Source organism: Jaculus jaculus, chromosome 6 (genome assembly GCF_020740685.1).
Source record: "Jaculus jaculus isolate mJacJac1 chromosome 6, mJacJac1.mat.Y.cur, whole genome shotgun sequence".
NCBI classification, from domain to species: Eukaryota; Metazoa; Chordata; class Mammalia; order Rodentia; family Dipodidae; genus Jaculus; species Jaculus jaculus.
The window spans coordinates 77094194-77166282 of NC_059107.1; the positions used below are offsets into that span (position 1 = coordinate 77094194).

The window sequence follows — 72089 nt, forward strand, 5'->3', positions numbered from 1 at the left end:
ATAGTTCACTGGCAAGCATTTGTTTAGCATGCATGAGGCCCTTGGTTTGATCCCCAGCATAATACAACTACAGTGGCCTAGTAATATCCACTAGGTACATGAGATTAGTTTTCTCCCAGTGCTTCTAAAGGCCCCAAGATTGACTAAGGCATATTCCTTTGCTCTTCAGAGTTTAATTGCTGGCTAAACACCACTGTCCTCAAAGAGGAGTTAAATTTTAGTAAACGAGGCACTGCAGAGTTTGGTAATTCAGAAGACAATAGTATCTACACAGCTATTACAAATGTCCCTGATTGAGTCAAAACACAGTTGGCAAAGACGGGATGTAGCTCAGTGGTACAGCACTTGCCTTTGCATGCATAAGACCCTGCGTTCTAGCCCTGCTGCGACAAAAAAGAAAAGAAATAAGGTAGCTAGGCATGGTGGCACATGACTGTATGCCTTTAATACCATCACTCTGGGAGGCCAAGGTAGGATTGCTGTGAGTTTGAGGCCACCCTGAGCCTACATAGTGAATTCCAGGTCAGTCTGGGCTACAGTGAGACCCTACCTTGAAAAACAAGAAAGATGGTGTGGTCGTTTGAATGTAAACGGCCCCATAGCCTCAAGCATTTTTTAAAAATTTGGTATCAGAGGGATGGAGAGAGATAGACAGAATAGGTACTCCAGGGCCTCCAACCACTGCAAATGAACGCTAGATGTATATACCACTTTGTGTATGTGACTTCCAGTAGGTACTGGGGAATTGAACCCAGGTTGTTAGGGTTAACAGGCAAGTACCTTAACTGCTGAGCCATCTCTTTAGCCCATTAAGAATATCTAGTTAAGTTCCCTACTTAATCTCCAGCAGGCAGAGCCCTGCTGGGAGAGGTGTGTAACTGGAGGTGGACCTTGAGTCCAGCCTAGGTGTGTGTTCAGTCAGCTCTGGCTTGCTGATGCTGGCAGTTGACTATCTGCTAGAGATGTGTGAAGTGAGACATCTTCTGTTGCCATGAAGCTTCCCCTGGAATCTGTAAGCCTGAAATAAAGCCTTTCCTCCCATAGCTGCTTATACTGATCAGGTGTCTATCCAGCAATGAGAAGTAACTGCAACAGTTGGCATGACTAGGTGTGACAGGTACATGTATGGTAACTTGTTCCAGCTCAAAGCTGCAATATGCCACATGTTCACTGTAAAAAGTAGTACGTGCCAGTGCCAGGTTCTTGTGTCGATCAGCTGGAGTTCTCAGCTGCAGAGGTGAATACCTCTTCCACTAGTTAGAAACATTCACATACAATCTTTTCATGTTACCTCAGACTGATGGTACCAAATTTTTAATACTGCTTTTCTCCAGGTACTTTTTGTTCTTGAGACGAGGTGTTTTTATGTAGCCCAGACTGGTCTTGAACTAGCAATACTGTTGAGATTTCAGGAATGCCCCATGCACTTTACTCTTCAAATTACCAGGGTTCTACTTTCATGATGTCTTAAACATTAACTAAAAATCATCCCCTTCCTTCTTAGTGTTTAATTTCCCACATAAGCAACAGCTTTTTCAGCAGAGCACCAACGAAACTCGGTCTTCCTTCCCCAGCAGCCTTATAGCACCTCACAGGCATGCATGTGGTGCACTACAGAAGGAGGTGGCAGTCACCCTGTTCATATTCTAGCACAACACTTAAGGGTTGTAGCATTATTCTTAAAAAAGGGGGGGGGGGCAGAATAACCATTTAGAACATTTTTATCTCCCCCCAAAATAAAATAGCAACTTTGTAATAAAAGTCAATTATGGCTTCTATCAATTAAAGCAAAGCATTTCAATTTTTTAGTCAGTAGTAACAGTATTGTAGTGTTCATGTATTACAGGATGAGTATAGCAATCACAGGAGCTTAAATATCTGCCTTTGGCTGCTGTCACAGTCACATCCAAGTTGCTGGGATGCACCTCTAGACCAGGTACAGTTGAGAGGAGGAAGGGATTTATGGAAGCTTACAGATCCAGGTGAAGCTCCAGGTCCACAGAGAGAAGTATCACCACCAGCACATAAGCAAGCACACTCCTGCAACCCCAGGCACAGCTCACGCACTCTGCACACTTTTGCACTTTGGCTGGAATTCAGATCTGTCCCCAAACACACCTTAGGGCCAAACCCTAGGCTCCACCCATAATAACATCAAGTTACAAGCTTGAATAAAACTTCTGAATGTATTGGGGGTCAACCATTCAAACCACCACAACTGCTGAAGGTAGGACCTGGGAGTTGTGGGCACTGGCTGTATCAAGTGAGTCTTGTGGGTGTACTGATGACAATCACTGTAACAGTTTGGTGTAAAAGCTTATAATACATTAGTAGGCAACTTTCCCACTGCAGGTTTTGTTCTGATATAGAATTCTCCCTGGCAAATAACTCTTTTACATGGCAAGTGATCTAGAGTGTTCCCTGCATTGAAAGGTGATTCAGGGTAAGTGTTTTATACAATGAAAAGGCAATCAGAACCCATTTGGAATACCATAAAAATGGGGGAAGTAGACTCGATCCTGGGAAATTAAAGCCCAGAGACTGGCTGTTCCCAAAGACCTGGATAGCAGGAGAGCTAGCTATCTAAAGTAGGCAGAATTCCACCACAGGTGCTCCTCTCTCATCCTTTCCTGGCCCTGAGCAACACAGGGTGGTCCTTTGGGTTTGCTAACTGTCCTTCCACTAGAACCAGATACATATTGTGAAGCAGAGCTGTTGGGCCTCCTGGGGGGAAGTCTTAGAACGGCACTTGGAGGGCCTGGAGCATGTCATTTCCACTCTGGCTGAAACAGGCATAGGGCAGTGCCACCCCTTTCAACGTGTAGCTTCTAATAGGCTGGTCAGAAAGCTATTTAAAAATAACGGAAGTGTTTTATAGAAAAACCAGGATTCCAAAGTGTTTCGGCTCAAAGGCCAGCTCTGTTTATTATTAATGCCCCATAGGGACTTCTTAGTTTCTCATTGACTTAGTGAACACGGGCTGGGTTGGCAAAGGTGCAGTCTTGCCATAGTCCTGAGGTAGTGGACATTCAATTACACTGGGCTGAAAAAAACTATGCAAAATCACTATGAATACAGCAGAGGAGGTTTAATAGTGTAAGTAAGCTACATCTTAGATTATCCACTTGTCATCGGAGTGTGTACATTAGTGCTCTGATGAAGGAAGTATGAGACTTGGCAAAATTTAAGAAAAACTACTAACTACTTACAGACTGATTCTACACTGCTTCCTTTTAGCTCAACACTGGAGTGGTAGTTAATGGAATGTCCATTTCATTTTAGAAGTCGGCTAATGTAGAGCTCAGAATCTGAGTGACCTTCATTGATGTTCAGAGGTAAGAATTTGAGGAATACTTTAGTCTAAAAGCTTTTAAAAAACTATTAGACCATACAGTCTACCTTTTAAAGTGAATTATGCATAAAAGTCTGTGCAAACTACAACATACATTGCAATAACATTCAAGGAAAAACCCTAGTATACTTTAGCATTATTAAGTTATATAAAATACATATTTATAAAAGTACAGATTTTCTTTAAAAAGTTTAAATTATACCCACTGAAATAGCCAGGCTTGCTTATTAGTATTAAAATAAAGGTTTATCTAGCTAAATTATTGCTTGGTCCTACAGAGCCATTAAAAACCTTTAACAAGTAACAATCAAGTCCTATTTTATAAGGAAAAGTGCCCTCAAAATTCAGCTGTCATTGAGTCTCTTTGTGAAGCTTTTCAACAGGATTCTTCCACAAGTGTCAGTTGATGCTGCTACCCACGGCTTGGTTTGTCAGGATCCAAGGTTGAGTCTTGTGGCAAAGTTCCTACTTGTGCCAGGAAGCTGTTAGCTTGTCCCCAATCATAGTAGTCTGGAGCAAAACTTAAAAGGAAAACAAAACAGTTCAGAGGCCTGAAACGTACAGTGTATGTGTGTATGACATATCTCGTTTAGCCACAGACACCCCTGGAGTTCTTTAGGTTAGCCTCTTGAAGCCCATTTCCCCACAAAACAGAGCTATGTATAGTGCTGGCCACCTGCACACAATTTACTGAACTCTTCAGAAGTCTGGTGTGCCTAGAACTTGAATCCAGCCCTATGTATAACATTTGTTAGCAACAAATAATGTCTGAATGCTGAAGTGAAGTACACTCTCTGTGTATCTTTCAAAAAACAACTCATGTCTCAATACGTTTTCCTTATCTGTACAATGGGGTAATATTAGTAACTTCCGTGTTGGTCTGCGGTGAGAGCTGTAACTAGGGATTGTGGGGATGGCCCAGGGTAAGAGTGCTTGCTAAAGCTTGAGGGCCCGAGTTCCAATCCCCAGGACCTTTGTGAATGGCTGGCTGTGGCCACACAGGCCTGTAACCCCACTTCTGTGAACAGAGACTAGAGAATCCCTGGGGCTCTCCTTAGTGAGAGACTGTCTCAAGGAAATATGCAGAGTGATAGAGGAAAGATACTCAACATTCAACTCTGGCCTCTGCATGTCTATGAGTGTGTCTACACATACATGTGCATATTCTACACACACTACTCATGAAAAAGCAAGCAAACAAAATTATATCTAAGTATAGTTAAGCACTCAATATATTGTTTTCACTGTTGTCACTTGCCTAAGTTCACGTAAAGGGGTCCTTTCTTCCACGCCAAGAACAGTCACTTCTGAGAAGTGAGGGTTAGGCTGCCGCTAGGTCAGAGGGGCAAGCACAGCTTGTAGGAAACCCAGGCAGCAAGGTACCTGGATGAGGGAACCATTTTAGGAAGCAGTGGAGCTCAGATTCAGAGGGACCTGACACTGGGAAGTCCTTGTGCTTTAGCTTGCTGCCTACACTTACATCTGCTGGCCCTGGACACTGCGTCCTTCTCTGTCTCTGACCATGATTCTTTTCAGTGTTTTCTCAGTTTCTAAGGACTTCCACTGTTAGTAGTGAAAAGCAAACAGTTTCACTTCTTCATGGATGAAATGATAAAAGAAACTTAGCAATTAACATTTTATCCAAGGACTGTATCAGAAGCAGTCTCTGCTTCTCAGAGCAGGGGAGGGAGGGCTGAGGGCAGAGCAGCAGAGAGAGCACTAAGTTGGCCCCTCTGCCCCGCTAACCTCCAGTCCAGTGAAAGAGGCCTCAATAGTCACTGGGCAGGGAGCATGGTGGAAGCTTCTATAGGCTGAGGACAGAGGAAGGGGGCGGGAATGGGACAACACGAGGCCTGCAAAGTCATTAGTATGCAGGTGCTTCCCTTCCTCCTCTTCCTAAGTGCTGTCCTCACTGGAAATGAGAAGACGGTGGCCAAGTGCATCTCATTCACTGTCACGTACACCACGCATGCCACTGTGAACACTATCATACTTAACTGCCTGGGCCAAACCTGTAAGTGCATTTTCAAGCAAGGAGATACTTCCTCTGGACCCTGGCATACGAGTACAGCATAAGGGAGACTGAATCAGGACAGGTCCATGCACATGGCTTACACAGCAGCATGACCCAGAAGCCTGACCCCAACCAAGTTAGCCTGCCTTCATCTGAACTATGAGGACCAGCAGGACTATGAGAACTTCACAGGACTGTAAAGAATATGAATGAGGTGACACTTCTGAGTAACTTGGAGCAGTGTCTAGTAAATCAAATTTCATTTTAATGCAGGGTCCTTCTTGCATATATTAGAGTTCTAGTGGATACCATTCAGTATGTTCCCTGGCTTTGGGTATGATCTGAGAAGTCCTCCTACATCCCCAAGATCACATTCTACTGAGTGATTCCACAGTCAAATGCTATCTTCTTGAAGACTCAAAGCATACAACATTGCCTATTATAGGCTCTGAGAAGTCCTACAATTAGAAATAGTTTTCTTAAATATATTTTTATTCATTTATTTGAGAGGAAGAAAGAAGGAGAGGGAGAGAGAATGGGTACACCAGGGCCTCCAGCCACTGCAAACGAACTCCAGATGCATGTGCCCTCTTGTGCATCTGGCTTATGTGGGTCCTACAGTCAAACCAGGATCCTCTGGCTTTGCAGGCAAGTGCCTTAACAGCTAAGCAATCTCTCCAGCTCCCCCTTTCCCATTTTTTTTTCAAGGTAGGGTCTCAGTCTAGTCCAGACTGACCTGGAATTCCCTATGTAGTCTCAGGCTGGCCTTGAACTCACAGTGATCCATCCTCCTACCTTGGCCTCCCAAGTGCTGGGATTAAAGATGTGAGCCACCACACCCAGCAGAGAGAGAGAATGGATGTGCCAGAGTTTCCAGCCGCTGTAAACGAACCCCAGTCACATGCACCACCTTGCGTGTCTGGCTTTATGAGGGTACCAGGGTATCAAACTCAGGTTGCTAGGCTTTCCAGCAAGTACCTTAACCACTAAACCATCTCTCCAGTCCCTGATTTTCTTTTTAAATCAGCATTTGTATGGTACAGCTACAGAAGAAATGGTCTTCCATGGAACACTGTTTAGGAAACATCATTGTCTATAGAGAGGCTAGAGGGAAAGGCTTTTAATAATCCTGTCAGTTCTTCCAAGTGAAATGGTCTGCCGGCCAACCACTGTGCAGGCCTAGCCACATGATCCTATGCCAGAGCTGTCACTTTGAGCCATTCCCTCCTGGCAAGGCCTCTCGCAGTCAGAGTGGGTTCTTACCTTCCCTGCAGTCCCTGAGGAGCAATGTTCCAGGCAAGGTCATCATCACTGTCATATCTCCGGGGGTTATCAAAAAAATACGATCTGGGACTGAATCCATGGCTGGGGACCATCCCAGGATTTGTCTGGAAGGACAGAGTATCATCAGTATACTTCAGACACAGTGCCTGTGGCTGTGGGACAAAGAAGAAGATCTTTCTACACAGGTAACTCTTATGGGGGGGGGGTCTTCCTTTCAGCACAAATACTCAGTGCTGTTGCTTTTATCAACACAAATTCTTGGTCTACAATGATGAATCATAAGGTCTCATTGAAAATGCCCATTCTAACCAGGCGCAGTGGCTCCCATCTATAATCCCAGCACTCAGAAGGCAGACACAGAAGATCTGCCTAGAGTTCAATGCCAGCCTAGGCTATATGGGAAGACCTGTCTCAAAACAAAAATCCCAAATTAGTCAAACTAAAGCAGATAATCCAATGTGGGTAGACATCTGTATAGTCACTTGGGGGTTCATGGCAAAATTCTTATCCATCTCTATATCCTGCTTTTATCCTTTCATCCTGTTTTTCCACAAACTGAATTCTCAAAACATTTCAACTGCACAGTGCTGGACCCTATCCTGGGCACAGCCCAAGCCACTGCCAGTGCTCTGTCCAAATGGCCCATGGCCCACACTGTGCTGCGTGACTATTCCACCCTAGTCTCTCTTTCTGATGCCTGGCTCAGTAGTGACTTCCCAGAGATGAGTAAGAAACCATTATCTGGTGTGGAGTACGAGCTGTGCGTTACTTGTGGTCTCACTGCTATCACTAGCCAATATCCACTCACTGCCCTTATGAGTGTACAGATGAGGGATTCAAAACTACACCACCAGCTTATATGGCTGCAGCCAGGCTCCCAGGAGACTGCTCTGCCAGGTGTTACAGCTTCTCCTCTGGCCCCACAAAGACATGAACGGAACACTGCTTAAGCGGAAATGTAGTCAAACTAGGTGAGCAGCTTTAGCACTGGTCGCAGTAATGCTCTCACTTCCCTGCCCTCCCATTCCCTAGTCACCCTCTGTCACCCTGGGGTGAAGTGGGTCTGTCTCTTACTGAAACAACAGCTTACATGTTTGGAGGACAGCAAGTACTGTGTTGCCTTTCCCAGACCATGAGATACACTTTTTACCTCATTTGTGAAATCTAAACCAATAACCCCACATTTCCTTTAAGAGAGAATTAAAGGCAAAGAAAATCTTAATGAAAGAGTCACAGGATTTGTTCTCTCACAGTGAGATGAAAGAAGCTCTCTCCTCTATTGAGAAGCTAGGAGAAATGCTACTTGCAGGTTTTGTATGAACATAAGATGGTTCCTTTACTTACAAGGTCCTTTGCAGTATTCCTAACTCGGAAGAAGTAAACGACCAAGGTGGTAGGTAAAAGTTCCCACACAAAAAGCACCACTCCAAACACCACATAGCCAGCGTCACCCAGCTGATTCTTCAAATCTGCCTGCTCAAGAAGAGAAACGGGGTCACCAGACCAACGGTGTGGAAAATACATTTGCGTTCTTTCTTTCTGAAGTGAATGGAACTTTTGTCAAGGGTTTTTCAAATGCTGTATGCATGCTCCATTACAGTCTCATAGGTCACAGTTTTAGATGTGTTCTTAAACCTGGATACAACTTATCTTTGCAAATTTTATCCTTTAATAACATCATATTACATTTAGAAGGACACATTTTTCACAAACGAGTACTTCTTGGCAAGAACCCTGTGAAGCAGAAAGGGGATGTGAAGTGTGGATGTGTGTGCACACATATCTAGCCTCGTTTGCCTGGGAGACACATGAATGGGGGGCAAGGCAGATGCCATGGTCTTATGTGGCAGGTGAGAATGAAAATGCCACACAGCAATGTGCCTCTCTAGGTATATACTCCCAGCCCCACACACTATTCAGTAGCAGAAACAAGACACATGGGCCACCACAAAGCAAATGACCCCTATGTAGGTGGCATTTCATGGGGACCCCACTCACCTGGTCTGATACATTGTACCAATCATAATCAAAGGAGTGGACGGTCTTGAGCTGAGAAAATGACAAGGTGAACAGGTTGTAGCAGGCCCGAGAGGTGTACAGCAGGATCACGGTGACACCAATGGCAGTCACTTGACACACAGAGGAGCCCTGGAAGAGAGCCAGAAGGGGTGGTCTGCAGCAGGTCCCACACCAGTGTCTCTTCCATCTCTCTTCCCTGCTGTCACATGCAGGCACTGTAGGTCACTAGCTGTCAGAGCCCGCCAGGCCTCAAACCCCACCCTGAGCCTTGTGGCATCTTCCTCACATTTGGGACTGGGTCTGGCGATAGCTGTGACAGGGCTGACTATGGGCCTTTTGCCCAAGGCCTTGGCTGAAGGGAGTATCAGAGGGCTTGTTGAATCTCCTAAGTCCCATGCTTAGCAACAAGATCCTCTTGGCTGGCAGGCATAGCTGGTGAGCCCAAGCCATATGTCAGGGGGCACACATACAGTCTTGGAGGGACGGGCTAGGTGAGAACACACTGCAAAGAGGGCACAAAGCATGAGCTCTTCCTCAAAGTCCAGTGCTGAGCCCCTGATGAAGCTCTGGTTGGAGTCACATGGGCTCTGTGACTGGTTTCACTTTATGATGCTATCAATTTCTAAAGTCACTTAAAGGACAACTAGCAAGAATAGATGGTAGTGGGCTGGAAAGATGACTTAGTAGTTAAGGCACTTGCATGTGAAGCCTAAGAAACCAGGTTCAATTCCCCAGAACCCATGTGTGATGGTTAAGGTGTTGTCAACTTGATCTGTTTAGTAATCCACAGAAATCCCTTTTGGGTGGGTCTCAGAGGTTGCTTCCAGGAAGGATAAACTAAGGAGGAAGTCCTTCCCCCAGAGTGAGCCCTTTCCCCAGAATGGGAGGCCCTGCTCAGAGGGGGACTTCATATAAGGAAGCTCTGGGTGAAAAAAGCCCCTTCCTTCTTCCCACTTGGCTGCCGGAGCTGCTTGCTGCCTTCCAGCGTGGATTGAAGACCAGCACGGACTGAAGATCAGCATCAACTGAAGACCCACGTGGATCGAAACCCAGCAGCTCAGGAAGCCTCTGGGCTTCCCCGCACCATCTGCAGTGGCGGGTTGGGACTGCTGAGGCATCTGGCCACATGGACTGAGCAGCTACCAGGTTCCGTGATTCTTGGGCCTGCAACTGCTATTGGATTACTGTAAGCTAATCCAATAAATTATCCTTTTTGTATAATTCATTCTAGCAGTTCTGTTCCTCTAGAAAACCATGGCTAATACACCATGTAAGCTAGATGCAAATAGTGGCAGATATGTGGAGTTCACTTTCAGTGGCTGGAGGCCCTGACACACCTATTTTCCACCTCCCCATAAATAAATAAAAGTAAATTTAAAAATAGATGGTAGTTAACAGTACCAAACACAGAAAACTAGAGCTGATTGTGTGTGTGTGTGTGTGTGTGTGTGTGTGTGTGCATGTGCGTACACACACACACATGTGCAAGCACCAAAGAACAATCTCAGGTGCCATTCCTCATGTTTGAGGAATAACAGAAAGTTAAGGCAAAATCAAGCATAAAATTAATCTGAGTTTATAGATGATTGTCCTGCTAAATGTAGAATTTGTGAGAGTTCTGCTGAAACCCAGGATGTCCAGTGAGGGCTTCATACTACTACTTTTAACGACACAGATGAGACCAACACCCTAAAATCTTTACCAAAGCCACAGAGGGCCAAAAGAGCCCAAAGGAGGAAGGGGGACAGCTGAGCAGCCACAGGTTCTCATTCAGATGCAGACACTGGATAAATCCCCTGGCCATTTCCCCAGTGAAAGACCAGTTCCAGAGAGATGAAGTGCCAGGGATGGAGACGGGGGGGGGGGGGGGGGGGGTTGGGGGGGGGTTGGGGGGGTGCTTGGGGCTGGTTCTGCTGGCCAGTGGGAGCCCAGCACTGCTCCCCAGCTCCACAATGAACCTGGCTTCTGAGCTAGTGTTCATATTTGTCGGAGATTTAGAACCCGGCTGGACAGAAGCATTTTGGCAGCACAGGGTAGCTCCATATCTTTCTTTGCAACTCTGGATAGAGAAAGAGAACATGGAGTCCGGGAGGTGAGGGTGGGCGGTGGGAAAGAGAAGAGGGAAAAGTTTCCCTCCAGCTCTTCTCAGGCTCCGTCCTGGAGCCAGGAACACGGATGCTCTCCTAACTCCGAGAACAGTTCTTACCTCTAAGGTGAGGCTGCTGAAGAGAACAGGCTGAATAGAGCCAACATGGCTTCAATATAGGTGGTGGAGACCCTGACTTTTGACCACCCACATCAACCTTGGCTCTGCACCTTCTTGGCTGGCAGGCATAGCTGGTGAGCCCAAGCCAGGGCCTACCTCAGGGGGCACAAATACAGTCTGGGACAAGCTCTTCGACCTCCCTGTGCCTCCGTCTCCTTATCTGTGAAGTGGGGATTATAACACTACCTGTTCCCATCAAGATGGAAGGATGACATCAGTTCCCACATAGAAGACATTCATCCGGTTAAACCTGGTGGTACAGACCTGTTAACCCAGCTACTGAGAGGCTGAGGCAAGAGGACTGCAAGTTCAAGGCCTGCTTGGACAACTTAGTAAGATCCTAACCCCAATTTTTTTTTTTTTATAAATTGTCACATTTAAGTTGAGTCAACAGATATTTCTTTCTGTTTTTAAATATTTTTTGTTCATTTTTTATTTATTTAATTGAGAGAAACAGACACAGAGAGAAAGACAGATAGAGGGAGAGAGAGAATGGGTGTGCCAGGGCTTCCAGCCACTGCAAACAAACTCCAGACACGTGCGCCCCCTTGTGCATCTGGCTAATGTGGGACCTGGGGAACTGAGCCTTGAACCGGGGTCCTTAGGCTTCACAGGCGAGCACTTAACCGCTAAGCCATCTCTCCAGCCCCCAAATTTTTTTTAAAGGTGTGGGAATGTAACATGGTGGTAGAGTACTTGCCTAAGTATACAATGTGCCCTTGGATTTGATTCTGGTACCTCAAAAAAAAAGTGCTTATCAAGGGGCCAGGGCACATTAAATACTAAATATGTTTGCTGGTAGAGTTGTTAGTACAAGCAGTCCTACTAGATCTTTAAAATACAGGTTCAGAAAGGTTTGGTAGCTCAGGCCTGTAATCCCAGCGACTCAGAAGCCTGGGGTGGGAAAAACATGAATTAGAGGCTAGCTTGGACTAGAGAGAGTGAGTTCAAAGTTAGCTAGAATATTAACAAGACTGTGTCTCAAAATATCAACTTTTAAGAGCTGAGGGCTGCCACTTAGTGGTAGAACAGTTGTCTAGCATGTGCCCTGGGTTTGATCCTCGGCACCACAAGAAAATTAAAACACAAATGGATGTACAAATAAATGGTTAAATAATTGTAGCTCTGAACCAGACACTGAACTCTGCCAGGGACTGTACACACTCTGACACACTTTAAGCCAGCTGGAACAGAACACTTCTTACACAAAGTTCAGTGAACCACACACCCTTGCGTTACAATGACCACAATGTGGCTAATCATTTGCAAACACAGGCGTGAACAATTTATCATGTCCTGTTTGCAAACCAGAGAACCATTTTCAGAAAAAGTTTCATGACAGGGTCCTCGATTGGGCTCCCACCATACCTTGGACTCTAGGTAGATGTTGGCTAAGGACATCTTGGAGATTTTGTAGAGGCAGACAGAGAGAGAGATGGCACACAGGACGAAGAGCGTGTCATTGATGGCCACTCGCACGGAGACGATAACCTTCCTCTCCCAGTTTCCTGTCTTCACCAGCACAGCACAGGTCAAGTTCACCAGCAGGAAAATGAGGCTGATGAAGAGTGAGGCTAGGTAAAGGGGCAACCTGAGAAGGACAAGAGAGCAGTTGAGGCATCTGAGAGTCCATATTGGCCGCACAATCTGGAAGGAAGCTGGCATGTTTGTGTTAACTGCTGAGGCAGAACATTAGCAGTATGCATTCCCGTAGTCACATGACGGAGCAGCCATAATCTGTCCCCTAGAGGAACCTTCTAGGGTACGATCTCTAGGTAGTGATGTCTGCCTGCTGGTTGGCCAGAGCACCTCATGAGTGCACCCTGTGCATAGGGAGAAGGACATGCTGAGAGTGAAAAGCCAGAGCTCAAAGGATTCCAGGGACAATACAGACTGGTCCACACCCTCAGCCTTGATGTGGACAAAGGGGGCAAAGCCAGGGATGGAAGGGGAAGAGGGATATGCAGGCTGAGCAGGGAAGGAACGACCTCTGTGATCATGTCTGAGAAAGGCTGTCTGTGCGGTGAAGGGGCAGGAGACATCACAGGCTCCATGCCTTTCAGGGACTTTCTGGGGACAGTAAGAAGTGATGTCTGGGGATGGGGAAGGAGGCACATCACAGACTCTGTGGGATTTGAACCCAGGTGTAGGCAGTGCCAGCTCCTAGCCATCCAAGCATAGACTATAGTGCTAACAGCACACCTGGAGCATGCCACTCAGAGCTTTCCCAGCAGAAAGCAGCATTGCTGAAAAGCACTACTGATGGGCGAGAAAGGTTCCTTGCTGGGAAGTGATCCCTGATCCAAGCCCACCTCATGTCCTCCTCTGCCTGTGCTACTGTGCCCTCATACACTGAGCACACCCACTCTGTTCACCTCTAGGACACACATCACAGCTTCTTCATGCCCCATCTTAAAGCCAAAGCCCCTTCCCTGTATATACTTCCCTTCCTGAAGTCTGTGCAGCCATGGTATGTCCCAGGGCCCACGGCAAAGCAAAACGGCATCAGGAAGCTGTGACATCAGTGAGCAACTTTTGGCCAGTCCCCTTCCTGGCCAAGCCCCAGTCATCCTCTCCACAGCCAGAGACAGACACTAGTGCCTGGCTCACAAAGGACAAGCGGAACACTGAGCACAGTATCTGAGCCAGAGGGAGCTGTGACAGCTTCTGTCTGCTATCCACCCCGCACTCACAATGAGGAGAAAGCAGGCCTCTGGGGAGGGAGAGACATTAGGGATCTGCAATCTAGCTTCTGGAAAAGACCTGGTTCTAGCATTTTACTGAGAGCTGCTGTGCCCCCGTGTTGTTTCTGGACCCTGAGGGCATGCACATGTGAGAGTACTCACGGACAGCCTTGGCTCAGGGCAGCACAGTCGGGCAGGGTGCTGTTTTAAATACCACTAAATTGTGGTGATAATTCCTTCATCAGAAAAGTAAAGCACCTTAGGAAAGTCCCAAGGGGATCAAGGGCAGAGAAGCCAGACAAGCCGTGGAGTACCATGCAGCCTCATGGCATAGTCAGCAAGCCTCCACTTGGCCCCTTCCTTCCCTCACCCCACATTCTGCTCAGTATGTCAGAGGAGAGGGAGGGGTGTGGGAGGCAGGCTGAGCCCTACAACACACAGCCTCTGGGTCACTTGGGGCACCATTCTTCTTTGTTCCACAAGGAACATGGCTACTGGGTTCTCCCCCAGGCTCTTGTGAGACTACAGCCTCCCTCCCTGGCTTTCTCTGGTCTGCACTCAGGTACCTCCATGCCTCGCCCCAGCATCTTTCCCTCAGCTCCCAGTCACCTCACTTGGCTACACACTTCTGCACTTCTGCCCTCTGCCCCGGGCTGCCTCCAGTGAGCTAGCTCCACTTCCCATCCTAAGGGTAGCTGTTCTGGGCTCTCGTCTGCTCACCCTCCAACACAAGTCTTGCATGGCTAGGTCCTAAACTTTGTTGTCACGGGCTAATGCTTCTGCTCTAAGCATAAACCCATGTCTCTGGTGACCTGCCATCTGAAGACCCGGTCTTCACACCAGCATGTCCAAACCTTAACTCCTGATACCTCTGAGCTGTGATTTTTCACAGATTCCTAAACTTTAGAGGCCTTCTGTAATCTCACTCTCTCTACAATGCATTATCAAGACCAATTGATTCTTCCTCCCCTTCTCCCACCTATGCCAGCTTTGCCAGCCTGGCTGCTGCCACGCTGTCTCTTGCCTCTGGCCAGAACTAAGGGCACTTTCTGGATCATCTCTCCTGGGGACCCCAGCCCCGTCTTTCAGTCTCTACAACCTTCAGGGACAGCACTCTACAGAGCTTAGTTTATGGACACCCCATAGAGTATTATTCTGTGAGGTCACCCAGTTCCACCTCCAGTTCTGAAACTGGACATTTTGGGCCACCAATATTATACCTTTTGAAGCATGTGTATTTCTCAAGTTTGGGTTAGGGAATGTTAAACAAGGAGTCTAAGCCAATATTGCAAAATTCAAAACAACTACAAGACCTGAAACACAGCCCCAACTATTTCCAATAAGGATACTCAACCTATATCCACAAGTTTTCTGTCTTTTTCTATGGTGTAATTATCTTTGATGAGTTTGTATAATACCTTGTACAGATCATCTTTTCCTTTCTTTAGCTGTTGCTGATTGAAAGAGAAAAATTTGTGCAAGTACAAAGAATGCTGAAGAAAGTAAAACATACCACATCAAAAGAATATGCTAAATATTCTCAGAGAGCTATGTTCATTGCCCAAAACTGTTTCTTTTCAACCCAAACCATAGAGTCAGGATAAACAGTCCACTCTGAAAAAAAAAAAAATGAAGGAAAGGAAAAGAGACCGGGTGACCCACAGTCAGGGAGGACCGTTTTGCTTGTGTGCCCAGAAGGATCAGCATGGTTGGTCAGCCACTGCCATGAGACAAAGTCATTGTTGGAGGTGGCTGCCTACAGACCAGGCTGGCCTTGGAGAGGAACCACGCATGTGCACAGCCAGCACCACCTCCTATTGGAGGGGGAATCAATAGGGAACAAGTGTTTCAATTCTTTTAAATGCATAGATATCTTGAAGAAGGGAAATGCAAAGCCTGGCTCATGGTGTAAACATCAAAGATGGAGAGAAAACACTTGAAGCAACACATAAGCACCCCCAGCCCATGGTCCACAGTTCCTGGGACCAAGAGATTGAAAGATGAGACAAGAAAGAGGAAAAGTGGGCTGGAGGGATGGCTTAGCGGTTAAGCACTTGCCTGTGAAGCCTAAGGACCCTGTTTCGAGGCTCAATTCCCCAGGACCCACGTTAGCCAGATGCACAAGGGGGCGCACGTGTCTGGAGTTCGTTTGTGGTAGTTGGAGGCCCTGGCCAAATCTCTCTCTCTCTATCTGCCTCTTTCTCTCCCTCTGTCACTCTTAAATAAATAAATAGAAATGAACAAAACAATTTTTTTTTAAAAAAGTGAGGATTGCAAAGTCACAGACTTGGGCATATTAGAAAAAAAAAAAAAAAGAGGAAAAGTGACGACACTGGCTCCAGATCCAGTGGAACTGAGCTGGCTGAGGAGTTAGAGAAAGGGGAACTTTAGAAAATGAAGTGGTTCTTGGCTGAGGTGGATATAAATTATTTTCAAAAATGCAGAGTTGCTTTTAGGATAGCATGGATGGGAAGTTTCAACTAGGTCTGGACTAATGGCTTATGTTTCGTTTCAAATGAGTCACAAAGGAGGAAAGCCAGCCTCTTTTGAAGCCAACATACCCGAGCACCTCCAGCAACAAATGGTGGCTGAAATGTCTCTGGCGGCATCTAGTTTAATAGACATGGGGAGTTGAGTTGCTGAGATGAAGGGGGAGTCCTAGGAGTTCTTTACATTTGGCAACTAGATTATTACACCTATATTACCATGTTTCCCCACTGAAGCCTCCCCATCCTCTTCAAGAAATCCCCAGTGAGGAGGTGGCTCAGTGGGTAAAGGACTTGCTTGCCATGCAAGCATGTGGACCTGAGTTTGAATACCCAGAACCCATGTAAAAATGCCAGCCTGAAATCAGGGAGGTGGAGACAGGAGCTCCCTAGGATCACTAGCAAGTTAGTGCAATGGAATGGATGAGACTCTGTCTCAAAGAATAGAAGTCAAGAGTGATCAAGAAAGACACTGGACATCAGCCCCCAGCCTCCATGAGCACCTGACCACACACATGTAAACAAGCATACAAACATGAACACCACACACATGTATGTACATCAAAAAAAAAAAAAGTAAAGAAAGAGAAAGAAGCCCTCGCTGTCTCAGACTGTCCTTTAACCAGAGACCCTGATGCCTCAGCTTTCTGAGCGCGGCATTCTGGTCTGTACCACGATGTCCAGACCAAACCTGGCCATTCGTTAAGCCACTGGATCTTAGCTTTGGGGAACCAAAGACCTCTGAAAATCTGAGGAGAGCCACAGTCAACCTGGGACAAGCATGTACCATCTCCTCTTCCCATAAACTGGGCATGCGACTTCAGGGTCCCTTCCAGACCATGTGGCTGTCTTGAACACCTAGAACATACCACTCTTCTGTGACTCCCACGGTCCACAGCAGCCCACAGCAGATGGTTATACATACGCCATGTTCCATCAACTGCGATTCCATATTGCTCAGGAGAGCTTCACAATGTGCGCACCTCAACCACATGCTCCATGTATTGTATATCAATTTGCTGCACATAGGCCATGTCCAGTGAGCTGCAGGCATAATAAATTTTGCAGACTGCAGTAGATGGCGGAGTTCTGGAAAACATAGTATCCACCAGCTACCAGCAGTGACAAACAAGGGGTGGGCCACCAGGCAGAAGGCAGGGCTGGGGGGCAAGGTGCTATGACTGGGATGCTACACAGGTGGGCTGGACAGGAAGGAGACCCCGGTTGCTCACCAGTGTCTCCAGGGTGACCTCTTCCTTCCGCTGAGGTCTAGACAAGCCGTGCTTTCCCCACCTGCTTCCTCCCTCGTTAGGAAAGTCACCAGGCTCTTGTTCCTGGTGCTCACATGTAAAACAGCATTTGGGATCTTATTTCTAAGACTTCTTTAAAACAGCAAAGTAAAGAAGCCACTTTTTTTTTTTTCTTTTTGAGACAGGATTTCATGTAGCCCAGGCTGGTCTCAAATTCACTATGTAGCTGAAGATGACCTTGAACTTCTGATCCTCCTGCTGGGATTACAGGTGTGTACAATCACACTCAGTTCTATGCAGTGCTGGGGATTAACTGAGGGCTATGTACAGCCTGGGGAAACACTCTAACACCTGAGCTACATCGCCAGTCCAAGAGGCTACATTATTTTAAAAAGTATTTGAAGCCAGTGTGGTGGCACACAGCTGTAATACCAACATTCAGGAGTGCAAGGCAAGGCAAGAGGGTCAAAAGTTCAAGGCATCCTGGGAAGTGTGTGTGTGGGTTCCACAAGACTCCTTAAAGTCTTATCAATATACACATGTGAGGCCTGCAGGATCCACTTACACCATGGCGCTAGTAACAATTCTAATAACATGGCCTGTTTATCCCATAGGAGAATAGGAAAATACGACAAGTACTTGGCTATAGCAAATCAGTACTACCTTCTGCTTTTTTAACCAATTTAGACATTCATGGGCAATGGAGATGATGCTGTTAGGCCAACCTTCAGCACCCAGAAAGACTCCGGGACAACTTGGGATTCACAGAATATGACATATGCACACACCAGCAGGCAAGACAAGTGCTGTGAATTCACATGTCTGCCTTCTCTCCGGAGAGCAGTGCTCCAGGTACTTACCGGTATTTCAGTAATTCAGGAGAATATTTTGACTTGGCTTTGAAAATCACCTGCAATGACAGAAGAAATGGCAGTTTGGACCCAGTGGACTGAAACCAAAAAAAATGGCCACCATCATTTCAAATCCCCCTTACTTTATATTAACCAGGCATGTTTCCTAAAATTGAGATATCCACATTTTGTGTGAATGTCATGCAAACATTTTAAAACTGTCATGTAATTTCAAATTTTAAAACTAAATTTACTTTTTAAATGTGTAAAATGGTTTTATGAAAAGGGGGCTTGGGCTGGAGAGATGGCTTAGTAGTTAAAGTGCTTGCCTGCAAAACCTAAGAATCCAGGTTCAATTCCCCAGTGCCCACTTAAAGCCAGATGCACAAGGTGGCGCATGCATCTGCAATTCATTTGCAGTGGCTAGAGGCCCTAGTGTGCCTGTTTTCTCCCTCCCTCCCTTCCTCCCTTTTTCCCTCCCCCACTCTCTCTGCCTATTTATCTCTCTCTCAAACAAATAAATAAAATATTTGAAAAAATTGGGGGCTGGAGAAATGATTTAGCTGTTAAGGCACTTGCTGGCAAAGCCAAAGAACCCAGGTTCAATATCCAGCACTCACATAGAGCCAGATGTACAATATGCATCTGGAATTCATTTGCAGCCTCTCCCTTTCCCCCCTCATAAATAAATAAATAAATAAATATTTTAAAAATGGGGGCTTGGGAGATGGCTCAGTGGCTAAAGGTGCTTGCTCTGCAAGCCTACCAGAATTTGGATCTTCTGCACCTGTGCAAATCCAGAGGCAAAGTGGCACCGAATTTTGAATTACAGAAGACAGTAACAGGAGAAGATGTGGCTGGTGAAATGGCTCAGTGGTTAAAGGCACTTGCTTACAAAACCTGAGGCTTGGGTTTGATTCCCCAGTACCCATGTAAATCCAGATGCACAAAGTGGCACATGTGTCTGGAATTTGCAAAGGCAAGAGACCCTGAAGCACCCCTTCCCTCCCCACTCTTCCTTTTTCTCTGCTTGCAAATAAATAATTTTAAGTAGGGAAGGTGGGTCCTTTTTCTTCAGCCTTATTGACATACAGTTGACATATAAAAATTCGATTCACTCAAAGTATACTTAATGTGTGGAAATGCTTGAGCCTAGGGGTGACAATTCACTTTATAACTAACAGAAGGAAGTGGAGAAATATTGGTCAGGGATCAGAACTTGCTGGGACATGGCTGGAAAAGGGTTTCCTGAGCCTTGTTGGAGGGCCTGTGAGGAATATCTTTTCTCCATATCCCATTTTTCCTTCTTCCAGTGCACTTGCCATCCTTTAAATCAGAGCTCAAACATGTGTGCACTTGTATTCTTGTTCTACCTCGTCCTCCAATGCCAGACAGCCCCCCACCTGAGGATCTTCCTGCACACACCATGTGGTAGCAGTCACACCAACCCGTGGGGCCACAGCTTGAGTAGAAACGTATTTCCCTCACTTTCCAGAAGGCACCACAAGCTCTCAAAAGCCCATGAGCCAGCTAGTCTGGCCAGCAGCAAACAAGAGTTCCTATCTCAAACAAGAATTACTCGGAGGCACACACAAACAAATTTTAAAAAAGGATAAGTGAAGGTAGCACTGATTTACTATAGCCATATCTCTTTTGGATTCTCATCTGGATAAACAGACCACTCTCTTTGTTAGAACTGCCACTGATAACAAATCATAGTGACCTGATATAAGCGGCATCTTCCAGGTCTCAAACTTAGCATATTTAAGAACCTAAACTTACTATGGAATGATGGAACTGGACTGCAGGAGTGCAGACTGAAATTTCTGAGGGGTTTCAGAATTACGCAATATCCAGTATTTTATGTAGTTGCTGCAGATTTGAACTCAGGTCCTCATGCTTGAGCAGCAAGCACTTTACCCACCGAGCTATCTCCCTCACTCCACCTACCAGGTTTCAAAGTAAACACTTCCTGAAGCATTAGCCTACCCAGAGCTTCACTCGTGGCTTGCCAACTGCAGAGAAGAACGACTTGGTGTCTGACATGATACATTAAAATCTTCCAGCCTCTGGTAATAGCACCATAGATGGTGCAGTGCCCTGATTTTTAGGCATCCTGACCACTTGACATGGGAGTTTAGCCTGGTCATGTCACCTTGGTATTTCCCTGCCACCCCTAAGGAGAAATGTCACCCACAACCTCTTAGAGAAACAGGAAGTAGATCAGGCTATTGCACCAAAGTTCTCTAATGAGATATACAGCACAGTGATGCAACCTGTAGTCCTAGCTATGCAGGCAGCCGAGGCAGGGGAATTTCTTGAGTGCAGAAGCGTAAGGCTAGCTTGGGGCAATATAGTGAGGACCCATCTGTGACGATGATGGTGGTGGTGGAGGATGAGCAGTAGTAGGAGGAGGGGGGATAAATAAAGGAAAAAGGAAAGTCAATCTCCCCAAAATGATACTAACTGTGGAATAAATTAGCATGTTCTCGTCGTAGTTAGTACTTGGGGATCTTGCTTTAATAGCTTTTGTGTATGTGTGCGGTGTGTATATACATATGGAGATGCATATGTGTGGACGGAAGCCAGAGGTTAACAGTGGCATCTTCCTCGCCCTGTTTATTTTACTGAGGCAGTGTCTCCCACTTGAGGCAGAGCTCGCTGATTCAGCAAGTCTAGTTAGCCAGCTCGCCTTGGGGATTCCCTGTCTGCCTGGGTTTACAAGTGGCTGCCACACCCACATGGCCTTCCCATGGGTGCTGGGGATCCAAACTCCAGTACTCATGCTTGCACGGTAAATGTACTTTATCCACTGAACCATCCCCGAGCCCAGAGAGACTTTATGAAGAAAGTGAGAAAAAGAAAGCACATTTAGTGTTTGAAATGGGCATGGAGGCAGACACCTGTGGTTCCAGCACTTGGGAGGCAGAGGTAAGAGGATCACAAGTTCCAGCAGTGCTGGGCTAAACTGAGTTCAAGGCCAGCCTCAACAACTTAGTGAGACTTTGCTCGGACATAGAGCACAACAAGAAGGAGGGACACAGACTAACTGAGGTTGGCTCAAGCTTGGAGGAGACACATCAGTTCCTTTCTGTTCTTAGCACCTGCTGCGGGTAGAGGCCAGGGTCACACACAGACATGGGAACGAGTGGGGTGAACTGGGGTCAACCCATGGTCCCTGCGGGGTCTCAGCCTACTCCCAGCCTTAGCCAATGTTGTGCATCTTTTGCCTGGGACCTGCAGAATGATGTCCCCAACCAAGAGATGAGAACACAGCCTATCAGTCCCATTGGCAGTGTGGCCCACCTAGCTAACCATAGGCCTTATCAATAAAACAAGAAACTTCTTGCTTTCCACAGTCCCTGGTCTGTGTAGTTTTACTCACACACTCTCAGTGCTGCACAGATTGGTGTTGGGTGGGACCATGACTTCACAAAACCAGGCTTAACCCCTGAAAATCCTTATCCAAACTTCAGTAAAAGGGTTCCCAGTGATGACCTGGTCCTCAAGGATTTAATGCAACACTCCAGCCTTTTAATTATTCACACGTGGGGCCAGGAAGATGGCTCAGTGGATAAAGTACTTGCCACACAAGCTCAAGGACCAAAGCTCAGATCCTCAACATCCATGTCAAAGCTAGTAGGACCCATGGGGCCTGCTGACCCGCAAGTCTAGCTGAGTTGGTGAGCTCTAAGTTCAGTGCAGGACCCTATCTCCAAAATACAGTGGAGAGAAATTGAAGGAAACACCCAATGTCAAAACCTCTGGCCTTCACGTGCACACGCACATGCACACCCCACACATGCACACACATGCAAGCACCACACACACACACACACAATCAAATAAAATAAAAACTCACATTCTCTTCTCCAACAATTGCACTGTAAGAATTTACTGTAGGACAGGGCTTGTTAGTTGTTCCAACACAACAACTAGAGAGGGTCATGTGATCAAGCGAATTTTGAAACCGTTAGGAAAACACTTTACCCTCCATCGGAATTCTCAGAGCCTTCAAAACACCAAGATACTGTCACTCTTCAAAAGAAATATAGCAGCCAGCAGTTTTCCACACTTCCTAATGAGTTCTCAGGGAACAGTTTGGAATCGGAGGCCTGTGGAACTAAGGACGATGGATGGAACATTCGCAGCAGCCTGGCCGCAAGCAGCAGTATCAGCACAGGAAGAGCCGCTGTAGAGGACACCCAGGCTTCAGCCCCCGGACATGCACCCAAGCAATGCACTGAGTGGGAGATGTTCCTGCACCGTCAAAGATGGGAACAACTGGACAGTCAGTCCTACCATCTCATCACTGCAGTCTCATCTCTGCCTGGAGGGAAAAAGTCACCCTTGTTCATGTTCCTAGCTCTTAAAGACAGGCTTAGAAACACTGAACCAAACAGCCTTGACCATGGTTACGTCCACTCTTGGAAATGCATAATCTCATCCTGAATTCAACTAGCCCTGTTCAAACTGTGCCTTACAAATCTGTATTTAGCATGTGTATGTGTGTGGTGTGCGGACATGTGTGTATGCATGCCAATGTGTGTATGAAGAACTCATGATGCGGATGTGCGTGCACACGTGGACTCAGAGGCTGATGTGAGGTGTCTTCCTCAATCGCTCTCTGCTTTATTTACTAAGACAAGGCTTTTCTCTGGAAACCAGAGCTTGCTGACCCGGCAAGTCCAGCCAGCCAGCTTGCCCAGGGAGCCCCCCTCTCTTTCTTCTGAGCATTGCAGATACAGGCAAGCCACCACTTTCATGGGTAGAGGGTGGGAACTCCAGTCCTCACACTTGTTCAGCAAGCACTTTATGCACCGAGCCATCTTCCCAGCCTATTAGAGAACTCTTATTAGGTACCAGCAATTGAAACAGAAACAAAACAAATGAGAACTGATAGTAGATCAGTCATCTGGCTGGACAGACGGTTCAGTTGGTAACGTGCTTGCCTTGAAAGCATGAGGGTCTGAGTTCAATCCCCAAAACCACTATAAATGAAGCAAGGGCATGGTGGCACACACCTGTAATCCCAGCACTAGAGGCAGAGACTGGTGATCCCTGGGCTCACAGGCTAGCCGGTCTAACTTACTTGGCAAGTCCTAGGCCTGTGAGAGACTCTGTCTCAAAAAAAAAAAAAAAATAGGTGTACAATGCCCAAAGACCACCACCCAAGGTTGTCCTGTAGCACACAAGTGCACATATGGGCACATGAACACACATCATATCCATGCAAAAAAAAAAAATGCCCTCATTAATTAAAGGACATATGTGTCTCAACCAAATTTTGAAAAATAAACTGGGTGTGGTGGCGCATGACTTTAATCCCAGCACTTGGGATGCTGAGGTAGGAGGATCGCTATGAGTTTGAGGGCACCCTGAGAATACAGAATGAATTCCAGGTCAGCCTGAGCTACAGCAAGACCCTACCTCAAAAAAAAAAAAACAAAAAAAACATTGAAAAATAAATCTAAGTTGCCTTACACCCTCCAATCTGTGTCCTTAGGGCTTCATTAAAGACTGGTGAGTACCCAGAACTTGAGCTGACCCCTTGACTACTTCCTGCTTTCTGGCCAGCTACTGAGATCTCTTATCTGGCTGCCAATCTCTGTGAGCCTGAGCTGGCTCCTACTGACCTCAGCAGAAACTCAGCTGGGAGCAGAGAAAGCTCCCAGGGGAAGCAGACAGGATTGTGCCTTTAGAGTTTATAGAGCTGCTGACAGCACAGGCTCCCAGCTCCATGCAAAATCAGATGCACAAAACGTAAAAGATATGACCAAGTAAGAGGTTAAGGAACTAATTCAAGAAGAGGCTGAGGAAACCATTAAAATGGTTTGACCATCAGACTGGTGGTCATGTCAAACAAAGGATTCTGAGCACCAGGTGGCACCAAGCACAAGATTGGACTATCAGAGAGTTGTGGGAAAGGAAAGGCTAGCCTCGCACCTGGAGACACACAGCCCCACAGGCATGTTATAAATGAGAACCAGCAGTGTGGGGGAAAAGCATAGGGAGATATAAAGAAGTGTGATGTGCAGGGAGAAGTGAGGTGTGAGAAGGTATGAAGAGATGAGAGGAGGTGTGACAGGAAATGTGAGGGAATATGTGAAGTGTGAGGTGTGAAGAAGTGTGGAGATATGTGCGTGAAGATATGTGAGAAGATGGGAAGAACGAAGATGTGAAATGAGGGGAGTGTGAGGAGGTGTGGAGATGTGTGAAGTGTAGGAAGGGATTTAGATATGAGGGAAGACGTGAGGCGACTGAGGAAGGTGTGAGGTGAGTATAAGAAGGCGAGGGCAGGCTCGGGGAGATGTGAGGACTTATGGGCAAGTTAGGCAGACGTGAGTGTAGTTAAGGTGATGGAGATGACGACAGGGAGACGTGAGGTGATGTGGGAAGGTGTGAAGAGATGAAGAAAGGATCACGGAGGCTGGAGAGATGGCTCACAAAATAAGGTGCTTGTCAGCAAAGCCTAACAAGGAGAGTTCAATTTCCCAGTACCTACATAAAGCCAGATGCACAGGGTACTGCATGCATCTAGAATCCTTTGGCAGCAGGTGGAGGCCTTGGCATGCCCATTCTCTCTTTTATGCCTCTCTCTCTCTCTCTCTCTCTGCTTGCAAATTAATAAATAAAAATGTTTTGAAAGTGAAAGTATCTCTGAGATATAGGGAAATGTGAGAGAAGAGGAGGTGTGGGAAGATATGAAGAAGTGAGGTCATATGGGGAGGTGCTTAGATATGTGGAAAGGTATGAGGAGCTATGGGATGTGTGAAGTGTGAGGGCAGAGGAGGTAAAAATGTAAGGACCCAAGAGGTGTGAGGAGAGGCAGTTTGAAGGGTCTCTTGGAGCCCTGGTACAGATGAATGAGGCCAAGAGGTGTAGTCCCAGGTAAGAGTCCCTCTGGGTTTTCAGTAGAGGGCTAGCCCAACAGATATCAGGTCTCTGTTTTAGAAAAGCCAGAGTGGGGACAGAAGCAAAAGGCCTGCAATGTAGTTGTCAGAGAAGGTAAAACATGTTGAAGGCAAAGAATGAGCTCAGTTGGTCTCAGTGGAGCGCTGTCTGCCTAGAACATGGGCAAAGCCCTGTGTTCCAGGTCTAGCACCCGGGCATGGTGATACATGCTTGTAATCCCAACACCTGGGAGGTGGAGGCAGGCAGGAGGATCACAAGTTCAAGGTTATCCTCAGCCACACAGTGAGACTCTATCTCAAAATTAAATAAAAATTAATGCATATCAGTCATGCTGTAGATAAGTAGCTATCTAGGTCAGGGAGTTGGGGAGAAATGGAGAATGACTACTAATAGACATGAGGTTTCCTTATGAGGTGACAAAAAAGTTCTAAAATTGATTGTGGTGACAGTTGCAGTACCCTTTTAAGTAGAGGAATCATATGGACTGTGAATTATCCCTCTATAAAGCTATTTTTTAGAAAAGCAAAAGCGAATAAGAAGGGGTCTAGGAGTGGCCCCTCAGCAGTCAAGATCAGTTTCTCTGCTGGAGGTGGGGTCAGTGGGAATGTCAGAAAATGCTGAGATAAGAAAAGACACAAGGACAACAGCTACTAGGCCTTGTAGCTGGGGGTAATCCAGGGGGAATGCTCCCCAGAACTGTAGGCAAGAGGAAGTGAGAACCATGAGTCAATTCTAGACACAAGGACTAGAAAAATGTGTGCTGATGACATACAAGACACAAGGTTACTGGAGGGTATGAGGCCTTCGTTAACACTGGGAGAAGACACAGGGCAGAGGCAGGAGCTTGGCAAAGGAAGGAGAGTCAGCATTATTATGCAGGCCAACGGGTCGAGAAACTGAGACAAGAGGAAGGAGCTGAGCAAGTGCCTGCCTCGCAACACCAAGGGAGAGGACAGAGGGAGTGGTCAGGCTGGTGACTTGCAGGGGCTGTTTGAAGACTGGCTGAGGAACTGGTAAGTGTGCCATCTTCCCCTCCCCGCAGGGAAAGGGAAGGGAGAGGAGCAGTCTGAAAGAAGAGGAAGACATCACAGACCGCCCCCTCCACCCCCGTGGCAGGAAATACAGCACTTCACCATGGGACAAATACCTTTTGGTTTCACCATCATATTCTCTGCCTTTGGGGGAGGAGAGGGAAGAGGATGAGAGCAGAGGAGGAAGAATGGCTGGCCACAACTCACCATCCCGCTGCCTCCATGTCTCCACAGCTGGGCTTACACTAGCCTGTACCACCATGCCTGGTTTCCTCTGCTTTTCAAAGTTTTACCAGGAACAAGGTACAGGCTACTTGGGAGGTTGAGGCATGAGGATTTTAAGTTTAAGGTCTACCTGGTCTCCAGATGCTGCTCAATGGTAGATTGCTTGACTAGCCTATAAAAAGCTCAGCACCTCAAAATCAATGAGTGAGTTAATGAATAAAAAGTCCCATCCAAAGTCTGATCTGCCCTAGCAGAAGCTGGGCAGGGGCTTGCATAGATCTGGGATGGTTCTGAGTGACCTGGTCTCTCTGGTGACTGCTGGATGACTGAGTTGCAGCCTTAAGTGGTGGGAATGGGGGGACCTTGCATGGAGTTCAAGCAGTTTCTTGAGCTGACCTCCTCACTCCCTTAAGTATGGGAGATCTTAGAGCCCCTTGGTGGGCCCCATGCCCTTCACCCAACCCTTCCTGATGACGGCAGGAAGGCTCGGGGCTCTCTGCAGTGACGCATTTCCTTCTAAGCAGTGACTGAACTCTGCCTCCTCCCCCAATAAATCACACTGTGCTGATGTCACGATTGGCTCCTGTCCTGTGAACTGCTGGTTGACGCTATCAACTCTCTAATTCAAGTTGGCAAAGGACACTCATTGTTCCTGCCACACTTGATGCTACTGTTCAGTAGAAACATCCCACACTCCTCTTCACGGGTATTATAGTGCCCCTTGCACATTCAATAAGATACCTGCTCTCTCCACAGGCAGAACTGTAAGGACTAAGGAACGCATGCTTCCCAACTTACACTGGATTCAGAATTCCTCTGTTAGCCAGGCATGGTGGTGATGCCTGTAAGCTCAGTACTCAAGAATATTAGGGGCTGGAGAGATGGCTTAGCGGTTAAGCGCTTGCCTGTGAAGCCTAAGGACCCCGGTTCGAGGCTCGGTTCCCCAGGTCCCATGTTAGCCAGATGCACAAGGGGGTGCATGCATCTGGAGTTCATTTGCAGAGGCTGGAAGCCCTGGCGCGCCCATTCTCTCTCTCTCTCTCCCTCTGTCTGTCTTTCTCTCTGTGTCTGTCACTCTCAAATAAATAAATAAATAAATAAAATTTAAAAAAAAAAAAAAAGAATATTAGGCAGTAGGATCACCTTGGGTAAAGGACCAACCTGGGCTACATCTGAGCTTGTCCCCAAACCACTCTCAACCAAAATTAATTCCTCTATGTAGCCCTTTTGAGATTCCCCCCAAAACATGGTCTTCGTCTCTAGTCTGGTGCCCAAGCCCTTGAAATGTCATCCACAAGAAAAGGGCAGGCTCAAAGGATGCTACACAATTCCCTCATGCTCAGCAAACCTCACATCTGTGACTCACATGTTCATGGTCCCACCTGTGGGCTAAGAATCCTGAGGAAACATAGGAGTACGTGACAGGTCAGACACCGCGCCTCCGCCCTGTGCAGACATATACAGAGATTGGAAATGCTTGAAGACAAATTGTTTTGGCAATGTTACTAACTGGGAGTAGGTTTAAACTTTTCTTTTACCACTGAGTTAACACATCCTCAGCCTTTTAAGTTTTTATTTCCTGTTTTATTTTAAAAATATTTACTTATTTATTTGGCAGTGAAAGAGAAAGTGGGGGGGGGCACTGCCAGGGCCTCTTGCCACTGCAAACAAACTCCAGACAAATGTGTCACTTTGTACATCTGACTTCACATGGATACTAGGGAATCGAACCTGGACCATCAAGGTTTGTAAGTGAGCGCCTTTAACTGCTGAGCCATCTCTCTAGCCCTAGATTTTATTTTGAGACAGGATTTAAGTTCCCAAGCTAGACTTGAACTCACTCTGTAGCCCAGGGAAGCCTTAATTTGTAATCCACTTGCCTCAGCCTGCCAAGTAAATGGGATGACAGGCCTATATTGCCAGGCCCAACTCAAGCTTTTAGTTTTTCTTGGTGCTAGGGATTAAACCTAGGTCTTGTGCCTGTTAAGCAAATACTTTACACCATTTAGATAAATTCTTAACCAGTTAAAATTTTTATTATGAAACATTTCACATGCCACAATTAAAACTTGCATGTCCACCACACAGATTGACTTAAAACTTCCAATCATAATGTTTTGTTTTTTATTACATACTGTCTACATGCCCCACCCGTTCAGTGGAGGGACAGAGATGTCCTAGCGACGTTGAGGACAGCCTCAGTCTGGGGCACTACAGTCCTGCCCACTGCCTGGTGCAGGCCGACTAGGGAAGCAGCTGTCTGCACTAATGACCCCATCAGCATCTCTGACAGAACCCTGCTTTTCAGTTCCAGAGAGACAAGGACTCGGACCACACTTCTGAACTGCTCCTGCACAGTCACAGTCCTAGGGACACTGGAGTAGCCCAGGGCCTTGCCCAGAATGGTCATAAACACGCTGAAACAAGGCAACAAGGAAGACAGGTTTCTCCCAGAGTAGACACTAGTCAGCCAAGCCCAAAGGCTCCACAAAGGAGGGTCAATGTGCCACCATGAAGCTTCATGCCACATTTCACCAATGTTCATCATTCTTGAAGGCATATTATGTGCAATTTACACAATAAATTATCAGCAAAAATACCCAGGTTTTCCCCCATAGAGTAACTTTCTGCTTTAGAAACAAGGCAAAATCTAAGACTTTTAGACTTTCCCACAAAAATCAAGACATCCTGGGACATGTAGTGGTAGATAACATTCCCCAGGGCCTTGTGCGTGCGAAGTAAACATTCTACTATAGAACCACATTCCAAGCTTTCTTTTCACTTTTTGCGCTGAGACAAAGTCATGCTCAGTTGCCCAGATTGGCCCTGAACTCACATTATGGTCCAGGCAAATCTTGAGCTTGGAATCCTCCTGGCTCAGCTTCCTGAGTAGCTTGGATAACAGGCCTGCACCACCAGGCCCAGCTACCATAGGAGGCATCAACTAAGAGTGCAGAGACAACCCACATCATATGAGGAACAAGGAAAGGCAGAGAATGGTTGGCACCAAGCAGGAAGGGCCTAAGAGCATAGAGAATATGCTTCCTGGTAGAAACCACCTAACAAGCTGTCTGTCTGGAAGTAGGGTTACATGTGCAGTTATTGACTCCAGAGGGGAGAAGTGGAGTAGACTGGTACCATTCTTCCACCCCATGCTGGTCTAGGTCTAGAGAACAAAACTGGGATGGCCCAAGGTTCTGATTACTGTGGAGCAGGTTCCAGGAAAAAAACTGAGCCTTGTAGCTTTGCATACACAACCCAAGACCAGTCAAGAAACCAAGCCAGTCACCCAAAACCCAATTCTGGTTGGAAGACACCCCCAGTGTCAACCTGAGTCGGAATCGTCATAGTGCAAGAAACAGTGTTTAGCACAGAGCTAAGACAGGAGATGGAGGCCCAACTATGGGCAGCATCTTTGGCCAAGAACTCTGCCCTCTCCACAGTGGGTATTTGGGTTGGAGAAGTATTTCCACTTTACTGAAGTGAGGTTTTTTCCTACATATAATATTAAGACTCGGGGCTGGGGAGATGACTCAGCAGGTAATAGGAGCCACTGTACAAACACGAGGACCTGAGTTTGATCCCCAAACACCATGTAAAAAGCCAGGAATAGCCACATAGGCCTATAACCCCACCACTGAGGAGGGTAGAGATGGAGGAGAATTTGCTGGGGCTCAATGGTGAGCAAGTCTAACAGGAAACCTGGCAGCTCCAGGTTCAGTAAGGGCTCAAGGAACTATCAGAGAAGAGCAATAGAAGAAGACACCCAATATTCTCTCTTCTTCCTCTACCATATGCACCTGCCACCATGATGTTCTGCCCAGCAGGAGTCCAAGCAACCATGGACTAAACTCTCTGAAATCATGAGCTAAAATAAATTCTCCATTGTTATCTGCTTGTATCAGGTTATGTTGGTTACCACTCTGCAGAAAGCTAATATGCTAAGTAACTTAATTAGCCGGTCGCACAATGGAGAAATTATGCATAGTCTGAGTTTTCTATTCAGTGCTAAGTTCCACAAAGGTAGGAATCATACTGGACCTCGACGCAGAGCCTGTACTCAATGTGACACATAACCAGGCTGTTAAGACACACTTGATAAACTACCGAGATATTCACCAGTGGGTGACAGGATAAGAAAAATGGAGCACATCTACACAGAGGAATATTATTTGGTCTTAAAAACATATGAAGTTCTCACACTTCATTTGAGGAAGGTAGACGGACCTCAAAAGCAGTACGTTGAGCTGAACCAGCTGGTATGGGCCTGCAATGCTAGCTACTCCAGAGGCTGAGGCAGGAGGATCACAAGTTCAAGGCTTCTCTGAATTACACAACGAGTTCAAGGTCAGTGAGACCCTGTCTCAAAACAAAAAGTGCAGAGCCGGGTGTGGTGGCGCACGCCTTTAATCCCAGCACTCAGTAGGCAGAGGTAGGAGGATCGCTGTGAGTCCGAGGCCGCCCTGAGACTCCGTAGTGAATTCCAGGTCAGCCTGGGCTAGAGTGAGACCCTACCTTGAAAAAAAAAGTGCAAACAGGTAAAACTAGCTCAGTGATAGAGCACTTGCCTAGCCTGCGAAAGGCCCTAGCTTCAACCCCCAGTGTCACAAGGGAAACAACAAATAACCATACACTGCTAAGAGGGAAGCCAGGCACTTTCCAAAGGTCATATATTGGGTGATTCCTTTGATATGAAATATCGAGACTAGGTCCAGAAAGAGAAAGGATGCTGGCAGCTTCAGGTGTGGGGAGCTGGATGTGGTTTGCTCCCCAAGGGTCTACATGTTGGAAGTGTGGTGGTCCCTAGTGTGGCAGTACTAAGAGGAGAAACCTTAAGAGTGTCACTGACAGACTCCTAACCATGAGCAAAGCCAAGTCCTATTTGTGACTTGCCTGCAGAAGTTTCCCCAGCAAACCCTATGGAAGAAAGGTGGGGTGAGAGCTAGGAAACAAACAGGGCTTTGTCTTAACTCTGGGCTGGCCAACTGGAGCCCACGGGCTGCGTCCATCCTGAAGGCTATTTTTAAAGACTGTGTGCTCAGAATGGCTTTTACCTTTATAAAGAGTTGTTTAAAAACTATAGAAGAAAAGAGGGGAAGGATATTCAACAGAAACCAATGTGGTTCACAGGCCTAAAGTCCTGGCTGAGCAATGCTTCTCTTCCTTTCTCAGTACTTTCCACACAGAAGCCAGAGGAAATCAACCCCCTCCGGGGAAGAAACAACTGAGCTTCATCCCTCCCTCCCTTCCAGAGGAGTCTATATATTAGGCACGGCCTGAATAAGAAGTGAACCGCTCTAAGCCTCTGCAGTACCCACCCATAGGTGCTGTGTTCGAGCACTGCTTGCTTTGGGCTATTTTATGTCACAGGAGCCCTAACCATCCGAAGGTCAAGACCAACAGACCTTCTAACCCGGAAATGCTATCTTCCTTTTAGGGAAACCCTAAGTGAATGAATCAAGGTGGCCATATGACTGTGCTGTTCCCCAGCCCTAAGTCCTGGCAGCAAGATACCAGCAGAGAGTGCTTCGTGTGACAATGTTCCTCTCTGCTCAGCCCTTTGCCCTCAGCTCACTCCCACGTGGGCCTCAGAGCTGGGCAGCTCACAGGAAGAACATCTTAGAGGGCTGAGAGCTGGACCCAGTCTGGAGCAGAGAACACTGGCAATAGCAACAGTTGCCTGTCTCTGCCTATATTCATCGCACTGTGGAAGGGTAGGGGCTAAGGTGTGAGGAATCAACTTCAGGGGCTCCTGAGGGTAACAGCTGTTGTGGCTGACCCTTTAGCCTCACCTCTGCTGGGAGCTGCTGCAATCAGAGGGCTCAGCCCGCTGCCATGCTAAGAGACATCCTTCTGTTCTCAGAGCATCAAGCATGTGACAGAGGCATGGTCCCGCTGCACAACCTTCAGGTGCGGAGCACAGAAACACGCAGGGCAGAGTCAAGACCCAGTGCTGAAGTTGGGCCTGGTGGTGTAGGCCCAGCTACTTGGAAAGCTGAGGCAGCAGGGCTGCCAGTTCAAGACCTGCTTGGGGCTACACAGCTAATTCAAGGCAGCCTGGTCAACTTAGTGAGGCCCTGTCTCAAAATAAATAAAAATCTGAAAGCCGGTGTTGAGGGGACAGCTGGGAGCCTGAGATACACAAACAAGTTCCTTCCAGGAAATATCAGGGAACAGTGACAAAGAGTACAAGGTCCCCATGTGCACAGCACACACAGACAAGCAGGAACACAGACACACAATAGAGGTGCACACACAGGCACATGCAGAAATGCACACACCCATGCACACATAAAGATTCACACAAAAACACACATAAGCATGTACAATACGCAAGCTCACAGATGCAAACAGGCAGACACACTGACACACACACAGATTACACAAGGCAGACACATTTGGAGATACACACAGGTCAAATCAGGTGTGTGCATGCTGGTACATGCACAGTCACACACAGGCATGCATGGTGAAACACACAGGGGTTCACATAGGCACACATAGTCACACAGGTGTGTGTATGCATGTATTCACACACACATAGCAACTGCACACAGATGCACACAGGTACACAAGGGCATCCACACGTAGCCAGGCAGGCATCCACACAGGCGCATACACAGACACTCCCACACAGTAGAATGAGTCCCACTCACAGTCACATACACAGATGCCAGTGACACACACAGATGCACAGGTGCATAGCTGGAAATGCACATAGCTCTGGCTAGCCACAAGCCCAGTGTACAGACGACCACAGGGGCCAAGGCCATAGTGAAAAGACGAGAATAGTCCAGGGCTCTGAATACAGGGTCCCAGCTCTGACAGGATATGCCTGGGGACGTACTGTAGCACCTGCCTTGTCTGTTTCCTAAGCATTTTACTGCTTTGCAGTCACAAAGAGGCCTTAGAAGCTTGCCTCACCCAACTCCTAGATTAGGGCCTGGCACATGACAGGTATTTGATAAACAATTCTTAACTGAGCAGTCTGTAAGGAGACATAGCAAGAACTACTTATCCTGAAATGAGCCACGTTTCCCTGGTGGGGTGATGACACAACCCCTGAACGTGATTTCTTTTTTTTCTTTAAAGTACTTTTACATTTATTTGCAAGGAGAAAGAGAAAAAAATATGAGAATGGGCACATCAGGGCCTCTGGCCATAGCAAACAAACTCCAGACACATGTGCCACTTTGTGCATCTGGCTTTACATGGGCACTGGTTAATGGAAGACAGGTCATTAGGCTTTGCAGGCAAGTGCCTTTACCTCTGAACCATCGCTCCAGCCCCTTGATATGATTTCTGGCTATCTCCCAGTTCCCAAGTCAAAGTCCATTGAACACACACAGCCTCTGGCCCACCAAGACCTCACTTCTCCACTTCCCTCTTCAAACAGTCCCATGCCATGGCAGAATCTTGTCAAAGGGCCCAAGAAAAGCCTGTGCCCATGCCAACCAACCTCAGAAGCCTCCAGAATCAGAGGCTCAGACTCGAAATCCCACGGGAGAGTGGCTGGGACACACAGCAGCCAGGGTGCCACAGGCCTACTGCCTCCCCAGGATCTTCCACTCCACCCTGCGCACAGACCTGTCCCGTGCATGGGCTGAGACCTTCATTTTGAGTTATCTGCCCCATAGGCTGGCAGGGGGCACCACAATGCCACATATGCAGAGACTACCCACATGTCTGGGGTCTCGGGGTCCCCATCTGCTCTAATGCGCCATGTAAAAGGTGATCTGCCTAGCACTCAGGAAGTCAGAGCTCGGTGGTTACCTGTACAACACGGGATGCAACAGTCCATTACAGATGAGGGAGGGGCTCATGAGACCCTGACACTCCTTAAGGTTGCTGGGAAAGAGAGAGTCATTTTCTTCAGTGGTATAGCCACTAATAAGTTGCCCATGCTCTGGTAAACAATCCCCACCCATGCTCATGCAAGCAACCCTTATAAAACTCAGTGAGTTTCTCTCTCTCTCTCTCTCTCTCACACACACACACACACACACACACACACACACACACACACACACACATCAAGTTATAAGAGGAACTAGTTAAGAAGAGGTTCTGCATGACTGGGAGGGGAATAAAAGAAGGTAATAGGGATGAATATTATCAAGATCATCATATATGTCTACAATCTGATGTGTGTAGCACAGGCTCTGGGCCCAGGGCTTCAGTGTGGCTTGGCTCTGCCGTGTGAGATGCATGCACAAGGACCCACCTGGGAACAACAGGTCCTCATTACCCTAGGTTCCAGAAGAACCCAACTGTTTTGAGATGGCACACACATGCTGAATACAGGGATCCTGTAATGGGCTCGCCACCCTGGCCCCTGGATGCCCCCTCACCTTGCTGGCTGTATCAGAAGAAGAGTGGAGATAGAAAGGGTTCTCTTCAGATCACTGCAGGGACATGGCCCTGAGGAGCCTGGACAGGTATCTGCTGAACTGGGAATGTGCCTAGTGGGCAAAGACATCAGAGTAAAGTGTGTGTGCAGAGGCATTCCTGGCAGAGCCCATCCCACCTCATCCTGAAGGTCTGAGGACACCAGGAACGTGGAAGTGATACTGCTTCAACCTTGGATTTTTGCAGGTGGGAGGCTCCTGGCAAACAAGAGGAAAAGAGGCCCAGGAGAAGACACTAGTGAGCACCCAGGCTGACAACCCCGTGGCTGAGTGGTGCAAGGAACCCCAGGGGCACCAGGTCTTGAGAAAGAAACAGAAAAAGCCTAAAGGCCTTCTTGAGAAAGAGGCTGGGGAGACAAGGAAACAGCAGGGGGTCAGGATGAAGATGAAGGGCCCTGTCTGGACACAGCCAGGAGCAGAGTTACCCATAGAGCCAGAGTTAGGACAGACGGGTTGAGCAACCAGATAAGGTGCCACTTCCATGACCAGCCCCCATTATGGAAGACAACAGACTAGTAGCACAGGACCCAGCCTCCTGCAAGCCCCAGCGTTCAAAACTGCAGTGCGTGTGTATACACACACATACTCACGTGTGTCTTTGTGACAGAGGTATCATGGGGCTTTAAGCAGGCAGAACCATTCTACATCATCCACCTCACACTGGATGTAGACACTGTGTACCTCTCTCTGAGCCTGGGAGGGGGGAAGGTATGGTACCCTCCTTATGGGTCCTGAGGGAAGCTAAGCAACATGAGTGTGCCAGGCATAAAGATGTGACAACTACTCACAAACTCCTTTCTAGTTCATTCCCATTCCCTGGGCCCTGGTTTCCTCTTATCTGGACTCCTGCCTCAGGAGCCGCATCTCTGGGGTCTTGGGCCCTATGCAAGTCTCTCAGCCCCTCCCTCCCTTCAATCCCCTGAACCATGTACATAACACTGGTGCACAAGTATACACCGTACCAGCCCAACTGCATTAGATTTTTAATTGCTTTTTGAGACAGGTCTCACTTTATAGCCCAGGCTGGCCTTAAACTCCCTGCAATCCTCGTGCCTCTACCGCCTGAGACGGACATGCACCGTCCCATCCTGCCAGCACACCCTTCTCGTCAGTGCTGCCCTCAGCCACCAAACTTGAATTTCCATGTCTAAGATGAGCTTAAGCTGAGGCAACTGCAAAAGCTTCCCAGGGTAAGCAGATCCAATGTCACAGACTGAGTGTACAGGGGACAGCAGCGGCACTGCAGGCTGTGGTCAAAGGGCCACCCTCTTCTAACTCTCCAGAAGGACCAGATTTCTTGTCAGGAGGCTAGGAGGAACTTTGCTCTGTCCTTATCCTGAGATGCCAGCACTTACGTGTCACCTCTGCTGGCGGCCACCCTGGGCCCTCAGACAAAACGCTGTTAGTCACAGCACCCACTTACTCAGGAGACAGGAAGGAGGCACAGGCAGTGACTTGGGGCCTCCTGACCAGTGGCTCCATCTGCCTGGTCACTTTTCCCCTTGCTCAGCATTTACTCACCAACCAGCAGATGGTGCAGAAACTGTGCCACCCGGTCCCTAATCAGGCTCTTAGTTCAGGATTTGCATGTGATCACCAGAGAGCCAGGGCAGCTCCCTCAAAGAGAGGCTGAACCCAGCTCTCCACATGCAACACTGCCATACCCACAGTTCTCCAGGTGACATCAACTGGCCTGACTTTTGCATTTTGCTGGAACCACCCCATTTCCATCCAATTACAAAGCTCAGTGTCTGCCATGAAGTGAACTGCCTAGACTGGTTTGGGAGTCTAAAAGAAGTACCTGGACAGACCATGTCCATTACTCCTGGACTTAAAACATGCTGACTCAAGAGCCTTTGAAAAATGCTCTGGGCATACATCCATTTAAAGTGTGTGTGTGTGTGTGTGTGTGTGTGTGTGTGTGTGTTTTCTACCAAATATTACATCTGGATATTTTTTTGGTTTGTTTCTTGAGACAGGGTTGCATTCCATAGCTCAAGCTGGCCTTTAATTCACAGCAATCCACCTGCCTCAGCCTCCCAAGTGCTGGGATTACAGATATATGCCATCACACCAATCATTTGATATTTTTCATTTTTTTTAAGATTAAACAAAGAGTCTCATGTAGCCCAGGCTAGCCTCAGACTCTGTAAGTAGCTGATGGTGGCCTTGAACTCTTGATTCTCCTGCCTCCACCTGCTACTGTTATAACCACAATACCCAGTACATGAAACACATTTTAGCCAAAAGTATCTCCAGTGATTTTCAATCAGTGGTTCCCAGTATACAAAGACAACTCTTTCTATCTTTTCTTTTTTTCTTTTGAGTTGACATTTTCTTTTGAGAAACAGATGTGGTTAAAAGACATAAGAAGTCGGCTTACAAGTAGAGTGTGGTGGATCACACCTACAATTCTAACATTCAGGAGGGTGAGACAGGAGGACCTTAATGAGTTACATACAGGTCAGCCTGGGTTACAGAATGAATTCCAGGTCAGTCTTGTTGAGAGTGAGACCCTGCTTCAAACAAAACAATACAAAAATAAGATAGCTCAGTGGATAACGGCACTTGCTTGCGAAGCCTGCTGACCCTGGTTTGTTTACCCAGTACCTACATAAAGCCAGATGCACAAAGTGGTGATTGTGACTGGAGATTTGCAGTGGCAAGAGGCCCCTGGCACACCCATGCACACACACCCTCTCTCTCCTCACAATAAAATAATTTTAATATTTTATTTATTTGAGAGACAGAGAAAGAGGAAGATAAAGAGAATGGGCATGCTAGGGCCTCCAGCTGCTGCAAATGAACTTCAGACGCATGTGCCACCTTGTGTATCTGGCTTACATGGGTCCTGGAGAATCAAACCTAGGTCCTTAGCCAAGCACCTTAACTGCTAAGCCATCTCCCCAGCCCTAAAAATGTTTTTTTTTTTTTTAAAATTTCAAAACCATTAAGGCCTTATTATTCCAAGGTACTGTGTATCCTTGTTGCCTTGCTTTGATATAAGCAGAGTTCTTTCTGCAGAGTTTCTTATAAGTAGTAACATTGTAGGCATACTACGGACAGCATTGTTGACATTAATTAGTAAAACAAAAGTGTGGTGCCAACATCAATTACTGCCGGTCAACTACTGAAAATCGCAGCTATCCAGAGTTCTATATACTTTTGGTTACTCTGTTGTCTCAGTGGGGTCACGGGGGTTTTGTAAAAGCATAATTATAACATATTTGGCTCATTTTTCCCTTTCGGTTATTTGGAGGCTGTCCACTACATGTCTCTTTAGCATCTATCTGCATTCTGCCTGAAAGAAAACACTTAATACAAGTATAGATATTTGTTGCCTTTTCCCACACTATTATGTAAAAATTGGGGTTTTTTCTTTGTTTTCTGCATTTAAAATTTGGGGCATTGTATGGTGTGGGAGGTTTAAGTGTCTGATTGCATATGAGTTTGTTTATGCAAAGACTAGAGAATCAATAAAAATGAAAATAGTAGCATAATGGTTACTGTAATTTGTTGCCTTTATATATTATATACTGATATTTTTTAAAAATCAAAACCAAGATGCCTGCTTGCATCAGAAGCCTCTGCCCAGGACACAAGGTTTAAATTAGTCTCACAGGATGATGCCTTGAAGCCTGCCTCCTAGGCAGAATCCTAGCAAAAATAGCCGAAAAGCTAATGGGAATTAGGAATGGCAAGGATAGTGGCACAGTTTCATTAAACCTTTGCGAAAAGCTTTACGGGACATTTGCAAAGTGCTTTGCAATCACCCTGCTTTCATTAAGTCGACAGGTAAAGAAAGAGCCACATGGACCACGCGCTACCCTTTAGCTCATTAACAGACCTCATAAAAAGAATCTAGTGAGCCTGTAAAAGAGCTGCGGTTCAATTTTATAACTCTCTTTCTTGGGGCATCTCAGATGAGCTCAGACGGCAAGTCTGACCTCCTGCAGTAGCTGGGGAGCTGGGTGTGATCCCAGACTGCTGTAGTGAAGCAATCCTGTGGAATGAGTTACTAAGTCGCAGTACAGTAGGGCTTCTGAGCCCTGAGGTTCAAAACATCTAATCAAAACCAAGCCCGTCCCACCCTGCCATTACTCAAAACAAGCAGTATTTGGCCCCTAATGTGGGGCCAACAGGCAGAGATAGCCTTTAGGACCGGGGTTAGGTGCCTTGGGACAAGCAGAGCACATGGAGGGAAAAGTGGAATTCAGGTCTTGGGGCGGGGGCACACCTTGCATCAGCATCGAATCAGGTGCGTGCAGAAGATGCAAAGGGGCGCTCTGCACCCAACGGATGCGCTAAGGACCGCGAGGGTCCTTGAATTCACCACTTAGGAGAGCCGAGGGTGTCGTCACTCCGAAGCAGAGCTTGCAGACGGGACGAGGCTCCAAAGACCCCAGAACCGGCGGCAGTCCCCACTCTCTCCACCGGCGGCAGAGACCTGCCCGCGGCCCGGGGGAAGGAGGCGGTCCCAGCGAGGACTCACCTGCGTGAAGTACAAGTTCATGAGCGTGAGGGTGAAGAACTGGAGGCACACGGGGAAGCAGTAGAGCAGCCAGAAGACGAAGGGGCTGAGCGAGTTAGCCGCCACAAAGTCTCGGAAGTAGAAGGAGAAGAGCACGGTTCGCAGCGAGGCCCAGAAGAGGCAGAGGAAGAGGAAGACGCTCTGGTAGCTGAGCCGCTTGTGGCGGTAGCGCAGCACCAGCCAGAGCTGCGCGTAGATGAACGCGAAGAGCAGCGCGTAGAACACAGTGTAGACCACCGTGAGGCCGAGCTTCACGTAGGGCGGCACGGCGGGGCTCAGCGTGGGCGACAGCGAGCTGTTGTGCTCCGGCTCCCACGGCGCCGCCTCCATCGGACCCGCGGCGCTGCGGCGCGGCCGCGGCCTCATCGGGGCTCACCTCCGCCGCCGCCCGCGCGGGGCTCCGCGCGCATCGCGCCCACCGTCCCCGAGCCGAACCCAGAAAACAAGCCGCACTTCCTCCCGCCGCACCACATGATCGGCTGGGCGGCCTTTGTCTGAGATTGGCAGCGCCGCGCCCCCGAGACAGCGCGCCGGTCCCGCCCATCTCGGCCCCACGAGCGCGCGCGCGCCCAGCCTGCGCGGTCCTGATGCGTGCGCCCCTAGGACCGCGTCCCTGGGGCTGGGGCCGAGAAGCATCCGTGCCCCGATCCGCACGCTCCTGTCCTGCGTGACCCTTGTGACCTCAGGACTGGGGCCATAAAGCATGGGCGCCTCGGAACCTCGCAACCTTTCACTAGCACCCTAGAACTTCTTCCCTGCGCGTCCCCGCACTGTGCACACGCCTCTGAGTGCGTCCCGCCCACCTGCGATCCCATGGCTGGGGCCAGGAGCCATTCGTGTTCCAGATCTACGAGGTTCTGTACTGCGCGCCCCCTCCCAGTGCGCTTCTGGTCCGCGCGCCCGCGCTAGGACTTAAGGGACCCGTGACCCCGCACTGCGCGCCCCTGGCCGGCGTGCTTCGGATCCGCGCACTCTGCGCTGGGGCTTTGATGGAGGAGGGAAGTTCTGTGGTTCCAGAAGCATGCTTTTTGTTGATGTTTTGTCCTCTTTTATTTAAAAATCAAAACAGGGCTGGAGAGATGGCTTAGCGGTTGAGCGCTTGCCTGTGAAGCCTAAGGACCCCGGTTCGAGGCTCGGTTCCCCAGGACCCACATTAGCCAGATGCACAAGGGGACACACGCGTCTGGAGTTAGTTTGCAGTGGCTGGAAGCCCTGGCGCGCCCACTCTCTCTCTCTCCCTCTATCTGTCTTTCTCTCTGTGTCTGTTGCTCTCAAATAAATAAATAATGAACAAAAAAATATTTAAAAACCAAAACAATGCAAGTTGGGCAAGGGAGTTGTTTTAATTTGTTTTCCTTTAAAAATAAAACTGCGACTTTGTGGCTCTGAGCTGGCCAGCGTCTGAAATACTGGTTGGTCAAAGACTAGTGAGTCCCAGGCTGCTCAGGTTCTCTTCTTCTCTGGGATGCGCACCGGCCTGGGTCGCTGTTGCTCTCAGATGGAAATCGCACTGTATTCTCCAAGCTCCCCTTATCTACGCCCAGGGGCAAGGACGTACACCTGTCCTGCGAGCCCAGGAGTCCAGGTGCACCGACCTCCGCACAGGATGGCCTTCTTGCATCCCTGTGTCCTGTCCCCACCTCCTTGGCAGCGGCTGCCTAGCGACTCTCTCACCTCAGACGGAGCTGACTGAGCCACACTACCATATGCCAGAGTGCTGGGAGCTGGACTTTTGAGAGGCCAAGCTACTGGGTGTAAGCACTGCTTAAAGATGTTAGGGTAAGGGCTGGAGAGATGGCTCAGCGGTTAAGCGCTTGCCTGTGAAGCCTAAGGACCCCGGCTCGAGGCTCGGTTCCCCAGGTCCCACGTTAGCCAGATGCACAAGGGGGCGCACGCGTCTGGAGTTCGTTTGCAGAGGCTGGAAGCCCTGGCACGCCCATCCTCTCTCTCTCTCCCTCTATCTGTCTTTCTCTCTGTGTCTGTCGCTCTCAAATAAATAAATAAATAATTTAAAAAAAAAGATGTTAGGGTAAGAAAGGGACCCAAATTTTGAATTCCGAACTCATCTCCGGTGATTTATCTTCTGGTCTTAGTATTCAGTTGTATGTATAATTGCGTGTTCTTTTCCTTTAAGAGGGTGACCTTTCAAAATTGCTTACTGTTTGCATGCTCCCTCACTAGTTTTCAATCTTTTTCATTTGAGAGTGAGTATGGGCAAGCCAAGGCCTCTTGTTGCAAATAGGCTCCAGATGCATGTGTCACTCTGTGCAAATGGCTTTACTTTAGTACTAGGGAACTGAACTCAAGGGCAGGCTTTTCAGGGTCTTTAACCACTGACCTATCCTCCCTCAGCACATCTGCCTTTCAAAAGCAGTTCCCTCTAGATCTTTGTTCTTCCCCTCTAGGTGCCAGGTGGGTCTGCCCACCTCGTGGTTCAGTCAGTGGGTTCTGCATAGAGCAGTTGGGATGGTCTTTCTAAACATTACACCTGCCTCAGTTACTCCCATACTTAACTTTCCCTCTCCTGTTCTCAGGATGTATTCCCCTAGCTGAGTAGTGACTCAGCTCCTAGGGAGGACAATGTCAGCACCTGCTGACAATCCTCCACACCTGCCTCCAAGAGCTGGGCCAATCCTATTCATTTATATGGGGGCACTCCCTGCAGAAACATTCTGGTTTGTAGCTCAGGCTAGCCTGGAGCTCACTATATAGCCCAGCCTGTCCCTCAACTCAGAATCCTCTTGCTTCACTCCTTAGTGTTGAGATTGCAAGCCTGCACTAATGCATAGCTCAAAACTCTCCCTAGGGCTGGAGAGATGGCTTAGCGGTTAAGCGCTTGCCTGTGAAGCCTAAGGACCCCGGTTCGAGGCTCGGTTCCCCAGGTCCCACGTTAGCCAGATGCACAAGGGGGCGCACGTGTCTGGAGTTCGTTTGCAGAGGCTGGAAGCCCTGGCGCACCCATTCTCTCTCTCTCCCTCTATCTGTCTTTCTCTCTGTGTCTGTCGCTCTCAAATAAATAAATAAAATTAAAAAAAAAAAAACTCTCCCTAGACCGCCCCACATTTGCTGGGGGAGGATTAGGCTATGTGCTCTGTCTGTGTGCTTCCATAATATCCTTGCCTAACAGTTATTCACCTTGATTTGTTTGTAAATTTACTTGGAAAAGAAACCATACCATGCTTACCATTTGTTGTAGTTACCTTATCATTTTGGAGACAAAATACCCAACCAAAACCAAACAGCTGATGGGAGGAAAGAGGTTGTTTGGCTTCTAGTCTCCAGGGGAAGTTTCATCATGGCATCTGAGGGTGTGGGTTTTCATCCTGCTGAATTTTTTGATATATTTTATTTAAGAGCAACAGGCAGAGAGAAAAAGAGGCACATATATATAGAAAGAGAATGGGCATGCCAGGGACGCCAGCCACTGAAAACGAACCCCAGATGCATATGCCCCTTTGTGCATCTGGCTAACGTGGGTCCTGGGAAATAGAGCCTTGAACACGGGTCCTTAGGCTTCACAGGCAAGCACTTAACCACTAAGCCATCTCTCCAGCCCCTCATCCTACTCAATTTTAACCTTACATTGGTCCAAGCTTTCTTTGCTATGCCTTGTTTTTGCAATGGGAATGCTTACTCTGTGCCATTATGTGTATTTAACTTGTGTTTTGATTTTACAGGGTTACAATTAAGAGACTGTCTTGAGTCTCAGATGAGACTTTTTTTTGTTTTTGTTTTTATTTTTGTTTTTGCTTTTGTTTTTCAAGGTACAGTCTCACTCTAGCCCAGGCTGACCTGAAATTCACTGTAGTCTTAGGGTGGCCTTGAACCTCTTACCTCTGCCTCATGAATGCTGGGATTAAAGGCATGCACCATTGTGCCTGGCTCAATTGAAACTTTGGACTTTAATTTTATTATTATTATGACTTGAGAAAGAGAAAGAGAATGTGTGTTTACACACGTGTGTGCATATATGGGTGTGTTTCTTGCCACTACTGCACATGGTCCACTTTGGGCTTTACATGGGTAGTGAGGAATTGATCCTGGTTTGGAAGGCTTTGCAAGCAAGTGTCTTTAACTGCTGAGCCATCTCCCTAGCCCAAGACTGTGGACTTCCAAATGGTGGGGACTGTGAGGACTTTGAAAGTTGGCCTGAATGAATTTTGCATCTCAAGATGATCATGAGTCTCTGGAGCAGATGTCCTCCTTCCGCTCATTGTTTTGAATACTTAGTCTGCAGCTGGTGGAAGGTGGAGCCTTGCTGGAGGAAGTATGTTGCTTGGCGGTGGGCTTAGGAGTGTCATAGCCTGCTCTTCCTTGCTCTACCTCAGCTCACACTTGATGCTTTCTGACAATTACTGTGGCAAGCTGTGATGTCCAGCCTCTGCTCTACCATCCTTTCTGTCAGGCTGAAACTCATGACTAAACCAAAATAAACCCTTTCTTCCAATCAACTGTAATTGTTGACCTGTTTTGTCCCAGCAATATGAGGCTAAATACAACAACACTGAGTCTCCAGGCACATTGAAAAGAGCTCTGTCTACATTTTATTATCTAGCAATATAGTTTGTCCTTAGAAACGCAAGCTCTAGAATTTCTCCTATACTAGGGAGGTATTCACACAACTCTCTCTTGACCCAAGGTGGCTTGGCTCCCCAGCCATTGTGTCCACAGCCCAGGCCAGCATTAGAAATAATAGGGAAGGACTAAAGAGCATTTTTCCTGTCCTGTTTATAAAGTAACCCCAGAAATTAATTCATATATTCACTTTCAGCTCATTGGTAGAATCTAATTACCTCAGTATGCCAGCTACAAAAAAGGTTGGGAATATTGTTTATTCTACGTTGTCTTATACAGTGAAAAAACTTGCACTTCTGTTGTTATAGATGAGGACAAATAGGCTTTGGGGAGTAACAAGCAACCAAACAGAATGCCAACTATAGTTAGGCATGGTAACACACAATTGTAGTCACAGTGTTAGGGAGGCAGAGGCAGGAGGATGAGCCTGGGTTACATAGTGAAACCTTGTCTCAAAAACAATACCTGTAGCCGGGTATGGTGGCGCATGCCTTTAATCCCAGCACTTGGGAGGCAGAGGTAGGAGGATTGCCATGAGTTCAAGGCCACCCTGAGATGACAGAGTTAATTCCAGGTCAGCCTGGACCAGAGTGAGACCCTACCTCAAAAAACCAAAAAACAAACAAACAAAAAAAAAAACAATACCAACAACAATAAAAGGGAGCCAGATGTCTATAGCAGCTTCCTCTTTGACTATCCAATTACCAGTGTACTTTATAACAATATTTTGTTTACTTGCAAGCAGAGAGAGGGGGAGAATGTGCAAGCCAGAGCCTCCTGCCTCTGTCTCCTCCTCTTGCTCCTCCAACCCTAAATGTACTTCTTACCTTCCTTATATTCTAAACAATTAGAATGATAGGTCCTAGCCAGGCAAGGTGGTGCATGCCTTTAATACCTACACTCAGGATGCTGAGGTAGGAAGATTGTATGGAGTTTGAGGCCAGCCTGGGGTTACAGAGTAAGTTCCAGGTAAGCCCGGGGTTAAATGAGTGTGACTCTTCCTTGGAAAAAAAAAAAAAGAAAAAAGAAAAGATGATAGGCCATAAATATATTCCAGCATGGGTTGGAGAGATAGGTCAGTGATTAGAGGCACTTGCTTGCAAAGCCTGACTGCCCAGGTTTGAATCCTGGTATGCATGTAAAATGAGATGCACAAAGTGGCACATGTATCTAGAGTTCATTTGCAGTGGTAAGAGGTCCTGGCACGCTCACTCCCCACCCTGTCTCATTGATAATTTCTCTCTCCTTGCAAATATATAAGACATTTAATTTATATACATATATATTGCAGCTTAACACAATGCAGTACCTCTTGACAATAAAAAACATACTCTTTCTTCCCTTCCTCAAAAGGATGTGTTGTCTGTGTGCAGCACCAGGGCACAGGGCTATGAGTAAGTCATTCCTCCTTTCACTCTGCCACAATCCTATCTCAATATTCTGTATCTTGTGGATTAAATTGCTCAGATGCTCATCACTAGTTGGTTCTCTATAAAATAGTAGAGAAAAAGAAACAGACTGGCTGGAGAGGCTCTGAGGTTGAAGGAGCTTGCTTGCAAAGCTTGACAGTCCAGGTTTGATTCTCCAGTAGCCACACAAAGCCAGATGCACAAAGTGCTGAATGCATCAAGAGTTGTTTGCAGCAGCAAGAGGCTCTGGTGTGCCCGTTATCTATTTATCTCTCTATCCTCTTCTCACAAATAAATAGAAATATTTTTAAAAACTGAAAAAGAGGACTGGAGAGATGGTTTAGCTGTTAAATGCTTGCCTGTGAAGCCTAAGGACCCCGGTTTGAGGCTTGATTCCCCAGGACCCACGTTAGCCAGATGCACAAGGGGGCACATGCATCTGGAGTTTGTTTGCAGTGGCTGGAAGCCCTGATGCGTCCATTCTCTCCCTCTCTCTCTCTCTCTCTCTCTCTATCTATCTGTTGCTCTCAAATAAATAAATAAAAATAAATGTTAAAAAAAAAGAAAAAAGAAGCAGAAAAAAGTGATTACTTCAAACAGACAGAAATATACATATAACACCACAAGTAGAAAATATAAGCAGAAGTTAGAAGAGTTCCTGTTTTTCAATTGGTCATAAGGCTAAAATGGGCACTGGTGACTCATCAACTTAATGTACATTATGAATCTCATTTTATTTTATTTTTATTTATTTCAGGGCTGGGAATGGAGCCCAGGGTCTCATGAATACTGAGGCAAATGACCTACTACTGAGCTGCATCCCCAGCCCTCCTCTTCTCTCTATCACACATCTCAGCTAGTCATGGGAAACCCTCATTTCTGGAAGGCACTGATGTGCCAATAACAGGAAGGCATGTGCATGGCTGGGTTCTATATATTCCCTCCTTGTTTCATCACTCAGATGCAGTTTAACTTCCTTTGCCACTGCCATCGTAGTCATCATAACCAGTGCTTATGCCATTCCCGATATAAAGTTTGAGAGAAGCAGTATACCCATTTCCGTGGAAACAGCAGGAATCCTGAAAATTGAAGAATCCTTGATTCCCAACATCTTCACACCAGCAGAGCAACAGGTGAAGGAATAGAAATAAGAAGTTGGCAACAGTATAGAGTATGTTCATGAGAAATGCCGTTCTCTTCATCCTGTAGCCACATATCCTGACTCTATGTATGGCAGCAGAGTAGCACTGTCTATATTGATTACTTTTGGGTAACTATAACCAAAATACCTGTGAGAAAAAACCTGAAGAAGGAAGGACTTATTCTGTTCCCAGTTTCAGAGGGTCCAGTCCATGGTTTCTTGCCCTAAGCACTTTGACAGGACATAAAGGTGGTAGGTGGAAGTCCATTGTAGGTGATTCTTAATCTCATGCAGAGAGGAAGCAGAGAACAGGACAGGAAGGGGCTGGAGACCAGGTCTTACTTTCAAAAGCCAGTCATCAGTGATTGGCTTCCTCCAGCAAGGCCCCGTCTCCTAAATTTTCCTGAATTTTCTAAAAGAGCTGGGGACCCAGTGTTCAGTACATGAGCTTGTTAGCTGTAGTTCATATCCAAACCATAACACTTCCTCTAAAGGCTTTGTCTACAGACAGGCAAGCACCATAAGTAAGTCTATAACTGGTCACTGCTTGTTATATAAAGCTGCCAACAGGCAAGAAGAGAATATGCCTACCATATTTTTTCTTTTTGTGGAACAGGAGGTCCTTGGGTGAAGCAATACTGTTTGTGATACCATGATGGCTAGCCAAGTATTCAGGAAGTCAGGGAAGGTAGATAGGCATTGGCAGACAAGAAAAGTCGATCTAAGTTCAAAGCATTGTCTATACCTCCAAGGTGAAAAAAGACTATCAAATCTGCCTCCAAGTTGCCATTTTGAACAACTCCTAATTTTGATACCTTTGGGAAGACTAGGAATTAGCTGGTAACACTGACAAGAGGCGAGGTTATAGAAGTACCCTGCAGGGGTGAAGATGGTTGTGCTCAGAAGCCATAGCTTGTTGCAGGAAAATTTAGTGCCAGGGTGGGATACCTTCGAGGGAATTGTGGGTAGAGAGGACCATGGGGTCCCCCAAGTAATATAGGCTAATGCCAATGCTCTTGGTTGCTAGACAGTACGATCAATTGCTGAAGACACTGCATGCATCAGAAAGCAAGATGTAATAGAGGTGAAAGTCTCCTTCAGCTGGGTTGCTGTCATAATGCATATCTTGCTTGGTTGGCTAGTTAGGTAGCTCACAGGGCACACTGCTAGGTAAGACTGTTGATTGTTCTCCCCCAGCAGCCTGCAAGATATGCCCCTTGGTGCAATAGTGCTGTGACTGTTATGGGGGTTAGCCAACTGCTATGTAATGGGATCTGAAGCCCATGCCAACAGGAGTGAATTCAGGACAGGTACTAAAAAAATCTAGTTAAAAGCCAATGGTTAGGAAGGTCATAGGCCCTGGGAGAAGCTATTATTGTTATCTGACTAAATGGATATGTAGTTCTCATCAAATTGCCCTCTAGATATTTATGTTTACATCCATAGATAAGTGCTGCTCTCTCTCTCTGTCACTAGTAAATAAATAAAAATAAAAAATAAAATACTTATGGATATGTATGAAATATTTTAGTAAAAAAAATGAAAGACTTTTAAAAATGGACAGAATGCATTGCATTTTACATCATGGATGTAAAATAACCATCAGTTTATGGGGGCCAGGGACAGAATGTGGTGGTTTGATTCAAGTGTCCCCCATAAACTTAGGTATTTTGAATGCTAGGTTCCCTGCTGATGGAGATTTGGGAATTGACATCTCCAGCTGATTGAGATTTGGGAATTAATGCCTCTTGGAGACAGTGTATTGTTAGGGGCAAGCTTGTGGATATTATAGTCAGCACCCCCTTGCTAGTGTATGACACACTCTCCTGGTTATCACTGGTTATGGATGTCAGACTTGAACTACAGATGTATAATGGTTATTGATTTTACATTAGTCCATTCTCTTCTTGTTATGCCTTACAGCAATGAATATATTTACTCTGTGCCATTATGGGTTGGAAGTATGTAACTTGTTTTAATTTTATAGGACTCACAGTTAAGAAAGTCTTAAATCACAGATGAGACTTCAGACTTTGGAACAATATTAAGTTGGTAAAGAATGTGGGGAACTTTGAAGTTGAACTGAATGCAGTTTACAATGAGAGAGTTATGAGTCTATTGGGGGTAAGGGGCAGAAGGTGGTAGTTTGAATGTGTGTTCCCCATAGACGCAAGCGTTTTAATTTTATTTATTTATTTTTGTTAATTCTTATTTATTTGGGAGAGATAGAGGCATATGAGAGAGAGAGAGAGAGAGAGAGAGAGAGAGAGAGAGAGAGAGAGAGAGAGAGAGAGACAGAGAGACACCAGGGCCTCCAGCCTCTGCAAACAAACTCCAGATGCATGTGCCACTTTCTACATCTGGCTTATTGGATCCTGGAGAATTGAACCAGGGTCCTTTGGCTTTTCAGGCAAATGCCTTAACTGCTAAGCCATTTTTCTAGCCCCAACTCAAGTGTTTTATTAAAACTTGTAACTGGCTGGGAGTGGTGGCGCATGCCTTTAATCCCAGCACTCGGGAGGCAGAGGTAGGAGGATCACCGTGAGTTCAAGTCCACCCTGAGACTACACAGTTAATTCCAGATCAGCTTGGACCAGAGTGAGAACCTACCTCAAAAAAACAAAAAAACAAAAAACAACAACAAAAAAAAAAAAAAAAAACTTGTAACTTGGAGCTGGAGAGATGGCAGTTAAGGTGCTTGCCTGCAAAGCCAAAGGACCCAGGTTCAATTCCCCAGTACCCACATAAGCCAGATGCACAAGGGGACACATGTGTCTGGAGTTTTGTTTCAGTGGCTAAAGGCCCTGGTGCACCCATTCCTTCTCTGTCTGTCTCTTTTCTATCTCTCTTTCTGCTTGCAAATAAATAAATAAACTAAAATAAAACTTATAACTTGGAGTGCCAGCTGTCTGGCTGGAAGAGGTGTCACAGGCAGAGCATATCTTGGGGTTCAGCCCTAAGGCAGGTTTTGGGCAGATCTTATTTCCAGGCCAAAGGTGTACAGAGCAGTCTGAGTTCTACCTGGATCCCTGCTGTTTGCTGCCAGTTGTGTTTGCTGGTTGGTAATTATTCCTCTCTACTTGGATATATGGAAGCAGCTTTTTCCACCACTTGATCTGTAAGCTTGAAATAAGTGCCTTCCTCCTGTAAACCCTTCTGCCTGGTTTGGATGTTCATCCCAGCAACATGGAGCTGACTAAAACAGCTACAAAGTGAGATTTTATTTCAAACAATATTTTAAATTTCTTTATCAGTTGAAGACAGATTTCCAAGCTCTTCACTTACCACATGTGGTAGTTTGAATGAATGTCCCCAAATTGATTCAGGAGCTTATTAAAGCTTCTTGGATTTCCATTTGCCTGGCTGGAAGAAGTGTCACTGTGTGGATCATAGAGTCCAGCCCTTAGGTGTGGGGGTGGATCTGAATTCCAATCAATAGATCTGCAAAGTGCTTGAGCTGTGCCTGGGGTTCCTGGAGTGTCCTTGCTTGCTTTTGGTGGAGGCTTTTCTCTCTGCATGTGTGCTGGTTTGATTCAGGTGTCCTCCCTAAACTTAGGTGCTCTGAATGCCAGTCTCCCCAGCTGATGGCAATTGGAAATTAAAGCCTCCTGGAGGCAGTATATTGTTGGGGGTGGGCTTATGGGTGTTATAGCCAGTTTTCCCATGCCAATGTTTGGCACACTTTCTTGTTCCTGTTGTCCACCTTATGTGGGCCAGGGGGTGATGTTCACCGTCTGCTCATACCATCATTTTCCCTGCCATCATGGAGCTTCCCCTCAAGCCTATAAGCCAAAATAAGCCTCTTTTTCCCACAAGCTGCTCTTGGTTGTATGATTTCTACCAGCACTGTGAACCTGTCTGTAACAGTAATGTTGGTACCGAGGAGTGGCATTGCTGCTCGACACCTGATTGTGTGGCTTTGGCTTTTTGGAGCTGATTTTTAAGAGAAAAGTGGAAGGATTTGAAACCTTGGCCTAAGAGATGCCTTGTGGTGCTGTAAGTACAGCTTGATGAACTATTATGGTCAGAGTTGAAAGACCCGAATGCAGTAAAAACTATGGACTGTGAGATTTGGCTTGTGAGGATGAGAAAGAACTTTGCTTGGACTGGGCTAGAGGCAGTTTGTGTGAGAATTTTGCTGTTATGCCCATGTCCTGAGAAGTTGTGCAGGGTTGCTTTGTGTAGAAATGAACTGGTGTGAGCATAGGGATATGGCACAGAAAGGAAGGAAGGAAGGAAGGAAGGAAGGAAGGAAGGAAGGAAGGAAGGAAGGAAGGAAGGAAGGAAGGAAGGAAGGAAGGGAGCTGCCAGGACTATGAGATGGCTTTCTAGGAGAGCTGGCATCCCTGGATGAAGTTTTCCAGGACTGTGAGTAGCCTTGCTGGAGGGGCAGAATTGGAATTCCAGAGACTTGTTGCTGGTTAGAATTATTGGGCCGGAGATTTGTCACTGGCTAGAGTTGTTGGACCTGGAGTTACAGAGTTTTATGTTTTCCCTGTTTAAACATTGTGTGGGTTGAATGTTTCTTTGCTATGCCCAATGCTATCTTTTGCAGTGTGAATGTTTATTATGTGAAATTATGGGTTTTGGAGGTATTTTATTTTTTTGGTATTATGGCTTAGTTCAAAGATCTTGGACTATGGGGACATATGAACATCATTGAAATTGATTTAAAAAAAAACCATGGGGACTTTGAAAGTTGGACTAAATGCATTGCATTTTACATCATGGATGGCTAACAGTTTATGGGGGCCAGGGCAGGAATGTGGTGGTTTGATTTAAGTGTCCCCCATAGACTTAGGTCTTCTGAATGCTAGTCTTCCCAGCTGATAACAATTAGAAATTAAAGCCTCCTGGAGGCAGTGTATTGCTGGGGGCGGGCTTATGGGTGGTACAGCCAGTTTCCCCACGCCAGGGTTTGACACACTCTCCTATTCTTGTTGTCCACCTTGTGTTGGCCAAGTCCACCGTTTCCTCATGCTATCATTTTTCCTGCCATTGTGGAGCTTCCCCCTCAAGCCTGTAAGTCAACAGAAACCTCTTTTTTTTCCCCACAAGCTGCTCTTGGTTGGGTGATTTCTACCAGCAATACAAACCTGACTGCAACAGCATGGTCCTGTGAAAGTAGGCCAGCTTCTTCTGCCACTATGTAACTACCCATGGATCTTTAAACTTCAGATAAATGCCATTCTTTCAAAACTGTGTCTGGTTTGGAAATTCATCCCAGCTACTGAAGCTGACTGCAACACCAAGCATAAGAAAAGAAGCTATGTGGGCTGCTGACTTGAAGCCTCCATTGCATTAAGCCTCTAATCATCTGTTTTCATTCTTCAAGATCCCTCCACCTTCTACACCAAACTGAACAGTTAAATTGGAATGTTCATCTTCTATAGTGTTCCAGTTCCCATCTGAGAGTTAGATGTGGGGGGTTGAGTAGAATGCTGAACTGATGGCTTCCTTTAGAGTTTTGTTTCTTCACTTTGTCATGTAGGGCCATGGAGACTGTCCGTCTGCTTTGTCCCAGGGTGTGATGATCAATTAGATGTTTCTTCTTCCCAGACTGCCTGGGGAATGGATGAAGCCATCATTCCTCCTGCCACACAAAAAACAGATGTCATATGACTTTTCCTGAATAGACAATAACAAATGTGCATTCACTCCAGATTAGAGCACTGACAACAAGCCAAAGAAATGATTCCACCCAAGTCTAGCTTAGTGAGCCAGTGAGTTTACTGGGGCCACTCACAGGAGCATGGGTGACTCAAAGGCAGCTGCATCACCGAAAATCCCACCCAGCATGGGTGGCGACTCAGGGAAGCTGCAGCTCTGGAGCTCCTGGGCTCCAGAATGTTTCAAATGGGAGGAAATGGCTACAAAACAAGGGAGGATGGTGTTCCAGCACAGCAGCCCTCAGAAGCACTGGGACTGGGTAGAGAGCTGTGGCAATGCTTTTGAGAAAGGAGCACTTCCCTCGCATTTGTACTTCTCCAAGCAAATGTCTTCCCATCTTTCTAGGAGGACCAGGTAGGGAATTGGTGAGTAAGTCACACCAACACTCCTCCTTCCTTGAATTCTTACCTCCATTTTATGCAAAAAGATTTCAGGCACCTTAACTTCCCTGGTGGTATAAAGTTTCTTTTACCCAAGCAGTTAGTAATGCTCTTTCTGCTCCAGGAAGCACACTGGATTAGAATCTTGTGGTGGACAAGTGTTCTCTGCTTTGTTTTCTATTGTAATGCCCTCAGAATCTATTCCTTTTTCCACTATAAAGAGAAAAAGCTTGCAGACGTCGTTGTGTGGGTCTTAAGCCTGGTGTGGTTCGTACCACATAGGGAATGTTGACCTCTAGCTCTTTGTATAGGAGGACAGTGAGAAGTGGGAAGCAACAGAGCATAATGATAAACACCTTTAGTCCTAGTACTGGTGAGGCTGAGGTAGGAGGAGCGCTGTGAGTTCAGGCCAGCCTGGGGCTACAGAGTGAGTTCAGGGTCAGTCTGAGCTAGAATAAAACTCTGCCTCAAAAAAGTGGGGAGAAATCCCAGCACCGGAGAGGAGGCAGAGGTAGGAGGATCACTGTGAGTTCAAGGCCAGCCTGAGACTACATACTGAATTCCAGGTCATCCTGGGCTAGAACAAGACCCTACCTCAAAAGAAGGGTGGGGGGTGGGGGAGGAACTTGGGAGGTACAGGAGCCCTGGCTTCCACTTGGAAAATGACTTTCTCAGATAAGAAACTTCCAGGTCTTCAAGCAAGGCAGAGCAGGGAACAGTCGCTACTTCCTGGATAGGAGGAGCTGTGTACTGTGAGTCCTCAGTCTCTTATGCCCCTTTCCAACCTCCCAACCTCCTCTCTCTCATCAATTCCATAACTGTTAAATGGGAGACAAGAGGGGTTTGTGCATGAGCAGGTGTAAATGGAAAACACATAGGTATCAGTTACTTTTTTTGTTGCTGTGACCAAAACACTTGACAGAAGTAACAAGTAACATTTGGCTCAGAAGTTTAGGGCATAGAGCCCATCAGAGGAGAGAAAGCATGGTGGAGGGGCTCCACCCCAGGTAGCAGGAGCTGTGGCTGCTGCATCTCACATCTTTGCAAATCAGGAAGCTGAAAAAAAACTGGCCAGCACCAAAAAATGAGTATGACCTTCATGGCCTGCCCCTAGTTCCCCACTTCTAGCTAGGTCACATTCCAAAGTTTCCACAACCTTCCAAAACAGCACTGCCAGATGGGGGCCAATTATTCAAATACATGAGCTGGGTTGGAGGCATTGCATGTACAAATCATGCCATGGACAGAAGCCGGGCATGGTGGCACACGCCTTTAATCCCAGCACCTGGGAGGCAGAGGTAGGAGGATCACTGAGAGTTTGAGGCCACCCTGAGATGACATAGTGAATTCCAGGTCAGCCTGAGCCAGAGTGAGACCCTACCTTCAAAAAAACAAAACAAAACAAAACAATTATAACATATAGCTTTCCCTTTCAATTGGGTGGTAATTTACAAAATGTAAAATGTCTTTCAGCCTCACCTTTGAAATGGTTGCCTTTGGCTAGAATTCAGGGCTTTGCTATTTGCTTCTCAAGTCATCCATCCGTTAGGATCAACCAATTCTCCCCATGGTGCTTTGTGGAAATTCCTTATGCCATTAGCACCATTGTCTCAAAATGTTAATTGCTGGACTGGAAAGATTTCCTAGTGGTTAAGGCACTTGCCTGCAAAGCCAGGTTCAATTCCCCAGGACCCACATAAGCCAGATGCACAAGGTGGCACATGCATCTGGAGTTCATTTGCATTGGTTGAAGGACCTGGTATGCCTAATCTCTCTTTCTCTCTCATAAATAAATACGTTTAAAAAAATGTTTTAGTTGCCTTAGAATCTTCATTGCCCTGAGTGGCCTTGACTGAAAGTGAAGGTTATGAGCTATTTTAATGCTACCTGAATTTTTATTGTCCTCAGATCTAACAAGACCAAAGAGGCAATCTTCTTGTCCTCTGAAAATAAATTGTTGCCGACACTTTTAAAACCATTCTTTCAGATGTCTAAGAGTTCTTGGTGGCAAGTGTTATGCCCAGTTCTCAGCACCCCAGTGACCACCAAGAGAACCAAACACGTATGCGAGGACAAGGAGCTTTAATTTGGGCTTAAACTCGGTCTCTTGACTTCACCAACACAGTGGATCCATACAAGAGCCCCGAGTAGTGGGAGAGTAGGGTTTTTATAGGGATTTGAACATAGAAGAAGGGGATGGGTACATGATTGGTTGATTTAAACAGTGTACTCTTCTGGTTGGCCTAGGAGTTTGGCAGGCAAAGTTGGCGGGCTGGAGCTAGGGGAATTGAGCTCATCTATGACTACGGGAATGTCTCATGACTTCAGGACTGTATGGCATAATGTATGGCATAACTGGTTTAACTGTTAAGCCTACCCTTATGGCAAGGTCGGTGGGCTGGAGCTAGGGGAATTGAACTTTAGGACTTCAGGAATGTATGGCATGATCAGTTTTCAGTAACTGTTAAGCCCATCCTTACTGGACAATAAAAACTTAGATCTTGCCGGGAAACAGAAACTTTGGCCTACTGAGGAATCTGAAGCCTGTCATGGTGTCCATCTGGTTCCTGAGTCCTTCAGCAAGCACCAAGAATAAGATTTGGTCGTTTATGTTCGTCGCACTTCCTTAGAGATACTGGCTCAACCACGTTTATTGCTGCTCTACTCACAATAACTGGGAAATGGAACCAGCCTAGATGCCCCTCAACTGATAAGTGGATAATGAAGATGTGGTACATTTATACAATGGAGTCCTATTCAGTGGTAAAGAAAAATGAAATTTTTAAATTTGCAGGAAAATGGATAAACCTGGAAAGGATTCTATTTTATGAGGTAACCCAGGCCCAGAAAGCCAAGCATCACATGTTCTCTCTCATATGTGGAGCCTAGATACAAAGGTTTGGGCTTGTATGTGAGTTGGAATAAAACTCAGTAGCAGAGGCCAATAAGCTAGAAAGGGGGCATGGGGGGTTATGTATAAAAATAGGACACATTAAAATTTTTTTTAATGGTGTTGGCAGAAGGAGCTTAATGGAACGATCATTCATTCCTACAAACATCTGTTACATGCCTGCTGAGAACCGAAGAGCGCATACGGGACACCTCGTAATCAGGGTAGCGGCATGGAGGAGGAAGGCTTTGAGTCGGCCTTGAACAGTATGACCAAAGAGGAAAAAAAGAGGAGAAGATTAGAAAAAAGGGAGAGAAAGGAGAAAAGAAGAAAGGACCAGGCAAAGCAGGTGTGGCCACGTCTTAAATTAGAGGAATATAAATATTTTATCTGAATGCTGCTGATGGCAATCAAGCATGAACAAAGCCTGACATCTGAGGAGCTGTCATGTCTGAAAATTTCCTGAATGCACAAGTAGTCCAGCAAGCGGCAGTGAGAACAAGATGGGGGCTGGCTCCACGGAGGAGGGGACTCACGGCGGCCTGGCTGCCCCGTCAGCTTCCTGAACGCTCCGCTCTTCCCTCCATCTTCACCTTCTGCAGCCTCCAGGGGGACTGAGCAGGAAACAGCTGTGTCACTGCTTTCTTGAGCGAGCTCCTGCACCTTCAGAATAAAGAGCCAGGCCTAGTTTCTCACTATATCCCTGGTGTTTCACACTGTGCCTGCCGCACAGATAATCTGCAATAACGACTTCACAGAATGCATTCACCGCAACCCCTCCCACCCGCCTGTTGCCTTCTCTCTGTCTCTGTATATCAGCCTCTACCTAGAAGGTGGCTTTTCTCCCTGTGTACTGTCTGAGTCTACTGTGCATTGTGACAAAAGACCCGAGGCTGGATTGTGTGTATTGAGAAGAGCTCGGTTTTAGAGGTCTGAGAGCTTAGTGTTAGCATCCCTTATCTTGGGCTTCCTCCCCACATGGTAGGGTAACATTATGGAGGGAACAAATGTGAGTGAGAACGTTCGTGGGAACTAACCCGAATCCCATGAGCACTACATTAATGCCTTCTGAAATGCCCCCTCCCAACATACCTTTCCACCAGGTTGTATAAAGGTTTTGCCATTTCCTCACCAAGTAAAGACCAAGCCTCCAGCAAAAAAAAAAAAAAAAAAAAAAAAAATTAAAAAAAAAGGTCATTTATGCAGAGGAAGAACATTAAAAAGTCACATTGGAACTGTAGCTCACAAGAGTCTCCAGGCGTGCTGGAGGAGCTCTGAGGCTAAGGAGCAGGAGCTACACCAGAGCAATGCTGCAGAACTGGTTCTGCAATGACATTGCTGTGGCCCCCGCCTGGCAGTTTGTGGCCTATACCAATGCTGGGCCCTGGGATCTACATGTATGCCTCAGAAAAGAGGACAGTTGTAAGTAGCAGAAAAAATAAAGGCTGGCTAATAAAAGGTTCATAAGAATGTTTTGTTATGTATTTATACATCTATTGTTTCAAGCATTGATTCAGCTACCTAAAGCCTTGTCAGGGACTCTGAATCTTTTGATCTCTTTTCTGTTACTGCTTCTCCTCTGCCTTTTTCTTGTGTTTGTGGTGTACAACCATGTGTGTATGCTTGTTTGTATATGTGTGGGTACAGGTGCATGTGCACATACATGATTATGGATACCGGTTGTTGACAATGGGTGCTTTCTTCAATACTCACCATCCTTTTTTTTTTCTTTTGAGACAGGGTCCTTTAATGAACCCAGAGCTCACTGATTGGACTAGATAAACTGCCTTCAAGTCCAGGGGTCCTCCTTTTACTCCTTTCCCAGCACTGAGATTACACACATGTGCCACCATGCCAGATATTTTATGTCGAGGCTGGGGAGCCAAACGCTAGTCCTCATTCACCCACTGAGCCATCCAAGTGCTGAGAAGAAGTGAAAGAAGAGTGTTTATCACTAAGGGAGACATCTCCATCACACGTTCTAAGGCTCAGGGACCATCGCACAAGAGGTTCTGGAAAGATGTAGGAGTCAAAGGAACAGAACTGCTTATAATACTGTCATCCACAGGTAAAGTGGCCTTAATGTTCGTGCCTTCATAGTGGCTGACACTACCTACACAAGACCTGCATAATAGGAAGGAATAAAATGATGATATCAAAATAGAAGTAAGTCTAGTTAGAAAGAAGGGATTCAGTAGAGAGAGGATTTGGGACAGGGAAAGGGGGAGTGGTGAGAGGGGATTATGATCTTGGAATATTATCTATAACTATAGAAGCTGTCAATAAAAATTTTTTTTTAAATAAGCTGGGCATGGTGGTGCATGCCTTTAATCCCAGCTCTTAGGAAGCAGAGTCAAGGCCAGTCTGGGACTACATAGTAAATATCAGGTCAGCCTAGACTACAGTGGGACCCTTTCTCAAAAACCAACAAACATAGTGAATCCAGCTAAGATTGTATCATAGCAGCCATGCCAAAGTAGCCAAGGGAGGGAAATACACAGAAAAACAGCCAAAAACACTCTTCTACCAAAAAGTGAAGGTATAGAAGGAACTATTAACCACATCAGAGAAGCAGGAGAGACTCAGCTGCACACAAGCAGGAAACCAGCCAGAATCCCAGTGAGGCCCCAGTAGCCCTGGTCCACAGGCTTGCTCACTGGCCCAGTACAGAGCTGTAGGAGCAGAAGCCAGGTAAAGGGACTTTCCACTCACACAGCCTCCTTGCAAAGTCAAAAAACCTAAAGAACGAGACAACAGGGACCAGCTGAACAATTCTAGTACAATCCCAGGCATCCTACATAGCCTCCCTTCCCCCAACAGCCAGTGCCACAAACCACCCGAGGACTCATCCACCACCTCCCAACCACATGGCATACAGCACACCCGATCAGAACACCAGATCCAGCAAACCAAGCAACCTAATCAAGTCCACAGTGCAACAGAGAGGAATCCAGGTGGACACACAGCAAAACTGAGATTAGAAGCCATCCCAAAAGTTAATAGGGGCTATTTACACAAATCCAGGTACATAGACCTGCACTGGAAATACTAATCTCACCTACCATGTCAGGACAGGTTATGTGTTAGATTTCATTGATGCATTTTGGTCAGCTTTACCATTCTCAAGCCATATTTTGGTGTTGACTATTGTTGCTTTTGATGTTTCCTGATTTATACGGTCTTTGTCTTTTTCTCTTGTCATTATTGGAAGCAAGGTCTCACTTGGCCCTAAGCGGACCTGGAACACAGTTCAGACCAGAAATCTCAGCCTCCTACTTGACAGGATTAAGGGTGTGAGGCAACACACACACACTTAGGAACTTTGATTTAATAGATTATCTGTTTGTTTTAATCCCCACTCTTGAATGAAAATACTCTGTGCTGGTTTTGATTGAATATGTATATTGCTCAGTTGAATTTTAGAATTTGCCAGTAATTTGCTCTACTGAGCCTACTAGAATACTTGCATAGTAGGCAAACAATACTTAGAGTCATTTCTACTATTTGTCTGGGAGCAATATAAGAGCTATATCTGGCACCTTAAACTCCTACCTTAAACATATATAAAGTCAGATTTACACATCTACTAATACTGCAGATAATTAGAAAACCCAAGCATCAAATTAACCCAAGATGCAGAAATCTATACATTATTATACAAGAAATACAAAAGTCAAGACAATACAATTCTGCCAAAAATTATAAATCCATAAGAAATGACCTCCTGTGAGACTGATTTAGATGAAATGCCTGACAAAGATTTCAAGAAAATGCTTACCTATGCTCAAAGCAATCAAAGAAGAAAACAAACTCTTGAAGAAATACCAAAAGAACACAGGAAACCAACTTTATGAAATAAGGAAGTCAATGTAAGGCATGAGTAAAAATACAGAAATAATGAAAAAATACCAATAAGAAATAATAGAAATGAAAAACAGAGCAAGTCAAATAGAAAACTGTAGAAAGTCTCACCAGTATAATGGATCAAGGAGAAGAGAAAATACCTAAGCCAGAAGACCAGGTAGCAGATCTAATACAGTCCAACAAACTGAAAGATAAACTAATAGGAAGGCATGAATGGGAATTTCAAAACATGCAGGACTCTATGAAGAGATCAAACATAAGAATTCAGGGTATAGTAGAAGGAGAAGAATATCATTACAAAGGCATAGTAGGTATTTTTTTAAAAGTCATAGGAGAAAATTACTCCCAAATAGGGAAAGTGATACCATTGCCAATACAGGAAGCCTTTAGAATACCAAAAAGACAAAATCAGGAAAGAAGTTCTAGCTGCAATATTATAATTAATGTACAAAATACACAAACCAAAGAAAATATATTGAAAGCAGTTAGAAAGAAAAGTCAAGTCACATATAAAGGCAAGCCCATTGGGATAACAATAGATTACTCAACACAAACTTTAAAAGCCAGAGGGGAATGTAATGATGTATTCTAAGTTCTGAAAGATAGCAGCTGTCAATCAAGATTACATTATCCTGCAAAACTATCTATGCGAATTTACAGAAAATTATGGAAATTCCACAACAAAAACAGGCTAAAGGAACATATGAACACTAAACCAGCTCTACAGAAAAGACTTGAAGGGATCATTCATGCTGAAAAGAAAGTAAAGCATACACATGAGCAAACAGGAAAAAATAAACCATACTCAAATAATAGTTAACATAAGAGATTAATGGAAAAACAGGAAGAACTACAAAACAAGAAGAATGGCAAAAATAAATGCACACCTTTAAATAATAACTCTTAATATCATGGCCTAAATGCCACAACTAAAAGACAAAGACTTGAAGATTGGGTTAAAAAGGAGGATCCTTCTATTGGTTGCCTCCAAGAAACTCACTTTTGCATAAAAGACAGCCATTATCTTAGGGTGAAAGGATGGAAAACAGTATTTCAAGAAAATAGGCCTAGAAAACGAGCAGTTGTTGTTGTCCTAATATCTGGTAGGACAGACTTCAAGCCAACATTAGTTAGCAAAGATAAAGAAGGTCACTTTATATTGACTAAAGGAACACGCCAACAGGAGGACTTTATAACACTAAACATATATGCATCTTATAAGAGGGCTCCTAATTTCATCAACAGCACTCTCGGATTTAAGGTCACAGATAATACCAAGCACAATTGTATTGGGTGATTTCAATACCCAACTCTCATCAGTTGACAGGTAATCTTAGCAAAAAATAAACAGAGAAGCATCTGGATTAAATGAGCCCATACAGCAAATGGACCTAATAGATATCTACAGAACATTTAATCCAAATGCTGCAGAATACACATTCTTTTCAGCAACACATGGAACATTCTCTAAAATAGACCTATATTAATCTTAACAAATACAGGAAAGTTGAAATAATTCATTCCACTCTATGTGATCACAATGGGATTAAACCACAAATAAATAGCAAGGAAGCTATAGAGCATACACCGAGTAATGGAAACTAAACAGTACAGTATTAAATGATGAATGGGTCAATGAAGAAATCAAGAAGGAGATCAAAAAATTCATAGAATCAAATGATAATGGGAGCACCACATACCAAAACCTTTGGGACATGATGAAGGCAGTCCTAAGAGGGAAAGTTTATAGATTTAAGTGCCTATAAGAAGAAATTGTAGGGCTGGAGAGATTGCTTAGTGGTTAAGGCATTTTCTCGCAAAGCCTAAGGACTCAGGTTTGATTCCTCAATACTCATGCAAGCCAGATCACATGGTGGCAGATGTGTCTGGAGTTCATTTGTAATGGCTAGAGGCCCTGGTATACCATTCTCTCTCACATACATACTCTCTCTCTTTCTCTCTGCCTCATTACCTCTCTCAAATAAATAAATAAACTAATATTTTTTTAGAAAAAGAAAAGAAATGAGAAATATCACAAGTAAACAATTTAATGCTTTGCCTTAAGGACTTGGAAAAAGAACAGGGTAACCAAAAATCAGTAGATGGGAAGAAATAATGATTAGGGCAGAAAATAATGAAATAGAATTCAAAAAAGAAATAATACAAAGAATCAATGAAACAAAAAGCTTGTTCTTTGAAAGAATAAACAAGATTGATAAATTCTTATCAAATCTGACCAAGAGAATGGAAGAATAGACAACACAACTCAATAAAATTAGAGATGAAAAAGGAACCATTACAACAGATACCAATGAAATTCAGAAAATTATGAAGACATACTTTAAGAATATATACTCAACTAAGTTTGAAAATCTGAAAGAAATGGATTATTTCCTTGATTTATATAGCCTACAATAATTAAATCAAGATGAGATTAACCACTTAAATCAACTTGTAATAAGCACGAAGATCAAAACAGTTATAAAACATCTCCCAACTAAAAAAAGTCCAGGTCCAGATGGATTCACATGCGAATTTTACCAGATCTTCACGGAAAAACTAACACCAATGCTTCCCAAACTTTTCCATAAAATAAAAATGGAAGGGATCCTACCAAACTCCTTCTAGAAAGCCAGCATTTCCCTGATACCAAAACCAGATATAAAGACAGAACAAAAAAAGAAAATTATAGGCCAATCTCCCTCATGAACATAGATGCAAAAATTCTCAACAAAATACTGGCAAACAGAACATAAGAATATATCAAAAAGATCATTCAGTCCAACCAAGTAGGTTTTATCCCAGAGGTGCAGGGATGGCTCAACATATGTAAACTGATAAATGTAATACGTCATATAAATGGACTGAAAAACAAAAATCACATGATCATCTCAATAGATACAGAAAAGTTATTTGACAAAATCCAACATCCCTTCATGGTAAAAGTCCTAAAGAAACTGGGAATAGAAGGAACATATCTTAACATAATAAAGGCTATTTATGACAAACCTACAACCAACAATACTAAATGGGGAAAAACTTTCCCACTAAAGTCAGGAGCAAGACAAGGATGTCCGCTGTCCTCACTTTTATTTAATATAGTACTGGAAGTCTTAGCTATAGCAGTAAGGTAAGAAACACAAATAAATGGGATACAAATTAGAAAGGAAGAGATCAAATTATTATTTGCAGATTATATGATTCTATAAAAAGGACCCTAAAGACTACCAGAAAACTGTTAGAGACAATAAATACTTTTGATTAACACTTTTACTTGAAACAGGATACAAAATTAACGTACAGAAATAAGTAGCCTTCCTATATACTAATGACAAACATGCTGAGGATGAAATCAGGGAATCACTCCCATTCACAATTGCCTCAAAAAATTAAATAAAGTACCTTGGAATAAACCTAACTAAGAAAATGAAGGATCTCTACAATGAGAACTTTAAAACCCTCAAGATAGAAACTGTAGAAGACACTAGGACATGGAAATATATCCCATGTTCTTGGATTGGAAGAATCAATATTGTGAAAATGTCAGTCTTACCAAAAGTAATCTACACATTTAATGCAATCCCCATCAAAATTCCAATGGCATTCTTCACGGAAATAGAGAAAACAATCCTAAAACTCACTGGGGAGCACAAAATCCCTCAAGTAGCCAAAACAATTTTGAGCAACAAAATTCAAGCTGGCATTATTGTCATACCTGATGTTAAGCTTATTGCAGAGCTATAGTAACAAAAACATATGGTAATGGCACAAAAACAGGCATGTAGATCAATGGAACAGAAAAGAGGACCCATATGTAAGTCAGGGAAGCTATAGCCACTTGATTTTCATCAAAAAATGCCAAAAATATTCCCTGTATAAGACAGTCTCTTTAACATATTGCGCTGGGAAAACTGAATATCTATATGTAGAAGGATGCAAACAGATCCTTATCTCTCTCTACATACAGGAAACAAGTCAAATGGATCAAAGACCTTAATATCAGATCAGAAACTCTAAAACTGCTAGAGGAAAAAGTAGGGGAATGCCTTCAAAATTGGCATAATTTAGAAAGTAACAACTTTCTAAATACAACCCCATTTGCTCAGAAAATGAAACCACTAATCAACCAATGGGATCACATGAAATAATAAAAAAAAGTTTTATTATAGCAAAGGACACTGTGAAGAGATCAAAGAGGCAACCTACAGAATGGGAGAAAATCTTTGCCAGCTATACATCAGAGGATTAATATCCAGGGTATACAAAGAACTCAAAAAATTAAATAATAAAAAGTCAAACAATCCAATTAAAAAATGGGACTATAGAACTACACAGAGCATTCTCAAAGGAAGAAATGCCCTATAAATGTTTTTAAAAGGTTCTATATCATTAGCCATATGGGAATGCAAGCTAAAACTACTCTGAGATTCCATCTCACTTCTATGAGAAGGCTATCAACAAGAAAACAAATGACAATAAATTCTGGCAAGGATGTGGAAAAAGAGGAACCCTTCTATACTGTTGGTACAGCCACTGTGGAAATCAGTGTGGAGGTTCCTGAGAAAGCTAAAACTAGATTCACTGTAATGACCCAGCTATACCACCCCTAGGCATATATCCCAAGGACTCATCTCACTACTTTAGAGTTACTTGCACATCCATGTTTATTGCCACTTTATTCACACTAGGTAGGAAATGGAACCAGCCTAGATGTCCCTCAACCAATGAATGGATAATGAAGATGTGCTACATTTATACAATGGAATTCTATTCAGCAATAAGGAAAAATGAAATTTTCAGGGAAATGAATGGATCTGGAAAATATTATACTAAGTGAGGTAACCCAGGTCCAGAAAGCCAAACACCACATGTTCTTACTCTATGTGGATCCTAGCTACAAATGTTTAGACTTTTATGTGAGTTGAGGTAAAAATCAGTAGCAGAGGGGACTGGGGAAACGGCTTAGTGGTTACAGCATTTGCCAGTGAAGCCTAAGGATCTGTGTTCAATTCCCCAGGACCCACGTAAGCCAGATGCACAGGGGCACATATGTCTGGAGTTCATATGCAGTGGCTAGAGGCCTTGGTGTGCCCATTATCTCTTTCTCTCTCATAAGTAAATAAATAAAATATCATTTACAAAATCAGTAGCAGAGGCCAGTAATCTAGAAAGGGGTTATAATAAGGGAGGGAGGAGAGACGAGGACTTATGGGAATGGTGTTGTGTGTATATAAACAGATGAACAAATTACTGGGGTCGAGTGGCCTAAATGAGGTCAAATGATGAGAATAAGTAAAGCAATATTAATCAAAATTTAAGAGGATATGAATAAGCCATATAGGAACCTACTTTTATTCAACAATGGCACACTCAGAAGCCATATATTGTTACCAGAAAAATTTCAGTGCCAGGTATGAGATACCTTCCAGTAAGTTGTTGATATCCCCAAAACATTACAGGCCAATGCCAAGGCTCTTGATTTCCCACCAGGAGTAGATGCTAAGACCCTATTGCTGAAGACTCCACAAGCTTGGGCTGCAAGGCCAATGTTGCTAGAGCTGAGCTGAAAACCTCCTCCCTGTAGACCAACTGACAGAAAGCTGGAAAAAGCTGCACTGTATGCAGTTGTATGGGGGAGATAAGTCATCAGTGAAAATGAACACCAGCAGATACTGCAAGCCTTAAGTTTGGCCAGCCAGCCAGGCCAAATGAGCCAATGGGTGCAATAGTGGCACGTCTGCTATGGGTGAATCCAACCACTTACTAATTGGATTGGAGGCCTGATCCATGAAGGGAATACATGTCTGATACTGAAAACCTATGACAAGCGAGGTCATTAGCCCTAGGGGTGTAACATCTGCTGATGTCTGCCTAAATATGTATATTATGTTCACCAAACTGCCCAGTAAGCACTTCTCTTAACATTCATACTCATGTATTAATGCTACTTTCACTTTTGGTTAGAGAAGATTCTCTTTTCAGATGGCAGTGACCTCTGGGATGACTCAAAAGGCACCATGATGCTGAGAAGAAGTGATAGAGGAATGTTCAGCACTGAAACATCTCTATAACACCCTCCAAAGTGCAGGGTCCATTACAGAAGAGGTGGTAGAAAGAATGTAAGAACCAAAGGAAGGGTAGGACTGCTTATAATGCACTCTCCCAGACACAAAATGGCTTAGATATCCATGACCTGGCAACCCTACACAGGACTTTCATAATAGGAGAAAAAGATGAAGACACCCAAATAAAAGAGAGACTAATTGAGAGGGGGGAGAGGATACAATGGAGAGTAGATTTGTGGAGAGGAAAGTCGGGGAGAGGAAGGAATTATCATGGTTTACTGTCTATAATTATGGAAGTTATCAATAAAAGTTAAAAACAAACAAAAAAGATAAAATAAAAGTTAAACAAAAGAAAAGTTGAGCTGGAGAGATGGCTACTTGCCCATGAAGTCTAAGAACTCATGTTTGAATCTCCAGGTCCCACATAAGCCAGAGGCACAGTGACATAAGCACAATGTCACACATGTGCACAAGGGGGCACACATGTCTGGAGTTCGTTTACAGCAGCTGAAGGCTCTAGTATGCCATTCTCTTCTCTCTCTCTCTCTCTCTCTCTCTCTGTCTCAAAATAAATAAGAAAGTTTAAAATAATGGACGATAGATAGATAGTTCAGCAGTTAAGGGAATTGCCTGCAAAGCCTATGGGCCCTGGTCGATTCCCCAGTACCCATAAAGCCAGATGCACAGTGGTGCATACATTTGGAGTTCATTTGCAGCTGCTGGAAGTGCTGCCCTGTCCATTCTCTCTCTTTCTGTTTCTTCTCTCTATTTCTCTGTGCTTGCAAGTAAATAAAAATATTTTTTAAGGGCTGGAGAGATGGCTTAGCGGTTAAGCGCTTGCCTGTGAAGCCTAAGAACCCCGGTTCGAGGCTCGGTTCCCCAGGTCCCACCTTAGCCAGATGCACAAGGGGGCGCACGCGTCTGGAGTTCGTTTGCAGAGGCTGGAAGCCCTAGCGCGCCCATTCTCTCTCTCCCCCTCTATCTGTCTTTCTCTCTGTGTCTGTCACTCTCAAATAAAAAAAAAAAAAAAATATATATATATATATGTTATATATATATATATATATTTTTTTTTTTTAAAAGAACATTTAATTTTTTTTTTACTCTCCAAGGAGGAGTGGGGTCTCATGAGCCTCTCCCCCAAACAATTATTTATTTACTGCCTGTATGTGGTCAGAGAGGAACTGGGCTTCCTGATGGAACATTAGTGGATCCAATCTTGAGCAGGTCTCCAGGGTAGTCACAGTTGCTGAGATTGTTCAAGAGGGCAACAGCCATGTTATGCCTAGAGAACAGCAGTTCCACAGCAGGTAGGTCAGGACGGAGATTTCCACCCTCAAAGGCTCTCCACAGTGGCCTGTATCGGTCAGGTAACTCCCATGTCGGATAAGTTCCAGAGCCATCTCCCAACAGCACCACCAGGTGGGGAGCAAACGTTCAAACACAAGAGCCTATTTGGGACAATTCAGATCCCCTTTTCCAACTCCATGTCACTTGGTCCTCCAGCCACTCTAGTTGAGTAGGGACATACAGAGAGGCAGGACTTGGGCTGGAAGAGACAGCGAGAACCTGACCTTGAACCCAAACCTGTAACACTGCTCATTGCTTTACAACTGTGACATCCTTACTTGAGCAGTGTGTATGGAGGTGGGACAGAGTCACTGTGCGCTGGGCCTGGGGTGGGAGAGCCATTTCTCCCTTGATAATTGTCTTGCTGGGGCTGACCTGAAACCACTGGCATGTCATCTCCTAACGCAGAAGTACACACATCACCTCACAGGTGCCACATGGTCTTAGCACCTCACTGTGGCCTGAAAAGTCTAGGTTATTGCTTCCAAGCAAATGGAGCAAAAGAGGTTGTAAATAGGAGGCGTGTCTTGGGCCGTTTATCTAAATTCTGAAAGAGCCCCCAAATCCATTAAAAATTTGGAAATTTGGAAACATGTCCTCTGTCTAGAAGTCCCAGAGCTGCCACTCCTGCGGCTTTCTCCTTGAACACCTTGCTGGAATGTTCTGCTGTAGCTCTACCTAAGTGGTCTGTGTTTCTTTTTTGGTAAGGATTGCAGGGCAGAGGAGAACAGGTGGACCTTGGCGCCACCTTCTGGAACCTTTTGTTTTTACATAACATGGACGAATAATTTTTAAAAATTTAGATTCTATTCTTTGATAGACAAACAATTTTGTAAACTCTTTATAAGAGGAGATATGGGAAATATAAAATTTATGAAGCATTACTTAGAACTGGGTGTAGTGTTCCACACCTGTAATCTCAGCATTTAGGAGGCTGAGGCAGGAGGATCGTAAATTCCACGCCAGCCTGAGATTACATAAGGAGTTCAAGGTCATCATTCATAGTCTACATAGCAAGAAACTTGTTTCAACAAGAACTAACAAATAAATAAATAAAGAAAGAAAGAAAGAAAGAAAGAAAGCACTACTTAAACCCGAGTCCACTAAAGAATGTATCAAATCTGCTATCAGAACAGTGGTTGGTTTTTTAAATTTTTATTTTTATTAATTTATTTAAGGGAAAAGAGGAGAGATTAAGAAAGATAGCACGAATGGGCATACTAGTTCCAATCACTGCAAACGAACTCCAGACTCATGCGCCACCTTGTGGGTCCCTGGGAAATCGAACCACGGTCCTTTTGCTATGGAAACAAGCACCTTAACTGCTAAGCCATTCCTCCAGCTCAGGATGGTTATTTTTAAAAACTTTTATTGCAGTGCTAGAGATTGAAACTAAAGTCTTGCACATGCCCGACAAGGCATACCTCAAGCTGTCAAATAATTGAATTTTTAACTCTTTCCTTTCCCCCTACCTACCTTCCCTAACAGATGCAGTCTTGACTTAAGATGACATGACTTACAAGTTTTGACTTTATGATAATATGAAAGTCATATGCAATCAGTAGGAACCGCACTTGAAACACTGAATTTTCATCTTTTTCTGGGTGAGTCACACTGTGTGGTGGCAGCTCCCAGTTAGCCCACAATTCCAAGGGAAGCAATAGACACTGAACCCTGTGATGAGTGCTAACCCAATCATTTTGATAGGTTAGGTGTACTAAGTGAATTTTCAGTATAAATTTTTTATCTTACAATGTGCTGGGCTTATCAGGATGAAGCCCTCTCTTAAGTCGAGGAGCTGCCTCTGCACCATTAACAAGTAAAATAGCCAAAGAAACGAGGGGAGGGTGGCAGGCAAAGCTGTGCCATCTGCATGAAAAAATGCTCAGCATCATCCATCACCAATGTGATGAATCAAGGGCTGTGGAACTGGCTCTGTGGTTAAAGGCGCTTGCTTGAAAAACCTTCCAACCAGGTCAGTTCTGCAGTACCCACATAAAGTCAGATGCACAAAGTGACACGTGAATCTGGATTCCTTTGCAGCAGCCCTAGGCCTTGGCAAGCCCATTCTCTGGTGTGCTCTTTCTCTCTCTCTCTCCACTTTCTCCTTGTAAATAAATTTTAAAAAATTAAAAAAGAACAGGCAATGCAAATAAAACCTACAATAAAGCCTGGAAAGATGGTCCTGTAATTTCACCCCTTGGGAGGTTAAGTTACAAAGAATGGTGAGTTCAAGCCTAGCCTACATTACATAGGGAATTCCAGATTAATAATGGCTATGGAAACTCTGTTTCAAAAACTCAGAATAAACAATGGAATGCCACTCCACATCCAGTGGAATGGCTACAAAGAAATATAAAAATAGTAGGGGCTTGGGTGATGGCTCAGTAGATAATGTGCTCACTTTGCAATCATGAGGTCTTCAGTTTAATCCTGATGTAAAATAAAGCTAGATGTGGTGTCATGCACCTATAACTTAGCACTGGGGAGGCAGAGACAGGTGGATCCTGTCCAACTGGACCGACTGGCCAGCTAGTCTAGCCTACTTGGCTAGTTCAAGCCCATTGAGAGATCCTGTCTCAAAAAAGGTGATTGGCATTCCTGAGGATTACACCCAAGGTTTTCCTCTAGCCCCCCCCCACATATACACATGCACCCCGTCACACAGTATACACCAGCATATGAACACACACATACACACATGCATACACACAGGCAAAAGACTGGTGAGAACAAGTGGTGGCAAAGATGTGGCACACCTGAAACTGATGGGCAAGCACAGTGGTATATACGCCCTGGACCAGATTGACCATTTCTTACACCCCATCTATATCGCCCAGCTCCTGGATAGATGTTTGCCCAGGAGACATATAAGACACTTAAATTTACTCGGAACTTATACACAAAACATTTGTAATATCTTTGTCTGTAATAGCTAAAAACTAGAAGTAACCCAAATGCCTATCAACTTGTGAATGAATAAAAAATATGTGCATATCCATAAAATAAAACAGTATGTGACAATGAGTAAATTACAGATATGTTTCAATAAGGATGAATCTCAAAGGCCATGTGCTCAGTGGAAGAAGTCAGGCACAGAGGCCCACCTCACATTCCACGTACGAGAAACTCTAGAAACAGAACTGTGCTGACAGAAACAGACCCCTGGTGCCAGGGCTAGGTGGAGGAGAGGGTGGACTGTCCGGGAGCATTAGACATCTTTTTGGAGTAACACAAATGTTCCATTCCATAATTATAGTGATAGTTTCACCACAGTATACAACTGTTAAAACTTGCAAAACAGCATTCTACAAGTTAGTGGATTTTATTGCATGTAAGTTACACAGCAATAAGGCTGAATTAAGGAACATTCCCAAATAGGAAGAAGGGGACAGGACAAGCCTTGCCTGGGGCCCAGAGCAAAGTTCAGCAGTAGAGTGTGTGCTTAGCTTGTGTGAGGTGGAGGTTCAGTACCCCAGGCCAAAGCAGCAGGAGGAGGAAGATGAGCAGAAGGAGGGTGTTGCAGTCAGGTTCGCATTGCTGGCAGAAATTACCCCACCAAGAACAGCTTTTGGTGGGTGGGGGGAGGTTTATAGAAGCCCCATGATGGCTGGGGAAAACAATGGCATGAACAGAAGGTGGACGTCACCTCCTGACCAACATAAGGTGGACAATGGCAACAGGATAGTGTGCCAAGCACTAGCAAGGGGGAACTGGCTATAATACCCATAAGCCCATTCCAACAATACACCACCTCCAGGAGGCATTAATTCCCAAATCTTCATCAGCTGGGAACCTAGCATTCAGAACACCTAAGTTTATGGGGGACACCTGAATCAAACTACCACATTCCACCCTTGGCCCCCATAAACTGATAGCCATCTATGATATAAGATACAATGCATTCATTCTTTTTTTTTTTTTTTTTTTTTTTTTTTAGTTTTTCGAGGTAGGGTCTCACTCTGGTCCAGGCTGATCTGGAATTAACTATGTAGTCTCAGGGTGGCCTCGAATTCACGGCGATCCTCCTACCTCTGCCTCCCGAGTGCTGGAATTAAGGGCATGTACCACCACGCCCAGCTCACTCATCCAACTTTAAAAGTCTCCATGATTTTTTTTATCAATCCCAATGATGTTTGAACAAACATCCCCATAATCCAAGGTTTTTAACTGAGCCATAATACCAAAAAATTCCTCCAAAACCTATAATGGCACAGAATAAACACTCACACTGCAAAAGATGGCATTGGGCATAGCAAAGAAATATTCATTTGACACAAGATTTAAACAGGGCAAACATCAAACTCTGTACCTACAAGTCCAACAACTCTAGCTAGTAACAAGTCTCCAAGTCCAACAAGTCTCTGGAGCAACAAGTGTTCCAATTTTACCCCTCCAGCTAGACTACTAACAATCCTGGAAAACTTCGTCGGGGCTGGCTGCTTTCTTCAGCAGCCATCTTGTTGCCTTGGCATCTCTGCTGGGTCTTCACTGTAATCCATAGTCCATCCTCATGGCTCCATCAGATCTCCATGCAGGCATCCAGCAAACCTGCTTCGCACTGCCCAGTGCCATTTCCAAAACCCAAGACCATGTTACAAACTTAATTACCCTCTGTTTCCTGCATTTCTTATACTCCACAATATCAGGTAGGGATCCAATTTGTTAATCCAGGAGTGGGGATGGGGGGCTAAAGCAGACTTTGATGAACAGGACAGTCCTTGAACATTTAGGCCCCTTCAAAACAGACTGTATTCTTCCTGTTGCCCCAGTGCAGGTCAACTGGCCTAGTCTCAAAGGTTGTAATCTCTCATATAATTGCAGCTGAATGGATGGAAGCTTTAGCCCAAAGATTTAATTTCTGTGCCATATCCCTCTGCTCACACCAGTCCACTTCTACACAATGCAACCATGCACAAGTTCTCAGGACACAGGCATAACAGCAAGCCTCTCGGACAAACTGCTCTAGCCCAGTCCAGGCAAAGCTCTCACCCTCACAAGCCAAACCTCACGGTCCATAGTTCTTACTGCATCCAAGTCTTACAACTCTGAGCAGAACAGTCCATCAAGCTGTACTTACAGCACTGCAAGGCATCGCTTAGGCCAAGGTTTCAAATCCTTCCACATTCCTCTTGAAAATCAGCTCCAAAAGGCCAAAGCCACACAGTCAAGTGTCTAGCAGCAATCCCACACCTTGATACCAACTATACTGTTGCAATCAGGTTCACATTGCTGACAGAAATCACCTGACCAAGAGCAGCTTTTGGGAGAAAAAAGGTTTATTCTGGCTTACAGACTCGAGGAAAAGCTCCATGATGGCAAGGGAAAACAATGACATGAGCAGAGGGTGGACATCACCTCCTGGCCAACATAAGGTAAACAATAGCAATAATAGATTGGCAAGGGGAAACTGGATATAATACCCGTAA

The 72089-nt window shown here is 45.3% G+C and overlaps 1 protein-coding gene across 1 annotated transcript; it reads right to left on the reverse strand.

Annotated features, from left to right (window-relative positions):
* Positions 1–2172: 2172 nt before the first annotated feature.
* On the reverse strand, positions 2173–39673 carry Gpr137b (G protein-coupled receptor 137B). The gene is made up of 7 exons (XM_004662186.3): positions 39278–39673; positions 18216–18265; positions 12304–12526; positions 8649–8798; positions 7995–8123; positions 6630–6754; positions 2173–3873 (listed from the first exon to the last, which is right to left on the reverse strand). Exons 1-7 carry the CDS (start codon positions 39644–39646, stop codon positions 3765–3767), a joined length of 1155 nt encoding a protein of 384 aa, XP_004662243.2. The 5' UTR covers positions 39647–39673; the 3' UTR covers positions 2173–3764.
* Positions 39674–72089: the final 32416 nt, after the last annotated feature.

Bases quoted from the DNA above. Each gene is read 5' to 3' on its own strand.
- Gpr137b (XM_004662186.3), bottom strand. From the start codon at position 39,646: ATGGAGGCGGCGCCGTGGGAGCCGGAGCACAACAGCTCGCTGTCGCCC. The intron at 12,527-18,215 runs GTAAGTACCTGG...TGTCCTTCTCAG, and splicing joins CCTGAATTACTGAAATACCG to GTTGCCCCTTTACCTAGCCT. The intron at 3,874-6,629 runs GTAAGAACCCAC...TTTCCTTTTAAG, and splicing joins CCTCAGGGACTGCAGGGAAG to TTTTGCTCCAGACTACTATG.